At 35.2% G+C, this 72,089-nt stretch overlaps 1 protein-coding gene across 1 annotated transcript; it reads left to right on the top strand.

The window, feature by feature from the left end:
* The first annotated feature begins 14,344 nt into the window (after nt 1-14,344).
* On the top strand, nt 14,345-58,910 carry LOC149796938 (uncharacterized). Its single transcript, XM_089960665.1, has 3 exons — nt 14,345-15,475; nt 37,172-37,264; nt 58,740-58,910. The coding sequence occupies exons 1-3, from the start codon at nt 14,345-14,347 to the stop codon at nt 58,908-58,910; spliced, it is 1,395 nt and encodes a 464-aa protein (XP_089816791.1).
* The last annotated feature ends 13,179 nt before the right edge of the window (nt 58,911-72,089 follow it).

Below are 72,089 nucleotides of genomic sequence, written 5' to 3'. Positions count from 1 at the left end.
TCATTCGTTCGTTCCAATTGTAATGGTAATCAGAAATGCTAGAAATAAAATGGTATTGGCTGAATAGTAGATTGAATTATATTACCTATCCTGCAGGTAGTTATACATGAAAATAATGATTTATCTCAAATTAATTAGTATTTGGTTGTAGCCGAGTTATATGATATACATGTAAAGTTACACTATCTTTGTAATATCCACATCTACCATTTACAATCCTCGTTCCAGATAGTTTTAAAAAGTTTAGTATATTTACATTATATTGGTTGAGCTCATTTTTGTCCTTGTTTGCTCTTCCTCATAAATATATACCCTCATCACAAGCAATATCCTTTCTAATGATCTTATTGCTATAATTTTTAATAAAAGCTGGTTTTGTGGAGGTAGAGACATCGAAATGTGAACCAATAAATACATGAGTCGATTAGATACATGACTCTGTAATGTGACGCTTCACAAGTGTTCAGCTGAGCATAGTGACGAGAGTTCAGGTGACATTCATACTGCACCAAAAGTAATGAACGATTTCTACACAAGGGTAAAATTTCAAATAAATAAATAAATCTTTTTATTTACTCTCGAATTTATAGATATTGAGATTATATCTGATATGTACTTGTATCTAGACAGCAATACCACCAAAATAACGTTTTTCATTAAGTTCGTTATCTCTGACACCTATGTAACTTTTGAATCCACTTTAATATGGGCTTAAATCTCGACTAGCGCCAAAGTATCCAAATCACTAAATTGCTGGCATTGGAATCCACTGTTGATGTAGCTGGTGCGCTTTTTGGAATTTATTTTTCCACTCATCTATGCCAAACGTTTGCTCTATATATATTTTCGTTTTGTTTTCAGTGTTTTTCCACTTTTCACTCTTGATTTCTGGTGCCGTATGATATTATGCTGTCTCCGTGTGATTGTGCATCTTAATTCTCAAGTTTCCTCCCTTTATTCAAACTTTTAACTTATTATCGATTTAGTAAGGTCATTCACTTTTTTCTTTTAAGTTGTTATTGTGTGCCTTTCTTCATTTCATCTTTTCGGTTGTTCAATGCTCGATGCGGTCGAATCGGTCATTCAGGCGTCTCAATTCTCATCTGATATCACTCATGATCACTTTAAGATTATGTGAACTTTGCGGGTTGTCGGAGCGGATAATTGGTTCTGGTTCCTCTTGCTGCAAAAGTTATGACTGAGTAAAATGAATGGACGTTACTCTGGCTAAATCTGCAGGGATCCATGATGTGCATGACGAAGATATGCAGAGAGAGTGGACCTAATTACACAAGGTTTAAAACAGGAGAGCTAAAAAACAAATGATGCTTTAAAGTATGCATGATATGAAACCTGAATTTTTTAATAGCACTGACAAGAGCCTGATACCGAAAATACAGCCAGAACATTAGTTGAGCAGAGAACTCTTTGAAAACGCGCTTAGATTACAAAGTCTAGACGACGCAGGTCAACAAAATCTAGCTATGTGAGAAACGATTCCACATGAAAAGGTTAGATCCTTTACAACCGTCGCGTCTGGCCAAAAAGTATCCCCTTTAAGGCGATCAGCGGTGTTTCGAGCTAGTGTTACTTCTGGAAAGCCTTTAAATGTATTATTACTCAAGGATTTCAATAGACAGTGTAGGTCCGTGGCGGAGGAATCAAAAATAAACTGGACCCTAATTGTACAAACTAGTTTATGATGGCCGTCAAAACCCAATAGAAGCATATACAGATTATCAAGGCCCGTAACAAGTGTACAGATAACCCCTACGAGGTGGCGAACAAAGTCTTTAGCGTTGAATATGCAGCCGATAGTTAGAGAGCTAAACGTCTTGAAGACCACTATTCTAGCCGTACTTGACGACTATCAGCGAGCATTAATTGGGTTTTGGGAATAACGTTGATGGCTACAATGTGTCAGTTATTGTGAATCTTATCATTGTCAATTGCTACTCCGACAGCCTCTTGGACATTGATGAGTTTTGCTCATACTTTGAATATTTTTTTCCTTCTGTGTAACTCGTGACCAGGATGGCTATAAACGGACCACTAACTAAACCCTCAGTTAACCATGCTTGGTTTGCAGCTGGGCTCCCACTATACTGTTGCAGTATATGGTCTAGATTTGCGTTCTTACGCACCTTGAGGTGACTGAGGCAGCATTTCATGCAAACAAATCACATTTGTTTTTTCCACATTGCGGAAATGGGATACACACATCTTTTGGTTTAGATACTTGTTAATATTGTGATTAAACGTTCCAAACTTCTGCAAAGGATTCCTACTGTCCTCACTTGGCCGACAAGATAAGGTACAAGCTTATGCAAAGGTAGAACAAATATATTACAAATTCACTGCCCTAATATGCAAGAAAGTTTGTTAAAGCGACAATATGTCTCATTATATGGACAATCCCGTGTTCAGAATTAATAGCTAATATCTATGATGACTTCTTCCCTATTATCTGCGTGAGTATGTCTATCCCGACAAAGACTTATAGAAAGACCGCCACGCCAAGAAACAAGATCTTTAGAGACTTTTAAAGAGGATACATCTCAAATCTGATTGGGTACAGTACATTGAGACATTCTACCACGACTCCAATACAGAACTTCGATTTGTCAAGCATACAACACACTTTATAGTACCAGCATAATGACAACAGGTTAACCAACGTGTCCGTAGGGGAGCTTAACCTCCCAGCCATGCGAGTACAACTTTTATATCACGCTGCGTATAGAGCATTTCTAATACCACTCTGCCCCAAACTTCATATTCTAACAAATGTTTGTCTGAACAAAGATCAGCTAGGCTGAAATCTCATTTCAGGCATATGCTAAACAGAGGCGTACTCTGTACAAAAAGCATACGCTTGCAATAAATATAATGGGTGGTGTTGAATCTACTCTGAATGCTGTTTCTTTGGCACTATGTTGCAGCGATTGAAATATTGTCAGCAATCATTGCTGTCCCCATTGTATTGTCTGTGCAATCGCAAGGTTGTGTTGTGATTTGATTTTGTGGCCATCCATGAAGACAGATAAACACGATGAAATCAGCCTCTTGGTCAAATTTAAAATCAATAACTAAAAATCAATAGTCAATAAAGTACACAATCATTCAAATAAAGAAGTGGGAAATCGAACTAACATCCTGCAGATGACTCCAATAGCAAGAGGTCATAATAAACATAACACTGAGAATTCATCATATGCCGTGTGTCAAAACGAAAGAAACGACACGGCAGTTTGAAACACAACCTTTCGATTCAAGGCATATTTCTAGAACATATCCAGCATATGATGTAGTTTTCCAATAACGGGCCAATAAACAGTGGGTTGCCATGGGGCACATGTCTGCATGTTCGCATCTTTTTTTGTGAATTTGAAAATATCATAGCTGCTTCACGTGTTGCAGCTCTCATCCTATATATTCTCCGAATCCGCATGAACGTTCCTGAACCGACAGTCAAGATTTATTGCATAAACTGTCTGATTTGGTATGTAATTTCAAAACCAAACTACAACACATGCTGCCTTTAGGTTCTGTACTCAGCCCCCAATAATCTTATTAGTTAACCCTCTTTACTGCTTATATAGATTATATTTCAGTTTGTTTGAAACATGTCCTATACATTTCTATCATTAAGAGGTATCATGATATATAAATATACACAAGAGAAAACTGACATGACGAATTAGAAAGTGAGCGTTTTAGCAGAATATACAATACTCATTTGTCAACACAGAAATACGAACGATTTGTTAATGATTGTTGAATGCAAAACAGTGAAATCGCATCACATTTATTAATAACACAGGATTTTCTATATCTTCTTTATAGTGATTGTAAAGGACTTAGGATGATATTTTTTATAAAAACGAGATCGAAGAAAATGCTGTTCTAGGATTAAAGAGATTCACTGTTTTTTCACTCCAGTGTTCTGCTGACCCAGACTAAAACCCAGTGAAAAGTAAGATACACCAATTGCATAATTAAGTCTTTTTTAATTGCACTATACAAATCATCTTTTAAAATCAGACTTTATACATTACATCTTATAAATGTTTAGTACAATGATTGTTTATTCAATTATAATTATTGTATTAGGTAAATAAGTATCATACATTTAGAAAACATAAACTATGATCAGCTCAGAGCGTCTATTTATTATGAAATTAGAATGACATCTTTGACACCTCGAGCAGGATGAATCGAATCAGGCTAACAAGACTGGACGCCAAAGCTAATTACGAACTCTAACTGACACCCGTTTCAATCGCTCTTTGCAAGTGAGAAAATTGAATATACACTGAATAACCGAAAAACGTCAGCGTGTTCGATCTAAATCAAAGAAAATGTTTTATGAGTGAAATCATTATTCTCTAATCGTTTCCGTTGTGCCGTAAACAACAAAAGTCCAGATCGTTGATAAGTAGTTTTCAATAGCCACATACTCAATCCGAATATTTGGATTTCACAGACAACACATTATCATCAATTTGTCAATTATATCACGACTCCGGTTTCTTAAAGGAAGTAAGAGCAAGGAGCAAATATCAATACGTTTAGTGAATTTCAGCTAATTTATTACATTAGAATACAAAATAAAATTTCGAAATATCTTACCGTATTATAAACTTAATCCTAATAGTCCCGAACATTCCATCAAAAGTACTGGTGTTCCGATTGAATTCCACTCTTGAATGTGCTGATATAATAGCAGCATGGAATAGTTTTAATGTGCTAATAATCCTGGTTTATCACAGTGACATTATGCAAAATGAATCTAAATGAATTTACAATAATACTTAAATAGTGATTTAGTAGGAATCTACTAAAGAGCACTTGGTAATCCCTAAGAATAATTTAAAAAAATAAATCCTCTCTGATTAAACATGACCAGAATGAAAATAATGACCCCACTTAAGATGCTAGGATCTGAAAACATAATTCTTATGTAAACCACCTTAATATAAAGCCTAAGGCACAAGACACAATAAGATGACCAGAACGAGGGTCAAAAGTTCATTTTCAAAACATTCTAAATTATAAACAAGTTCAGGTCATTCACTTACAGTTTAGTAAGGAACATGTCAAGCATCTGATACCCAGGCATTCCAAGTAACCATGCTTATCTAAAAAGTAATAATGATCTCAAAATATAATCTACAAGCAGGGACAAATAAATGTCATTTCAAACAAATGACAGTCATGTAAGCCCAATATTCTACTATCAGTAATTGACAATGTTCAATCAGATAATACACATTAAATATATAAATGAAATGGATATTATAAAAATACAAAAGTAAGCTTTTATCCTTCTTTCTTAGAATTGCAAAACATCAAATTTAAATCGAATTTGTTTAATTATGAATAATAATATGATACTTGGACATCTCGCGCACATTAGTAGGTATTTATGCAAATTTGTGCCTACGTTGCAATAAACTGAAACATTTGATATACGCTAATCTTAACAACGCACTTTTGGTTTCCTTACTCCCTGATTTCTAATTTCTTATTGCATGCAATATATATGTAGGTGTAAATACAAGCCTTCTATAAAATGTAATCAGACACAATTCTGTTATTAATAATTATATAGTCTATATCGATGCTCTGAACTATGTCAATATTTTTTGCATACATGAACTAAAACACGTTTTACTGACAGTCACTCATTGTCATCATTTCGTCCAAAAAAGCAACAATATATCAAATCCGAAAGTGTCCTATCAGCTCATGTCATATCAGTTACCCGGCATATATTAGACAATCAATGAAAAACGTATTTATATAGCAAATATATGCACAAAGAAAGAACACAAAAAACTTTTACAATCAAAAGCACAAAAAGAACATATTCTTTCCAACTGCCACTTGTCTTTTATCACTCTTTAACACCATGGCATGCAAACAAAGACTAACCAATTTATTTTTCGTCACGATCCATCCATTCCTGTTGAGGAATATATTCTTAATTTTTTTACGCGAATCTTCATCAAACGTTGTACATGCCCAGCATGCATTAACTACTCTTTGTTTAACTCAAATAAAATAAGGGTGTGCAAAATGTCAGCGATTTATGTGATCAACATACAACTAATCAGTATCAGCAAATGTGTCTGGATGATCGATACGGACTCCGGAGATTGAACTAATCTTTTAACAATAGGGCAGCGTGGCGATGAATGTAAATTGATCCACGTAGCTTTACACATTAAAAGTCGATAGGTCTTATATTCGAGCAATACGTGCATCACTGGTTGGGGCAGTTAGCTTGATTGATTCAATCAAAACAGCTTTCATTGTATACTGGATATAAGTTCTATGAAAGTCGGTGTTTTATATCAGATTCTTATATATTTTACAGTGACATCACGTTACACCTTGTAAACCGGAACTAACTCTAAGATGTTTGGTACATTTTTTACACGTTGCGGAAGTTAGTAGGTCGTGTTTTGGCAGTGAACGTCATAAGTTAGGAATGTAATATAATAAGACCAGTAACTGTTTAACATATACACACAAATAAATGAAGAACAAATGAAGTAACATAAAATAGTTAGCAAAAGAAAATCTTTATTACATTTATCAGTATCCCCCAACAAAATTGCCTGGAAACATCACATTAGGAACAGAAAAGGGTTTTTGGAAGATCATGAACAATCAGAAACGCGACAATAGAATTCAAGCATGAACATTGAAGGATGCGTAAGTTCCTTGAAGACCTTAAACACAACTCCAGTGGCTACCGAAGATTATGAAATAGATTTTAATATTAATGATGATTACAAATAGCAATGCCTTCATTACTAATGATGAAATACTTCATGTCTTCATAAGCTTAAGAATTGTACAGCTGTTGTTAAAGACCAAATTTGAAATGAATATATATCAGCAACCGTTACTGTAATGCTTCCTATCTTTCAAAGATTTTTAATTTATTTCTTTATTTGGAAAGTATACCATATGCATCGCTGGAGGTAATATCAGATGCATAGTTGGAAGATATGATAGTATATGCATGATGTGAAGGGATAAGACCTAAATACAAATGTACTGGAAGTCAAATTAAGCAAGAGAATTACGGTTCAATAACTGTAGTAAGTTACTTAGAAATATTGGTTATATCAACCTTTAACAGCATATTTTACCAATCACTCCGCGATATTGTAAACAATCAAAGGATTGCGTTAAAGAATGTATCTTGCATTCATTCATTGACATCAGGAACGCAAGGAAAAAGAAATTAGTTTGTTGTATTGTTAAATTTTAAAAGCGTTTGAATCAGTGTGGACAATTGATCTTTGGCAAAGCTAATTAAATATAATTTTAATAATTAAATATAATACTGCTGGAAAACTGTTCAGCATGATCTATAACTTGTACCGGTGTATAATATCTTGTATAAAGTCTTATGGTGAACAATCAGTTGTTTTATCTTGCAATAATGGCCTTCTTCGAGGAGAAATTTTATTTCTCTCTCGTTTTTCCTCATTTCACGACGCTTTTGAAGCATTTGTAGCAATAGCAACATAATATTAATTCAAATTAAATTTTGCCACGATGCTGAGACAATCTTACCCGATATTGTCTGGCTTCTTACTGCATATTATTCTGCAAAGCTATTTGAGAAAGAAATACAATTCCAAGACAGTCTAAACTATTGTCCACAATGCTAGAAGGAATGGCAATCACATACTAAAACTAATACAACCAAAATAACGGTTTTTGGATAGTAGTGTAGAAGAGGCTGATCACCCAAGAGTTTTATTACCTAGATCCAGAAAAATGTGGCAAGGCAAAGATTATTGATGAAACCAATCAGACCCATAACCTTTGTTTAAGGTAATAAGTAGGGTCAATTTTAGTTAGATATTCAATTTTTAATTTGACAATAACATTATGCTAATACCGACCTATGTGAGTGAAATTGGGGATAAAAGAACCTGGATCTAATAGAAACGTTCCATAACACATTTCTGAGAATAAGTTTACGAAACTACACCATTTTGTATTACATGCATAATGAGGCCACTACACTATCAATATACGTATCACTATGCATATTATTAACCTTTGGCTATCGGTCGTCAATACGAGGGAAAACAAATTGTAAAGTATGGCACATAGATACGCTCAGATGTTAATTTTGACCTTTCTAGGCTAAATGCATATGAAGACAATTCCTTAAAGGATAGGATGATAACCATGAATGGAAAAAATATTATAACGTCAGTAACCTAAGGAATAACAATAAAACCGTCCTCTTTGATGAACACAAGTAAATGTCTTAAGAAAGCCTTCTTACCTTTACTAACCTGTTGAAACTGGTCGATGAGATAAACATCCATTTGAAGATAACACATGTAAAAACTGTTAGAATAATATTTTGGTGATGAATTTTATTACCTCCTTGAGTGTAAATTCTTTTGCGCGGCTAGCTGAATTTTATTAGGAAATATTTATTTCATAGTCCAAATACTTAAAAATATCAATATTTAATGATACATAAGCATAAAATAATTGTGAAATATTTAAGCATCTTTATTAGACAAATTATGATCGAATTACAAACTGTATACATCTCGATAGCTATATGTGCTGATGTTACATTGCAACCTTTTGTAACTCTTTATATCTTAAAGTGATATGTCTAAAAAGCTTTTACATATAAACCATTGATGGTTCTTGTAGATACTAAGATAGACTTGCAATTTATGTAATGTTTACATAATCCATATCCTCTCTCTCTCTCTCTCTCTCATTTATATTACACAATGATGTCGTATATAATACAACCAAATATATTATTACACTTTGCTGAAGTAGCATGTACATTCTGTATGAACATGATTTTATTAAGTAAAGGTTAGTTCTGATCTGTTCAGCAAGCAGTGGGTTCGCTTTGACCAAAACCACGGCCAACTTCCAGATTTCAATTAATTGCTTCCGCTCCTTCTTAATAATAAAGGTGCTCCCAATCAATATGTCAAACTGTGTGTTCTTCTATGGTTGATGTGGTGGAAATAACCCTGTTAATATTTCAGCTGGCTGAGCTAAAATTCATTAATCAACGTAAACTAAATAAGAATATGCAATCTGCCTTATCATCGTTTAAAGATGTCTGGTTTTGTATTGGTTTTCTGGTTTTGTATTGGGTTTTAACGGCGCTTGCATAGATGCGGTCGTCCCGAGCTGGCTTGGCAGGTATCGATCCGATCCTCGATGTTTTGATTATGCATCTTACGCTCTACCAACTGTGCTACCGATCAAATTAAAAATCGTTCAAAGAATAGCAGTTAGACTGCTATAATAGATAATTAACGAGTCTCTTTTTTATTAATAACGTTGGCTAACTTTCCTAAAGTATTACAAAGCTTCACGCTTTTAAAGGATTTCGATTATTAAGAGTCCTGAGGTTCACAAAACGTATGCAGTAAAGTTTGTTGCTTAAACGTTCGACATACCTACTGATATTCGTTATATTGAATGTCCTCTTTTCTTGCATGTGCCACTTAATTCCACGATAAACTAAATGATACTCCTTTAATAAAAACTTGAACTGTGATAGCTTAAGTCAAACTTGGAATTTCTGTACATCGCTTGACATATTGATTAGACTGGAACTATTGGCTTGGTTTGATACCTTAAAGTACGCTGGTCATTTATATATTACGAGGCACAATCATATTAACGTTTAATTAATGTATCGGCTTTACCGTTAGTTTCTATATAAATAATGCATGGCTAAGAACAACTTAAATGAACCGTGTGTGTGTCGGGACGTTAAATAAACTATCTGAGAGATCAAATCACGTTACTTTAAGTGTACAGCATTATCAGATTTAATGGCGTTTACATGTAATAAAAACACTATTACTACTTACATGTAACAAAAACATTGTATTATTTAAACACTGTTATTTTCCAGTATTGAAAATAATCATACTAACCCATTGTATTTCTTGGTAAATATATGAGCTCGATGAAGATATTTAATATATATATATATACACACATATATATATATGCACACACACACACACACACACACACATATATATATATATATATATATATATATATATATATATATATATATATATATATATATATATATATATATGAGTGTATATATATATATATATATATATATATATATATATATATATATATATATATATATATATATGTGTGTGTGTGTGTGTGTGTGTGTATATCGTGGTTCCCAGAACAATGGAAGTTCATTTTTTATTTCCAAACACTCTCGCCAGTTGATTTATAGTTTTCGAACTTAACTTTGAATCAGTATAGGTGGCTGACATTCATTTTCGATCGAAATTAACTGTGATTTATAAAACAGTGAAAAATGTTTTGGTATTTTTTACCATATTGGCAGCAAATTATTAAACGCAGAAGAAAGAAAATTCATAGCGTGTAGTTTTGTGGAAGATGATGCTGGCAGATGACACCAATAACTTTGGCATATCCTGCAGAAAACAGTCTCGGAACAATACTGTCGAACGAACGAGCAGAACTAACAGAAAAATCACCAAAAACACAATCAGCAGAAACTTCCAATAAACTGCCAAAGACTTCAGACGGTGACCCATACCGCAGCGGACTACACGGAGTGTTCAAAGTGATGATTCAACGGCAATGTCAAATAAAACCGAAAACTAGAATATATCAAGTCACTCATAGAAATGGACATCTTTAGATAATTGCGGCCTTAAACGTAAACCTTTTAATCTAATTTTTCTGAACTCTTCCGAAAATATTACTTTTTATGTTTGTGAAACAAAGCTAGACGATTTTCTTAGAACTCGATTGAGTGGATATACTTCATGGTCTAAATATCGAAAGCAAAGATATCTCTGAGAGATTCGACGATTTGGGCGACTGAGAAAACAAATGAATTTCACCTTTTAAAAGTACCATTGAATCTCGTTGCATACGTTGGATGACATCCGAGAAAACATGTTTTCAAACTAACGACAACGTTTATTTTGGGGTCATATATGTTCCTCCGTAACACTGAAAGTTTTATAATAAAGACGAAATTGCCATTATCTCATCCAAAACTACTTACAGGTGTACGTGGAACAAATATGTTTTAATAGGAGACTTTAATAATAATGATATTTAATATTTTTTAAATAGACGAGTTCCTTCTCAAACACTTTAATTAGGCTGTCGATTATGCAGTTTTTTAATGATACCACGAAAGTTCTCGATGAATATAAATTGCTTAAGAAACGAATAACACATGAGCGGGAAATAAATATTAGTAGGAACATTTTGATAGGCATATGTGGAAATAATATTCTTATAATATTAAATGGCAGAGGCGGTGACGATGTGATTGCTGATTGGACATCTTTCAGACACACTTCTGTTATTAATAATTATATAGGTCATATCGATACACTGAACTATGTCAATATTTTTTGCATACATGAACCTAAAACACTTTTTACTGACAGTCACTCATTATCAATACTGGCATTAGGTTTTAGCACAAAATCATGCACATTTTACTTGAGGATAGCAAAACACTATGACATAAACCACGATAACAAGGATGATTTTATTAATAATATTGATACCGGTAAACTGTAAGAGATAGTAAAGAAGATTCTGGATGCACATACTAGTATAAAATATATCAAAAACAATATTTCAAAGACTGTACACATCCTCACTCATCGTGCAAAATTTCTGATACAAAATGTTTTTTTGTTAATAGTCATCACGTTTTTAATAAAACTAACAGATGGTTTAGAACTAATTATAAAAGAGCCTGCAGAAAATATTGCCTAGAAATTAAAACACGTAACAAAAATAGAACACATGCAAATAGAACAAACCTCGTGAATGCAAGTATAATAAATAAAAATCCCAATGAACTTTAATATAAACAAGGGAAATGTGTAACGCAACAAAGTGCGGAAAACAAAGTGTCGAAAACCAGGGGAATATTTATACTAAGTAACCAAGGACAGAAGGTGGAGGAAGAATAATGAAACTCCTAATTATATGACTCTTTTAAGTAGGATTTTTTATGTCTATCATCAATGGTAATGGGCTAAACGTTTTCGAGGTCAGTGATGGCGCTTATACTATAAATGGATGAATTGCATAAAAAAACACTCTGACAAAATTTTGGGAGAGATAGCCTCCTACAATATGAATTAATTAATAATCCGAAAAGAGCAAAATGTATGATAAAAACTTTTAAAGACTTTAATGTTATGGATTGGCTATGGTCGGTTACCTTGTTATCCCAGGGAAAACGTTACCATTAATTAAAATAAGACGTGAATATGAAAAACTACTTATTACTGTTACCTTTGAATCAGTATTTACGATTAAAAAGGTTCAGGACTTCCAATCACATGCTCCATATTGAAATCGGTCAATGGGATAATACACCGTATTAGAAATAAAATATAATCATTGTGACAAAATTAACATACTGGACTAATTTCATTTTTATTTATATATTCCAAATTTCACAAGGAAACGTTTCTAAAACCATTCTGTTACTGCAAAACCATCTTTTGGAAAGTTACAAATCTTATTTGCCACCAAAATCGGAAAATTCTCCAAATTCTTATCAATTGAATACAATATCACAAACCTTACTCATTTTGTGGAAGCAAAAATTGTCCATACTTCATAACGGTATAATATTTTTCTCTCTTACAACTTCTGTACACTACAGGAGACTAATTGTATTCACTATAACAATATTACATTTAAGCACCCGAATAATCTTACTTTGTTCCGAATATTTATTCTTATTCTGATTGTAAATGTTAAACTATGGTATGATTTCTATCGTCATATGTTAGGGACGTGGTGATATTCTCATCTGTCATCTATATGTGGCCTGAGATTTAATGAAAGCACATGTCCAATGATATTACATATCGGTGTTTTATTAATTTAACTGTGGAAATGACGGACATTCCTAAAGCTTTTGGTCCATACGAATGTGTAAAACCTCTCGTTTTCGTCGTCCATAATGACGTGCAAGCATATTGTAGCAAGAATTATCAATAATATATTGCCAGATAGAATGGACATTATTTTGGATTGTTATAGAGTTGTTCTACCAATATGTGAAAACAATTAACATTGCTGACGTAAAATAGTGTTTTAAATGATACAAACGATATCCACGGCCTATCTGTTAAAAAGGCGGCAAAGTAATAAATAATATATTATCTAAAGAACTAAATAGAAATACCTATATAGGACACACAGCCACACAAACATATATACATATCAACGGATTACTGCATACCTTACATATCTAATTACATGCATATATGAATTTAGCGAGAGGCGGAATTACGGACATTAATCATGTGCGAATAGAATTGCAAACCACCATATAGCCACAGTCCAAGAGATGCAAGCGAAAATTAGGAAACATTGTGAAAGTGAATGAACGTTTCGTAGAAAGGTCCAATGTAATAACTAATCAATTAATGATTAATTTAAACCCGAGAGAATACGTTAATGTGCTATTTTTTTTAAACATTTATTAACAAATGTTACCCAGCGCTATATATTTCGTGAAATGTGTAAATAAGTAATTGTTCGCAATTCATAAATCACCCAACAGCAATGGTAATAAATAGTATAATACAATATTTGCTACCTGTTCTGCTTATGTACCTACATTCAGTTATGTCCATAAATCTCTAAGAGTGTGTCGTGCTATTCTTTAATAAAACAATATGTATTAAATCTCGAACAGATCTCACCGCATGTGGAAATAAAAACAAGTGGTTGCTTCTTGCCAAGATGTATGGCTAATTTATTGGCCAGCTAATATTATGAAGTCTTCAGGAAAAAATATTGGTGTGGTGTATTTTTAGAATAACTCCGCCAAGGACGGTCCCAAGCCCGGCTGAAAAAGGAGGAGGGTTCGGCGTGGGGCTAGCAACCCCACCCCGTTAAAACAACTCTTGCTACGGAAACGACAAGGGAACAAACGACAACCGGCGCTGTGAGCGAAGCAGACCAGGTAACTAGCTCTATGACGGATGGAGAACAAAACCGCAAGGAAGTCCCCATCCCTATAGCGGAACTCCTGACGCCAAAAGCATGGATCAGAGTTGGATGCTTGAACGGGCGAACGCTCAACCAGACTGGAAACCTGGCACAAGCAGTGAGCGAATTGAATCACTACAACTTGACCCTCATGGGTGTAACAGAAGCACGATGGACTGGTGCCGGCAAGCAGAAGTTGAACTCCTGAGAAGACATCATCTGGTCCGGAAGGAAGGACAATGACCACCGGGGTGGGGTCGCCATGATTATCAGCAAGAACAAGACCAATACCGTTCTACAGTGGAAGCCAGTGAACGAGCGCCTCCTGTACGTCAGGATGAACTCCAAGTACGCCATGCTGTCTGTTGTTGTGGCCTATGCACCAATAGACGACGCGGTAGAAGAGGATAAAGACACCTTCTACGACGCTCTTCAAGCCGTTTTAGAGGACGTCCTTCGACATGACGTGCTGTTGCTACTTGGCGACTTCAACGCTAGGGTCCGCTGCGACAATAAAGACAGAGAGAGGACCATGGGGCGCCATGGAATAGGTGTGATGACCGACAACGGGGAAAGACTGGTCAACGTTTGTGAAGAGAATGACTTGGTCATAGGAGGGACCCTGTTCGAGCACAAGGACATCCACAAGCTCACATGGACGTCACCAGACGGCAGAACTCAGAACCAGATCGACCACATCATCATCAACGGCCGATGGAAACACTCCCTGCGGGACGTGCGAGGGATGCGGCACGCTGACATCGGCAGCGACCATAGTCTTCTGGTGGCCAAGGTGACTTTGAAGCTTAGGAAAGTTAGGATAGGGGTCTTCAGGAATCAGCGCTTCGATGTGGCCAAGCTGAAAGATCCAAAAGTGAAGGAAGAGTTTAGGCTGACCCTAAGGAATAGGTTTAGTGTTCATAAAGATGAGACAGCGCTGACCATATACAATTTCAACAGAGTAATGAAGGAAGCAGGAGAAGTAGTTTTAGGTTATAGGAATAGTAAGAAGACAGAGTGGATATCAGGAGAGACGTGGGCTCCCATAGACGAGAGAAGACATATTAAGAAGAGACTTTTGGACTCCAAGTCACCAAGACTGAAAGAGAGAATTTCGAAGGAGTATAGAGGAAAAGAGAAGGAGGTGAAGAAATCAGCAAGGAGAGACAGGAGAGAATACACAGAGAGACTGGCAAAGGAGGCGGAGGCAGCACCAGAGCAGAAACACATGAAGACGGTGTACCAGAACACCAAGAAGCTGAAGGGCGACTACGACCAGCACCACCACCTTCCAGTGAGAGATGAAAATGGAACTCATGTCACAGTGGGGGAGGAGAAGCTAACGAGATGGAAGCAACACTTTGAGTCCATACTGAATCGCCCAGACCCATCAGTACTCGCTGACATTCCTAAAGCAGAGGAGGACCTTGACATCAACTGCGACGACATCACTGTTGAGGAGGTCAAGCAGGCCATCCACAAGCTGAAGAATGGGAAGGCACCTGGCGATGATGGAGTATGTCCTGAGATGCTGAAAGCAGGAGACACAAAGACACCACAGTTTCTTTGCCAGAGTCTCCAAAAGATCTGGGATAGGGAAAAAGCACCGAATGACTGGAAAACAGGAAACATCGTCAAACTTTCCAAGAAAGGATATCTGGGGAACTGCAACAACTGGCGAGGAATCACCTTACTATCCATCTCCAGTAAGATTTTCAGTCGCATCATTCTCCAACGCATCACAACAGCTGTGGACGGCATCCGTCGCCAGGAACAGGCAGGCTTTAGGCAGGGCAAATCCTGCATCGAACACATTTTCGCTCTGAGACAGATCCTTGAGCAGTCCCATAAGTGGAATGGATCCCTTTATGTGGTCTTTGTGGACTTTGAGAAGGCCTTCGACAGCCTGCACCGAGCCTCTCTGTGGAAGATCCTACGACACAACGGCATCCCCCAGAAACTTGTCAACGTTATCAGGTCCCTGTACGAGAACTTTGAGTGCAGAGTCATCCACAACAACATACTCACTGAACCATTCAAGGTGGAAACCGGAGTGAAGCAAGGATGCATTCTCTCGCCGATCCTCTTCTCACTGGCCATTGACTGGATCATGCGCCGCACCATAGAGGGCAGGAGGCAAGGAATACAGTGGACGCTGACCTCAATGCTGGATGACCTGGATTATGCCGACGACATCGGGTTGCTGGCAAGCAGACACCAGGATATCCAACAGAAGACACAACAGTTGGTACAGACAGCAAGCACCATAGGTCTTCGAGTCAACATAGGGAAGACACAAGTCTTGAGGAAGAACACTAGAGTGGGCGACCCAATCACCATCAACGACCAGCCTCTGCAAGAAGTAGACGAATTCACGTACCTGGGCAGCAAGGTCGCCACGGATGGAGATTGCACAAGGGAAGTCACCACAAGAATCAGCAAGGCCAATCAGGCCTTCACAATGCTGAAGTCCATCTGGAGGACAACAAACCTCAGCGCCCACACGAAAATCCGTATCTTCAAGAGCAACGTGCTGAGCGTCCTTTTGTACGGGTGAGAGTGTTGGAAGACCACTGCTAACATAGAACGCAAGCTCGAAGTCTTCCAGACCTAAGTGCCTGCGACGGATCATGAGGATCTTCTGGCCAAACATGATCTCGAACTCGGAACTCCGGCACAGATCGGGCGCAAGCACCATCGCTGAGACCATTGCAACTCGTCGATGGAGATGGCTCGGCCACGTCTGCAGAATGCCCCTGACTCACTACCAAGGGTGGCACTGAGATGGACTCCACAGGGGAACAAGAACAGTGGCAGACCCAAAGAGACCTGGCGCCGAACCGTGGAGCGAGAACTCAAGACCAGAGGCCTCACCCTGCAGACCACCCCCATAACAGCAGCCGACAGACCAAAATGGTGCTCCATTGCTGTCGCCTCAAGCACCAGACGGCGCAGGGAGGATTGATTGATTGATTGATTTTTAGAATTTACAAAAGACATCATTCAAGTGAACTTTAATTTACAAAACATAGAGACAATGATGATTTTGTACCTGCAATCCCGAGACAGTGCATAACTATTAAGAACTGTAAAATATATTATAGAAGATAGATGGAAATATCCATCTCCTTGAATATAAAAAGGCACCAGAGAGAAGTAACATTAAAATAGGATAGCAACTTATATGACAAACCTTTTAGAACGACGGGCAATCACTTTATAAAAACCAAAGCCCATAGAAGGGTATTCGGAACTGTTGAGTCGCCTTCCGATGAAGGTGCCACGCATTCATGTATTTACTCATAATAATGTTAGGCTTCAGCTATTAGTACAGTGCCTACGTATGAATATTTGATATGGAATATTTTGCAGAAGAGCTGAGCTCAACTAAATGTATGAAATGAATATATGCTTGTGAAGCAAATGATTGATATTATTCGATGAGTTTCACATAACTAGTGTTTGTGAATATGCACAAAAAGATGTTTCTTATCACAATTATATTACGAGTCTACTTTCCATCAACCACTGACCGCAGTAGATATACTCCCTGGAAAATTATTTTCGGTTCACATAATTCATTTTCCACGGACAGCAGGCGTAGTCCCTCCTCTCTTCTGACGAACAGCAGATTCAACGTTACACAATATAATTTATTATATATTATACAAAGTCACCTGTTATTTGAAATGTCAATAATTTAAACAGGTCTTAATATGAATACGCTGGATATGTTATTAAATCTACAACATGCAAACTAAGTTACTGACAAGAAAAGAAAAGATAATAGATCAATGGACAAACCTGAATATAGAACATGAAACAATGGAGTCAACATCAGTTCATCTAGGGTCGAAAGTGCAAGTGTACAGTTGAAATAAATTTGATGTATCTAATAGGAGACTGGATTTGTTTCATACGGAATTTCGCCAAAGAAAATCAATCGCTGGAGAATTAATCAAAGACGATGTCAAGTCTGAGATGAATTAAAATCAGTGTACCAACGCTCTGTAAACGATAACAAGGTCAGAAACTGGCCATTTTCGGTCACTTCATAGGCCTTAATATACACACACGTGGTCAATGAATCCAAGAAAAAAACAAAGTTTCCTTTCTTTTCAACATGAACCTCGTGGTACAATAAAGAATACATACACGCACACACTCACGAACACACTCGTTGAGACACATTTTGAACAATACATATATTTGCTGGCACGGAAAAGAAAATTATCCAGAAAGAAATCATAACAAGACATAACTACATGTATATAAAACGTCATTGTATTAGTGAATAGAACAAATGAGATTTTAAGCTATCCGTCAGCAAAAGCACGATATTGAGATACTGAGCTTATATCTGCATTAAAATTATTAGGCTTATTCATAGGTAATATAATCCTTTCTAGCCATGTAGTTGTTCCTTGTTATTCTGTTAGTTTTCATTACATTTGACCAGTTCAATATTCTTTATAGTTTTTCTTCTCTGTGCCAAAATATAAATTATTCTACATGTGTCACTCTTTATGTTTGTTTACCTCTATGTACGCATTGGTTTACATGTCAGAAAAAAGAGATTCTGTTGGTTTCTTTCCTTCCCTAGCCGCTTTCAAGCTTTTGTGCCACTATAAAAATAGAACTCATGGCTTCCATTCCCAACTCGTTTCTTTCAACTTCTTAGGAGTCCATGTCGAAAAAATTGTCGTTCTTATATATATATATATATATATATATATATATATATATATATATATATATATATATATATATATATCGAAAATATCGTATTCAGCTAGCAGATTCAGAGTTTGTTATCAAATTATCTAAATGAACAAGTGAGAGGATTGAGCAGACGCTTACCTATATCATGCAAAATTGATAAACACTCAGATAATATATGGTTGCCTCCTATAAACCTAATTTAGGTATGTCTATAATACCTGTGCCAATAAAAAAGCATTGTTTAGAGATCGTCATATATTTGCTGCATCTTTTTTGTTTTTGTGGTTAGGAGCTTTTAGTTGGTTTTTATTCAAATTTATGTCCGGTGTCGGTGAGTTACATTAGACAATTGGATTTCAGGTAGGTAATTCCAATTTAAATATGAGCAAACTTCACAGAAATTCAGGTAATATAGGGCTGCCTCAGTTTAATATACCTGGTTGATATTCCTATATTTCTGTACCGCATATGCAATATCTCCAGATAATTACAATTGGTAAGCAATTCAGTTATATATACGTATGTCCCAGAAAATAGATTTCCTTATCATAATGCTCATTATTTCTTAAGACGTTAACAAAGGTTAGATGATATATAGTTACCTCCAATAACCCTAACTAACCAAGCATTCATCTTTATCCTAGCTGACACTCATTCGCATTATCTACAGGTAAATGTACACTAAGTAACTTTTTGTCAGTTTTGCGGAAGGTATCTATGAAATACATTAGATAGTCTGAATTATCTTCGAGGTATCCCAAAGTTACCTGTTCACAAATTATTGTTACAAGCGAACCAATCGTATTAAATAATAAATCATTCGTAAGATGCAAGTTCGTTCATTCGTTACATTTTAATTAGCAATAGAAATTGAACAACACAGAACACTTTTCCGTACATTGTCTTTTCTTTTCTAGCTGATCAATTTCTACCTACTGCGTTTAACGGATATTTGGTAATCAAGCTACTTAATACGACACCTGTGTTGATTCGCCTAGCTATGGGGGAGATCTGGGACAATCAAATTCAAAAGAAGCTGTGACATTTTTCTGGTCATGGGACTGTAATAATGGCGTTATTAATCACAAAATACAGCTACTTGTAAAGTAGCATTAATTGGTTTTTATTTATGTCAGTCTAGAAGGTGTTAGTAGGCATGCTCTAACGTATTACTCGTTTATCACTGCAGAGTCTGGAAAATTATTTCGAGAACCGTTGGCGTCTTGCGACAATTCCGAATGACACGTATGTAAATAATCGGTGGAAATCCTCTGTTCGTCGTAAAATATTGTTTTATATACATACAGATTCAAGTCGCTCTCTTGCACTTTTTATGCATACATCGTTCTGAGCACAATGCCACAAACGTGTCTGCTTTACAATGTAAATTAAAAAAGCATTGATGTACAATCTTTGTCTTCACATTGGGCAAAGAAATACTTATCTTATATTAGATACATTTAGCCTTTTGCATAGAAATCAGGGTACACAGAAGATGCAACGTTTACAGGTGTCGCTACTGACCTGATGTATCAAATTCATTTAAAGTTTCCTCTCTGTGAAGATAACAAAACTAGCTTAAAAAGGATTTACAATTATTTTCTTCAATAATTATAAATTCAAGTAAATTATGACTTTAGTAAATCAAAACGTTATTAAATGAGTTGCCTCTATATACAATTTCCCGTAACACTTCCGATTAAACTTTGATACCATACTACCGACGATCACCTTAATTCTCAATCACAGCGGTAATGGACAGTTACCGTATGAACTCCTCCCATCAATGTTCACTGCAGAACCTCCATCACCTTGACGGATTTGTTTATAGGAAATGAAAATCATTAGCTATGGTCATTGTCACGCATGTTGATTACTAAAGCATCAGATACAACTAAAAAAGAAAGTAAATTCGAAATATGTTTACTGTATGTATTGTATGTAGTAACGCGCTTACAGAAGTTAACAGCAAGTAGCGACCCTTTTCACATTGTTAATAAATATCTCGTATCAATGAAGCGATAGGTGGATCATACGAAACGAATTGTCATTTCTCCATTTTCAACATCTTGATAGAAATGATTTGTTAAAAATTATCGCAGTACTCTGCAAAATAATTAGAATATATATGCTAAAGAGAATGGATGAATGAAAGTTCGTTCAAAGAACAAATTGATAGATAATGGTGAAAAATATACACAATATTTTGTATTATTATCATCAAAAAGCGAACTATAATGAATATGACATTACACGGAGAAAATAATCAGTAAGTTTATATGAGCCAGGAAAAATGATAAGTTATCAGTTCAAGATTTTACAAGAGATTTGTTTCTCATTCCTTAATATATAAACTAGCTGAGATAATTTACTAAGTTAGGTAGATTCGAATATATCGTTTAATTTAGACGTTTATTCTTGTCGGTAGCTGTATTTGCTCGTCGCTTTCAAACCACTCAGCAATGTGTTTACTATAACGCTTTCCGTTACAATTAGTTCCTGCTGTGGGCGATTTATGTTTAGTTCTAATAATGCAAAATCAATATTCCGCTTATATTTGTTGCAAGCTATTTCTCTTCAAGATCAATTTTGGCTGACTTATTTCGATAATATTAGTTACGACGTACATATAATGATAAACTTGAAATAGTTATTACCATATTTTATCGCTAAATCCTTTTATAGTTTTATATCATAATCTACCAGATCGGATTTTTTCAAGAACATTTTATACACAAAAAGTAGCCAAGATACAAATATCTGCAAATAAATCGACTTAGGTAAAGATAAAATACACATCGAACTTAATTTTGGTGATTGTATTGCGTCTTTCTTGGTAGTGTAAGGACAACGGATCTCAATAGACACGAATCATACAAACTGTAATTTTACAGATGCAATATTGCGTATATAAACTGAATATTTATTTCATAATTTGGAAAGCTAGCAATATTGGTGTTGTTATCCTCCTCTTATTCCAACCATACACACATTACATATTGCGTCTAAGTACAGTGTAACTTCTACACAACATTTAAGTGACGTCATGTCTTACATTTAGCTATCTGTTAAACATGTACCAGCATTAAATTTGATTCAAGGTTACATATCTGCCTTGGGAAAACTTGCCTTTAATGAGTTGTATTAATATGAGTAACTAATAAAATGTTTCACCTTAATTAACTATGTCACCTCAATGACGCACGCTATAATCAACAGTTGTGGCAAGTAATGCAAAGTCGTAGAAACGGATAAGGTCAAGATAAGATTCATTTGGCACCGGTCACAAAATAGGCAGATTTTTAAACTAAAATATGCCATTTCAAACAGTACCGTAATTGCATCAGTTCTTTCTAAATATGCCAAAACGCGAGCTGCGAGACCGCAGTTTTATTTATTTGTATCTCAAAAAAAGTATCAAAGAAGCGATTTTGTTCAAGTTTTTGTTTTGGGGCGAGGTTTGGCGGAGACGGGGTTTACGACTTTAACTAATGTCTTCCATGAAAGGCAAGTGAATATTTCCACTATGTAATAAAACATTTTTAAGATAAATTACAAAGGTACTCTGACGTACTGTACTGATGTACTGTACATAAAATGTTACTTTATAATCAAGCCAAAGATACAGTTGGAGTATTGTAGTTTTTGTATAATAATTTATGATTTTTATCACTATAGGTTTGCATTAGGTCAGTGCATAGAGTGAATACACACGATGTAAGACGTATCAAATTTAAATTCCGGCTGTTTTGTAACATGTCATAATAATTGATTTATTAATAGATATATACAGTTGAACCTGAGTATAGAATTGGCTCCGAGGACTGGCTAGACATGGCCTTTGTGAACAGGTGACCTTTACAAAAAGGAGTACATAGCTCGGCAACCAGGAGAGATCAAAGAACTAAATTTGGACAAGGAATAACAATAAAAGAGATAAAGCAATATATACAATTCTGAGTAAAGATAATTGTTCACGATGATGATATATTTTATTAATGGACACAAATAAATATAATAAAATCACACCTATCCGATTCTGAGACATAAAAGATGCATCTATAAGCAGGAATCATTTGTATTTGCGACAATATAAGTGTGATAGCAAGCTACATTTAGCAAATGGCTGCCACGTAAAGGGCATTCATCTAACAAAGAGCGATGCACCCAAATATAAATTAGCAATTTGAACAGGTGACTTTCATATATATATATATATATATATAGAGAGAGAGAGAGAGAGAGAGAGAGAGAGGTCACTGTCATAGGTTTGACTTTAAGTCACCACTGACCAATGGTGATTCGGTAATTTTCTTTTGTTTCCTGAATAAAAATGTACCGATAAGGTTGCGATTGGTACAATGGCCGATTTGACATAGTGACTGAAATTATAAATGGTGTGCAACCTTGGTATACACTTGCAGGTAATTACTAGCTTTTGTACACATAGTTATCAATAAGTCATACACGTCATACATTGTGATGACATTCGTGCGACGACTTATGCAATTATAGGTAGAAAGGATGACACCCTGATTAAACCCGGTTTTCTCCTTCTCATAACCTGAAGATTGTAATTATCAGAATAGTTTGCTAATTAGAAACAGGTAAAATAGGTTCATCTGCCATATAATATATGTCTGCAAATAGACTATATATTTCCCTAATTGGTGTGAATTTCGCTCTCTATACTTTCCTCAAAATAGATGCATCACTTCACATATTCTTGTGTTCTGATTGGCTAATTACGGCACTTCATTTCAGGACAGTACGCATTCACCCCACCCCTTACTCCGAAAAATAAACATTGCTATGGCCAGTAAACTTGTTCTGGTGTGATATTATAGAAAATACTAAAGAGATTATTGCCTTCTCCATTCCAAATAGTTCTCCGACAATATTTTCTGGTCGGACTATAAAACAACAAGATATGCAGATATTTCCCTCTGAAGAAGTCTATAAAGAAATACAATAAGGGTTTAACATTCTACTATTTAGCTCAATATCTGATGGGACATCACTGATACATTTAAATTTGGCATTCCTAGAGCAAACCTTTAGGAGCATTTATATAAAATTATTTCACTTGAAGCTATAGAGAGAAAATCAGCTACAATGCTTATGAAATTTTGTTGCTGAATTTTTGAAGGATTGACTGTATTGTAAATTCCCATTTGTATTTATTTCAATGATGAAATGCTGAAAAATCGTCATGTTTGCAAAACCAAGAGTCATTTGCAAATAATTAAATTGTCTAACTGATTTAATTATAATTTTGAATATGGGAGCAGAATTCACTTTGCATTACTATTTTTTCGTACAAAATTACACTTCCTTGTTTCGAAGAGCTCTAATACCGTTTTCAGTATGTCTTAATATATTGTTGGACTTCTTTCCTTTTTATATATTCCCAGTTATGTTTAAATATACGCGGAGATAGATTTAATGCTTCCAAAACATACACTTATTACGTAATAGATGATTAAGACTTATTCGATGCATCAGTTGTAATGTACGGCGGCACTATTTATGCAAAGGACGCCAATCATAACAGCTACTAAAAAATGGTTTTCTTCTTTGTCTAACTCTTCTTTACCAAACACATTTAACACAAGACTACCCGAATCTTCCTTCCAATTGTTGTTGCTAATAATATACTTATGACACAAATCAGAGGCTCAAAGGCCAAGATGTGTTAATACCAAATACAATGAATTTCAAATCATGAATGCAGTTTAGATCAGTTTTATGGTGCTTCATATACTTTTCTGCATGTCACTCCCCTTTTTTAAGAACCATTTAGAAACAATTAAGATTGTTTTAAAAATATTTGTAAACCTTTCAAACTTTAATATATTTCTCTTGAACGCCGTCCAAGAAATCACGCGGGATTGATTTTATGCCTGACCTAAATACTGGGTCAGATCAGATTTTATTCATGTTTTAAATTCAAACATTATCCTCTTCCTGTTCTTCCCAACCATTCAAAGACAGTTATCAAAAGACTAAGAAATACTTACGAAAATTTGGAATGGAACGCTGCCAAGCTGTCGGTACAAAGTTAAAGGTATCATTTGGAAAATCGTGCATCTGTTTGAAACGCTTTATATGAGTTAAAAGGTGATGAGAATATTCATTAAACGTTTATATAATATTATATTTTTACTTTTGACCGGCTAAGAGAGTCTTTTCAATCGAAAAACATTTAGCAGCCACGATATTGTAATTTTAAACCAGCGCCGATGATATAAATCTTTCGTAAGATGGGTCCTGAGAAGACATTTTTTCGTTCACTGTTTTAAAGCCAGTGAAACTTCTGAGGAAATTAATAACTTCTGGCATGTACAGATTGAATATGACCATTTTGACTGACGGTACTCATCACAAGTGTTACATAAGAAACAGACTTACGATAAACGAATTGTATGTACATGTGATTCCCAAAAAACTACCGGTATACTTTCATACCCTTGCCATAGGCAAACATATCATTTTGGTATCATCCAATCGTCTTGTGTCCTTATGGCACAATTATGGTCATTAACGTAGTAAATAACGCACTGCAATTGTAAAATACGCATTTTTGTGGTTGCGTTAATAATGCCGTGACAGGTTGTGTAAAACAAGTTTGAAGGGATCCTGCATTAAATAAATTAAATCACATATGCGGACTATCTGAACCATATGTCGTAAATACCAGAATTAAACTGTGAGTGAACAATACAACATAACAGTTGTTTTAGTAGAAAAGAAAATACTTTAGTAACCTCAGATTTTACCAACGATATTTTCTAGTTTTAGTAGTTGAAGATGCATATTATTGGGATATTTTTTATATAAGAATTTATTTCACTTGAAGATGTGGAGGGAAATTCGGCTCCACAATATATTAATCATTTTTGGGTAATTTAATAACAAGTTCGTTTGTGAATATACGAAGAAAATGTAGACGCAGATTTATATTCGCAACTTCAGCTCAATGTCTCATGGTGCTTTTACAGGAATGGAAAAGTATGGTTCTGTTAAGACGGCAAATAGACATCAAAACAACACAATTTACTTGCTCCAGGCAAACAGGAATTACTCTCAAGATCGATCGGCAAACAGTTTACGTTGAGGCAATACATTATGTTCATAATGATAATACGGCTAATCTAATTAAAAGTGTTCTAATGGAGTGGAAATCCGGAATAATCCGTTTAACCAAAGAGCCACAGGGTAGTATTTATAATCATATTTCTGGCATTTGAAATTATTTGGACAGTTACTGTTACAACTCTATGGTCTTAAACAAGGGAACAAATAACGTAAAAGAATAGAGCGAAAACCAACACAGTAAACTTCAACAAATAATTTGTTTCCCAAGAATGTTAAGTGAAAAAGTTTAAAGTACTAATGTTATATCATAAGTCCAAATGTAGAAAGTTCCCACTGAACTCAAGTGATATTCCAAATAAATTATGATATTGAACATGTTGGTGTGACTAATTTTGAAAGTGCAAACGTACCAATGTCCTGGAGATGCGGCGATGTGCTAAAAGTCTTTTGATGTATCGCAATAATCTAACCCAAAATGTTATTCTCTGAATTCTCTATAATTCCAAATCTAATGTTCTAGTCAAAGAATAGTATTGACCACATTGTAATTACTGGGAATAATAATTTGAATAAATTAATCCACCCAAAGAAAAACTGAACACAACAATAAGACTGATTCTGCTTCAGGTGTTTCGTTAAGAATGAAGAACTATTCAAGAAAACAAGCCAATTGAAAGCTAAAACACAATAATAGAGCCAGGATGTAGATCAATATCCTCTCTAAAACAATCAAAGTTGTCAACAAATTTAGACATTTCCAATTAGAAAACTAATGTCCTCGATAACCTTTGAAATGAACACCTTTACCTCTATTAATAATAATCGGACTGTTCAATCTTTGATCTTTGAGAAATTTTAGCTATGCATCATGTGTTTTTCTGAATAAATGTCACTCCATCGATACACCATTAACTTGATTTTTATAATGGCCAGGTACAAAATACATATGTAAATAACATACGACCATTAGGAAAATCCAACAAATAATACAAATTATATATGCTTGTTAGTTGCTATTAAAGAAACGATAATGTATTAACTGTAAATGAAAACGACTAACCCCAATCTTGACTTTTCTTTATGTTGTCTTTAACTATACACCATGGTCCATGAACTTCGAACATCTTGCATGATCTCTAAATCGTCAAAATTTACAATATAACAATGTAAACTGTTGTAAAGAATTTTAACGGATTTCTTCTACAAACATATCTGCAGCATGAAGACGTTATGATTTTTCAATATTTTCTCTCTACTACCAAACTTTGAAATTAAGCAATCTAACATTTGCGTCCATTGTTACAATATGTTTTTATTAAAATGTTATCGTCATAACCTAAGTAACAGAAATAAGCAGCAACAATAAATTTTATAAAACCTAACACATAATTTAATACCAAGGTTATAAATTCAAAATATAAGGGGAAGTAACATTGTTATGAATAGAATCCAAAATAATCCTAAAATGATATATTCAAATGTACACGAATCAACTGTTTCGAATAAATCTCAAACCCTCGAATGTACTGGTCAGCCAACAGTTAAATCTATCACAAACTGCGTTGCCCAAAACTCCTTGGAATAATTCATAATAGTCTCATAAAATATTTTAGTTCCCTGAGTACTTTGTAATTCCAAAGAAAGGTCCAAACAAATGTTTCCTTTCAAATAATATCCTGACACAACAATAAATACGTCTTCAGACTGATTTTATAACAAAAACATAGAAAATAAAACTGACAAGATTGTCCAGATCTGCGTACTATCTACTTGATACTTTGTCAATACCCAACACCGTGAAACAATCAACTTGACCAAGTCCATCTTTTTGATAATAACTAAACACTTTTAAAACAAGTTTGACCTCACTGGCAAATGAATGAAAAGTTGATAAAAGGTTTTGTGATTAACATGCTACTAATGGTAATTATATCTACGTCAAAACCTATTTATATATCTTACACTTTCTACAATTTAAAAAGCTTTAACTATCATGTTATAAGATTGTACAAGAATTAGACATCTAATATCTTAACTATAGATGATCATTAGAATTTACAGTTATGAATATATATATATATATATATATATATATATATATATATATATATATATATATATATATATATATATATATATATATATTGATATGTTTAACACCTCCTGTCATTAAGAAAAGAAAGATGTATGCACTACAGATGTATTTTTCAATCTAACACACTTACCGTCATAAAGAAAAAAAAATTATGAAAAAAAGTTGTATTTATTGTTCAGCCAAACACACGTACCGTCATAAAGATAAAAAGATTCATACAATAAAGTTGCATTTTCCAATCAAACACACATATGATGATAACTAAATTACATAGGAAGTTGTCTTATAAAAAAACAAAAAAGTCAATACAAATTAAGGCAATGCAGAACTCGTGTATAGGTGAAAGTGCATCTGCGATCAGGATTTCTTTTCTCTTGATATGCTTAATGTCCGTGTTGTATTCACACTTGTCCGACAAACAAAACTGGTTTTTCTTGCTTAACAAACTGGTCAGATGCTCAGCAATTATAGAAACACTTTAGCAAAAGTTTCGATAATATGCAGCAGCACGCAAACGTCAAGCAGCTGCTTTTTACTAATAGGCAATGGGAATTCAGAGATGGCGTTAACCTTACCTTCTAATTTTACAATGTCCCACGATATGTCTTATGAACGTAACACAAGCACGACAAAACTCACATGTACTTATGGTAATTGTCAAATGTGCCTCACTCAATCAAACAAAGAATTTGCGGATTGGTTCTAGGTGATCTTTCCATGTGTCACTGTATATAATGACGTCATGGATCTACACATCACAGACATCTATACCACATGTTACCATGTTCATTAAACGCTGGAATATTGAGGAGAAAGTTTGCATACTCAATGGAACATCAGGATTTGCAAAGGCCGATACGTTCTTCTGCAACTACAAGATGCTTTTACACAGGTCCAACCTGGTAACATATTTTCCACTTCAAAATTTGTCAATATCGTCATTAACTCTTGGCGTTGGACACGAGCCTGTTTTAATGACACTGTTCACTTTTCTGTAGTCAGTTCACATACGGAAAGTATTTTCTGGTTTCGGCACAAAGATACACTGTGAACTCCAGCTACATTTACTTGGTTCAATAAAATAATTCTCCAACAAATATTCAATTTCCTTTTTCAGACATTTCTATTTGACGAATTCATCCTGTAACAATTAGTTTTAAGAAGCTAAGAATTTTAACATCAAAGTAGATTGTGTTTATTCGGGTTATACCATCTGTAAGCAAGTGTTTATACGTACATATTTGCTGCTTTAATTCATTTGTGTTTGTTTGTGATTGTAAATGTGAATGTTTATTTTCCAAAGTCTCTAATATTTCTGAATTTTGAAGGCTGGTTACATAAAAGTCACTTTTATCCGGTTGCACGACATCATTTAAAACTTCACTGTATGGGACGGGTACAACTAAATTAACTGAATGATTAATAGAACTATCTCTATAAACATACTCATTCATCATATTTGTGTTTCTAATATATTGCGGAGTTCTTCTTGTTTTTCTCCATACAGAAGTATTGATGATATAATTTAAGTTCCTTTCTTTTTAACTTGAGGTATGGGGAAGAGAGACAAAACTTTATCGCCAGGCCGAAAAGTTCTTTCCTTTATAGCTTAGCTATAACTTAATTTCATTTTTGAGTGAGTAGACTAAAGATTGTTCCCATTACTTCACAGAGATATAATCAAGATGAATAATTTCTGAATCCTCTTTGAAAAAGAAAGAAATTTCATGTTTAATGCTCCATAGACAATATCTCCAAAAATTAGTTCAAAAGAATTCAAACCAGCCATTTGATAAGTATGGCCTGATCTACAGCATTTGGAAACATAGTCAACATTCACAAGCGAAAGGGCAACCGTCAGTGCTGCGACAACTATAAAGGAAATTCCCTTCTGCAATGGCTGGCAAGATAATTTATCGTATTTTGCTCAATAGTCTTACTCATCATTTTGAGCATGGTCTGATCCCAGAAAGTCTATGTCGTTTCCGCGCAGGCTGTGGATCAATCGGCAAAGTAGTTGTTGCAGGACAACTCCAGGGGAAATGCCAGGAGAAACCCAGAGACATCAACATTTTCATCTAGGCTAAAGCCTGACCTTTTCAAAATGTAACGTGATAGCAGTGTCAGTCGAATAAAGGTACAGTTGACAAGGGTCAATAACGTTATTGGTAGGGAATTATTAACGTAACAATTCAATTTTACTTGTCACATATACATTAGTATTTGTTTCGAGATAAAGGGCAGCAGATGCTAAAACGATTTAAACTGCAATAGAAAAATCACACATGTAGAGTTTTTCAGCATTATTTGAAGTTTAATTATCATTGTTGTATCTTAAAAACAAATATAACAAGGGTAACTGAAATGCAACTAGACAAAAAAGCCAATGGGTAAGTTATAGGTACAGAGACCTACATCATAGTTTGTTTTAATGTCAAATTGAAATTGAAAATTAAAAACGTAATCTCATGAATGATAATGCTTATTACGATACCAAAGCACGACGAATAAAAAGCAAACAAAACACTATAATTTAATAATGATGTTTTTTCCTTTTATTTTATTTTAAAATCACTTGGATTTGAAAATGGTCAAGCGTATCAGTAGGATTATTTGTTTAAATTCTTGTCCTTTATTTGTTCGCATGACTTTAATGTATGCTGCAGAAAACGCACTGAAAACACTTTAATATTCATATAAAAGAAATGGACAACAATACATACAAAAGACACCACAAAAACAATGAAGCAAAATCTAACAAATAAAATGGATACATTGCAGACATTTTTTACACCTAGCCAATACGTCACCAGTTGACCTTCATGGTCCTAAAGAATCCTTAGGTCCAATTAGTATGACAACAATACTTACTTGATGAAAAATTGTGATGAATTGTAGCCGACGAAATGATGAACTGAATTTACCCGTGCGACAAAATACGTACATATGGTATAACGGTACCAATTGTGCAAGTCCAGGTGGGCGGAGCTTAAGGTGTATGGAACATTGTATTCAGAATTAAAGAACAACACTAGCTGTGATTAGTGCATTATGTAAGAGTTGTACTTTCTGTTTGGCTTAAAAAAATGTTGAGCCTCTTGGCAACATGTGAGTTTGTGTTAATTTCTATCTAGATCATATTTTGTATTTTTTATGATTTTTTTAAAATATGGTACACATGGCTGAAAATGTGCTTGTTGTGACTAGATAACTCTTACCCCTGTCTAGTTCCAGTAGAGTTATCTCTCTTAAATCAATGGAGTACATGGTTATGTCATTGTCAAATTGACAATCTAGCATTGTTCTATATGACAGTGTGTGACATGCATGCCCAAGTAGGACAGAAAGTATATTTATTTCACAAAACATTAGCATTGAGGTATATGGAAAAACAATTGGTACCGTGATACCATATAGCAGAGCTTGAACACGATTTAAAATTCGAACAATTGTCATCGTTAGCAAGTGTTCTATTATAAATTCATTTACAACAACCTGCGAAATAAATTCGTGCAAATAACATCATAAAATATATGTCAAATTTGAAAAAATATATTATTACCATGACAACCATGATAAATTTATAACTTAATACTACGGGGGAAAGACAAAATATAGCACGGTTTTAAAACCTTTCTCAACAATCAGAAATAACCATTAAAAGTCAGTTGGATGCATGAATCAAAAAGAGAAAAACCTTTAGAACTTCTTTTAGTAATTGTAGCTTTTTCAAATTAGCTACGTAATGAACAATAGAAAATTCCTGTAAGCACCATTCACTATAATGGATGATTGAAGCTGTATTTCTCTAAGGACCTATAACTCATGCTTCTATTTGGCGTTTTCATCTAATTTATTTCAGATAGTTCGGATATTTTGATGAATCATTCTGTGGAAGACAGCATTTAACGTAGCATTCTGGATTTGGAAAACAGTTGAATAATGATTTCATACTTTAAACAAATCCAGTTCTTATAGCAACGATTTAAATTCAGCGACGTTTCATCGATTTATACGGTTTTCAGAAGAAATGGACAAATGTTTTCTTGTAGTATTATAGAGAAATTTGGAAAACAAAAGTATATAAAAATTATGTGATACTTTCTCTTCGCTCTGTCATCCATTTTGAATCACCCATATTTCAAAAGATTCCAGAACGTACCACATTCGCCATTTAGTTATATTTTGTTTAATTGATCGAACATTAAAGTAATCAGAAGATATAAATAAATTACATTAAGATACACTAATATCAATGTATATTGATTTGGAAGAACATTAGATACTTAACTAATATTACCATAGGAATATTGAACTCTCGATTGCCTCTAGTGTTTGTTACTTTTTCTTCAATGTTCAAAACGATGAAAGAAAATAGAATAATTCAAACTTTGAAAGTAGTTAAAACATCTTTCTTTCCTTTAGTTGCTACATAAGCATACCTTGTATTGACAAATACTAATTTTGCAATCTAAATTAAATGAAAACCGCTGTACAAAATAATATCAGTAACCTGAAAGTCGTTCATCCCATTGTACCGAATTTATATTCAAAAGATAATGGATGGTCTAGTGATAGCAGGTGCAAATGAATGTTGCAACATTCAATACAGTCAAAAGATGGCTTTCCGCTGTTACTTTCTCAATGTTTGCTACTCTATCTGCATTGTCGCTTGACAACTTAATCTGAATAAGTTGTTAGATCTCATACGTTATATTAAAAAGTGCGACAATACAATTATGAAAAATAACAAAAAAGAAAAAGTACCATAACTAGTAAATAATGTGCAATGAGATTTCTCAACCTTAATTTCTTATTATGTGTCCTGAGATCGCGCAAAATAACTTTTCGCAAAACGGATCAAATCACATTGTATAAAGGCATCAAGTTCGGCTCTCAAAACACTATTTAGACATTCCTGCACGTAAGCTTCCTGGATTACATTATAATACACGCTATTGAGGAAAGACTTTAGTATGAAAAGCTTCATTTTCACAAAAATATGTATTACTGCTGCATAAATCTCGACCAATATAAACAGAAACGCACTTGCCTTTCCTCTTCTATGTGGGCTACTACATGGTTTGACAACACTTATGCCAATGAATGCCGCCCTCGGTTAACGAATCATAATTTTACAGGATATATTCCTTATGGTTACTTTCATTTTTCTAGTTATCTTTTTATTTTGAACAGGAAATTAATTGTCCTGTACCATCTAACAATATGTTAAAATGAACAAGATATTTTTTTCTAACGCCATCGCTCTCTATATTCAAGTTGCATTTATCCAATGTTCACACGAGTTCATATAGGTGAGCATGAACATGATGAAAAATTTCGCAACTTTGCATAGCGAGCAAAAAGCAAGCAAATGTCCATTCGAACCATATGCTAACAAGTATTGCAAATAGCACTATCAAACAAATGCGTAGTCTGAGGAACATTTCAAAACACTAATACCTTATTACTAACAGGCAAAAAGACAATAGAAAATAGTTATGTTTTCAACTATTCTCAAGATAGTATCAGACACAGCTGCCACTTTCACTGTTGCATCAATAACGATAATAACTTGTATATATTCATTGGAGTATTCGAACAATTAGCACAATCAAGAATAGAAACACAATGTGAACACAATTCGTTTCTTTGGATCAATGAGGCTCTATTTCTCTAAGACCCTATATTTCTAAACATTGGATTCTTCGCTTCATACCCATTAAAGTAAATTCGGAAATATATACAAATCACGTTCAAAAGACACAAATAAAGTCTCATTCAGGCCGTATGAAACAAATGAATGATGGTTTTTTATTTTAAAGAAGTTCATTACTATAACAATGAAATTAATTAAGCCACACACTTATGAATAAGTACTAGAATGCCTACTACTTATATGATCTCCACAACATATCTCATTAAACACATATATTGCCTTTGAGATCCCAAAGAAATGTATCAATGGCTAATGGTTTTCTTTGTCTGTCAAATAAAATGCCAAAATCTAGCAGGAAATGTTTATTACACTTACAAAAAACACATCCGCGTATTTCCAAAACAATGTAAAATTTAAATATTAAGGCAATCAAAAACATTTATGAGTAAGGTTTTAGAGGATCACAAGGTTTCTGCATGCGAGATGAATGGTCGTTTCAGCCTGAACATGGTGATACAATCATGACAAGATGTTATACGGTAACGAACAAACTGATGATCCCATTAGTGAAACCACAACAGATTGGTGCAAAGTAAACAATGATAGATAAATCTATTAATCAAACAAGTCCAGGTTATCTTGCGGTAAGAAACAATGCCATAAACCCATTACTGAATCTACCACAGATCTGTGTCAAATAAACAATGATCCTTAAACCCGTTACTCAAACTAGTACATGCTTGTTCTGGTTAAAGAACGATCCAATAATCCTATTGTTGACACAAACCGCTCGCTCTTCGATAACGAATGATCATATAAGTCCATTACTGAAACAAATACAGTTTGTTGCTGAATAAATGATGAGCACAAAAAGGCCATTACAGAAAACACTAGTGGTTATTGTTTTACTTTTAGTTTGTTTCATATTTTTTGCTCTCGCATGAAGAATTCTATACTTCTTTCATTGTGTTACACAGTATATGCAAACTAAGTTTACAACAGACAATAATTATCTACGCAAATTTGGGCTTAACACTGTTCACAAAGGACTGACTTTCTGATTATGTTATAACACTGAAATTGAATCGCAAAGTCTCCTTGTAGAGGAATTAGATTGGGCTTTTGCCTGATAAGATTCTGCTATACCAATTTTTTTTTGTTTCTCGTCGTAAAGACTTGGGATATAAAAAACACAATGCCGAAAAATATTTGCAACTAGTTTCGCATTTATGCTTCTTCAGGGACGAAATGTTTTGAAAGAAAACGAATGACGTCTTTTATTTTAAAATAACAATTACGTCATTACGTAAAGTCATAAATGATATACATCGTCATAACCATTATTTATATATATATATATATATATATATATATATATATATATATATATATATATATATATATATATATATATATATATATATATATATATATATACATATATTGATATGACGGGACCTAAAAGATACATGAGTCTCTAATGAAACCTAAATCAGCAAAATAGAATAAGATAGAGACAAACATTCATACATATAATTATATTGTTATAAAGGATATACAATATATCAATTTTAAAAAATATACAATTTTTTATAGTGCATTGGCATTAAGGCCATTAGGATACAAAGTATCTAACTTATGAATCCAATATTTTTTTATGAGTCTATTCATGTCACTATGTACAATATCTATTGACATGAAAGAAAAATCGAGTAGAGTGTGATTATTGGTGTTGAAGTGTGCTGAAATATTAGAGGAAATCTGAGGATCTCTACATTTTTTATATATAAAAGCGATGATTATTCATTCTCTTACAAATACGTTGAAGTGTTTGTCCAACATATTGCATGCTACATTTTGTACAGGTTATCATATAAATAATATTAGTTAGTGTTATCAAGAAAATAAATTAATAAGAAAAATGTGTTAATTCTTTTTAGGTGCTAACAATATAACAATGATTGAGTGAAATATAACCAGTCTTGTGTAAAGTTGTTATTGTAGGGTTTAACGCTATTTTTCAGCACACGATAGGCTATGCATGGCGGCCAGTGTTAATGGTGGAGGAAGAAACGGGGAAACCCCAAAAGAACCACCGACCCACGAGAAGCTACTGGCAAACTTTCTCACATACCCACATTGGCCTTGTGTAAAGTACATGTGCCAAACGGTGAATGATGCGTAAATGAAAATCTAATGTTATCAGTATATCTGAATAAATATCAATATTCGCGATGGCGGATAACCATGACTTTTGGTTTTTGTTAACGACTAATCAGGCCAATTTCCGTTTATTTTTTACTGTCTGCACTACACTGGTTAGAAGATGCCGCTTGGGTAAGCTGTATCAACAAAGTATGTACGGCAGTTCGGAGATTTACGCTGATCACGGTTCTGCATGTTTTCTACAATTCTCATGAGTTCAAAGTTTATAGCGCCAAAATGCATGAAACTGTTCTAGATGGAGCGTTCCTGTGCGAGATCTTCCGCAGCTACAGTTTCGATGTTGAAGTGTTCCAAGGATGAGTTGAAGTTCTAACTGAAGTATTTATTCTAACCATTCTGATATCGCCATTTCAGAAGATTTACTTTAGTAGTCGCTCTGAAGATATCGTGGCGATGTGATCTGATCATCTTATGTTTTAGTGTGGAAGCTTGAGATCACCGTACATGTGATAACTTCCGTTTGTGAGGCTTTGTCCTCCCGTCTTATCCGTATTAATTTACACAAGCTTTCATTGTAAACATAAAACACCTTCTGGGCATGGCGACAGTACACTTTCCAGCATTTGCATACAAGATAGCTTTAAAGTCTTTTAGGTTTTTTTTAAATTTGATACTTCTGCGCCCCACATATTGGCGTGTCATCTGTCTATAAAAGCACACTTGCTTTAGCAATTATATCACTGATTTCATCATTCATGTGAACTGAAAGTGACAGTGTGCTGTCAAGATAGATGAACTTGTCAACTGCCAGAATAGTTTGGTCATTTAAATGATAGTGGGTTCGATGTTTGATTTTGCTGATGCAATTAAGTGCAACTCCTCTCTTTTGATACTGATTGTAGAGAGAATATTGTCACAAGCTGAAGGAAAATGATACATATTCTCAGGTCACAATAAAATCTGACTTGTAGTAAATAGTCATTAATAAAAACAAGGATACGAAAAGTCACTTACTGTAACTTTGTATTCGCCTCTAGTATCTTCAGATTGAAGAGCTTGATGCCAAGGCAGTACCTAATACATTACTAGTGTTATTAAGGCATCAATACGTATGGCGCAAAATATCATGCTGAAGAGGGTTGATGCTAATATACGGTTTGACTAAATTTGTGACTGGTAATGGCTCAGATGACTCGCATATGTTCACGTAATGAAAGAACATATTCATGTAATTGCTAAACCCTCATGGTGAATTTCTCAAGGCAACCAAATTTGTTCGTAATCTTGTCAGGTTGATGAATGGTGGATACAGCTTACAGTTCATTTCATGTCATTTTTTTATGTTGAAGAGCTGCAAACACAATGCTCGTATTCCCTTGTCCATTCTTGAAGCCACACTTCCTCCGATGTTATACAATATAGAGAGGTATGGAGATGATCCCGTAAGCAATGGATGCCCGCAACTGAGCTCTTGCTATCTGCTTTCAATGCAAAATTGAGCATAGCTGCTGCTCCACCCGATCCACCGGAAATGACTTTCCAGAGAGAGCCAGGTTTTAATAACGTCTATATTTACTTACAATAGCAGGTGTAACCTGACCAGACCTGTCGCTTAAATATACAGTTTAGAGTGAAACCACTTGACATAAGACGATGTCAGCTATTTGCTGTATATCAACAAAATGAAAATAACTATTTTTTCCATATTCCACTGAGCAATGGCTGTTTTCCAGATTTATATCCAATACCACGTTTTGTTTTTAAATTTTATTTTGAATTCTTAAATCTTGCATGGTCTTTGTCGAATCTTGCAATTTCCTACTGATTATTAAAAGGAAGGAAAGAACGTGAAAAATAACTACTGAATAGCAGGGACATTTTATATTACACCTAGCGGCTTTTGTAATATCCCCAATCAGCATTTAATGGGTACGTTAAAATCAAATACGATCTGGTATAAATTTCGTTATTAATACTGCAGTTAAGTCATCCTTTCTTTGTAGTTTACTGATAAAAGTAGCATCATATATTGTATAATGGCAACATAATTTACACTGAAAGCTTAGAATGAAGGCTTATACACGTGGCCGAGAATGCAATTAAATCGCCTTATGCTCTCGGTTCTTGAATTAATTTTCAAATTTAGAAAATTATTAAAATTTTCAAAAGAATGAACCATATTATATATGTTGACGTTAATGTTAATACGTAGTATATATGTACCTTCGAGTAGGCATCATTTACTTTGATACATTTGATTTACTAGAATTGATCATGAACAGTAATATATTTACACACGATCATTAATTATTAATGGTAACATTGATCATGACGGGTATTAATCAATGCATTGAAAACACCATATTGCCCCTTTTAAAGGCTTCATTTTGTTATAAATGGCATGATTTATGGCTCAGTTACAGGCAGATATCGTAAAAATGTTAATGGTGATACCACTTAGTTCATGTTACATTTTTCAAGCTCTCAGTAAAGATTAATGTTATCATACAGGAATTACTAACTATTATTCAAAGTGGCTTGCTTCACTCAGTATCTGATCAGTAATATTCGGTGCAATGCAGGCACAATATGGATATTTTAAAATCGTTGGACCAAATGGATTAGTATAATAAAGAATTTTAGTTAATTATGCACCTGAAGGATAGATTTAGTATATTACCATGCCAAACAAAAGCATTATATCCATCGACGCATCTACAATCTGTCTGAAACATATGTTGCAAACAAAATAATATTCTAGTTGTGGCAATTAGGTATACAATGATTGCAGAAATGTGAAACAGCATGGCAGAGCATGGCAGCAGATATTCCCTATTGGTTACTGTTAACTAACATATTCGATTCACTTGCGACTGAAGCTCATTGGGAAGGAATGGCTGATAATGGAAAACTTAGTAAACACAAACAGTGGAAAAACGAATAACGATTTATAATCCAGTCTTTGGTTGAACTGACGGATTAAGAACAATCTAGAACTTGATACAGATGAATCATCCATATTATACGTCGATCCATCAGACGCATTGTCAAGGTGCATATTTATGACTCTCAGATAGCTATTTTCCCTAACATAAAGAGTGCGCAGTTTTATAGTTATGATATAGCAACACGTCAACACATCTGTTAAATAATTTTAATTTGTATTGTTTATTAAGGTTTTTAAATTTCAATTTCATTATATGCTTCGGATAATTATATTTTGGAATTGACCTGATTCAAGGACAATGGTTCACCACATTTTATACTAAAATTGCATCCAATATCTTAAAAACGTTCTTAAATGTTATTTCCCATTAGGTAATAGGCGTGTTTTAAAAAATGTTAATATGTGTGTAATTTGGGTTTTTACCGTAACCTTAACAATGTTTAAGTCACATCGCTACGATGTCTGCAGTGTGGCACTTTATAGCAATGTTTAGCGCTGAGGCATCATGCCGCAGACACGTAACAATTTGTCCCACCAAGTCACATTATCCTGACACCAGAAAAACCAGTCCTAACACAAACTTTTGAATGCTGAGCGCCTAGCGAGGCAGTATTTAGTACCATTTTTATCATTCTTTGGTCAGGCTCGACTGGGGTACGAATCAGAGATCTTCCCGCATCCAAAGAGGACACTTCAACCACTTTGCCACCGGAGCAATACAGAAAAGAGGTCAGGTAGAGGACAATATAATCTTGTTTTTTTGTGAAATTTTTCATTCGTGCTATAATATCGTAGCAGAATCAATTTTATTATTGTAATATCTAGTAGTACACTTGGGTTGAAGTTTTAATTCTTGAAAATATTTATTCACCAGAACTACAAAGTGCTCATCAAAAATAATATTCTTTCAAACAGAAACATGAATTTATATTGAAATGATAAATAAGAATATATTCATGGATTGTATTATTGTTATCCAGCAAAAGACTGTTGGCACATTATTGCTACACGGGGCACCATAGGCACATCCACATTTCCAGCGTCGGATTTATTTTAGATTACCACTAGCGTTCATTCAGAACTTTAACTATTAGAAAGTATGTAATAAAACCAGGATTATTTGGTATTTAATTAGTATTGCTGTAAGTTCTCTTTAATGTTTTCACTATGCATTGTATTTCAAGAAATTATTTGTTGAGTTTTACAAAACTTGTTGGTTCTTACACTTTCATTACTTATTTTAAGACTACGAAGTCGTAATGGAAAATTGTGGACTCTTCCGGGTTAAGAATTTATCTGACATATTTCATAAAACTTTGTTTTTAATACTGAAATTCATTTCGATTTGTATAATTTTCTAAGTACCAAGTCTTATTTCACATTTTAGAAAATTGTAGCGAAACCATCAAGGTTTCACAATATCATCCTAACTGGAGAAATGTTTTTCAAATCCTACCCAGGAAAGGTCAGACTTCTTGAAAAGGGTTGAGTTGCTCCAGCTTGACATCTTTCTGAAGCAAAGGCTTCTTTAACAAAACAGTAAGTAAAATATTGTAAAACATTTTGGCGGAAAAAAATATTTTGGATTATTATGGATTAAAGATTTTATAATTCGATTAGTCAAATATGTGACGGGCGGTGCTTAGCCAATAAAGATTGTCAAGATTATAAAATTCTCAGACAACTCATATTCCTTGAAGAATTCAAGAATCGCGTCCATAGTGACTTTAAGTCTTTCCTTGATGAGCCCAAGGACGAAACTTTAGAGAATGTTGCTCACGAGTATTCTTTAGGTCATAAAATGATTTTCTGCTAATCATATCCATACTGAAATTTTAACGGACAAAGAAGCTTCCCAGGGTTTTTTGTTATCATGGACCTCGACATTTTCTGAGAAGTAGTTTTTTTTAATGAGTTTTCTTACTCAGTGAGTAGAGTGAGGCACTGTTTATGTTCCTCTCAATTGTACATTTTTAATCAGAGTTTGTCTCATGATCCGTTACAATCTGAACTTTGTCGCCCATTCCGTCCTTACCCATCCAAGGTGTTCATTTATTTCTTTAAAAAATGACCAAATGACCTAGCTGGAGATAAGGATGTGTCAATGCAGTTGTAGTTGTCAAGCCTTGTTTGGATCAGAAAGTCGATTCTATTGAAAACAAAATTCGTTTTATACCCAGCTTGTGTAGTGACTAGAACTAGGCCAAGAAAGCAACTGAGAATGATGCTGATCGTGAAGAATAAGTTACCTTACACATGTATTGATCAGTCTTTTGATGAGGTCACGTTTGCACCTTGTTTGGAGCAAGCAAATGGTATTGATAACAGTAATCTTTATACTACTCATTCTCTTTATTCTAATCAGGTAACAAACGACAATCACTTCTTGTCCAACATGAAACGTTCCTCGGAGCTCCTGTTCGTTTCAGAGGGCTACTTGCGAAACTGAAGCCACAGATGTAGAAGTTTGTTATTTGCGTTAAATATGAGGTCCTTTTGAGAACACTGAGGCCATCTCAGGTACCTACTGGTGACGTGTGGACGGTGAACGATCAGATTGTAGTTATAAGGTTATTTAAACAGGATGTTTTTGTCTAGCCCATATAATGCCTTTGGCTGGTCGTTTAGGGATCAGTAAGTCTTATCCAACGATCTGGAGTCGCTCTTGTTGGTCAGAAAATGTTTGTAAATGCTGTAAATCTTGTTACACATCTCAAACGGTTGGAAAAAACCAATCAGAAAATACCTAAGACTCATCTGCAACCTATACCTGCATTTGATGAACCAGTGGTAGACTGTATCGGCTCTTCCCTAAAACAAAGTCAGACAAACATTAATTGCTGACCATAATGAGTGCGTCAACATCGTTTGGTATCCAGCCAGGATGTCATATCAATCTAAATTGTTCCTGCACCTCCATCCAGTTTTTATTCATTTGTTTCAAAGTCCTCTATTTTCTTTCTGTTTTCTTTATTTAATCTATGTTTATCCCAGTTATCTTTAATCTTTTCATCTCTTCTTCCATCACGTTTCTCATCATTTCTTCTCCTTTCTTTAATTGATCTAGCCACACACTTTACAAAAGACCACTCAAATGAATTTCATTATTTCTTGCAAAAAGCACATCATTTTGATTACATTATTAAGGGCCTGCTTCAACCAGTGATCAATCGTTTCAGTAACTGTCCTAGAAACAGATGATCTTCTGTCATCGATTGATGTTCAGCGGGAATGGTAAAAGTTTTCACTTAAGTGTGTCGTATCAGATGCTTGGCTGTAGTCCTGCTCAGAGCGTGACCGGTATCGTCTCCCACTATAGGTAACACTTCCATACGTTGAAAGTGGAGTCTGTCTTCTTGAATGACTGTTTTGTAATAGGCAGAGTCAGCTATTAAATGGAAATCGTCACTGCTACAATTCTGTCTCAGGCGGACATACACTCCTCTCAACAAACACTTCTATTGCAAACACATGCCTAAATGCAAAAGATCCATCAGTTCTAAGTTTTTGTTGTGTCTCTCGCTTTTGTTTCGTCGATCGTTGAATCCCACGTTGCGGTTTGTTTCTTTATCTTGAATCAAATCGATATCGTTGAATTTTCCTGTTGTGCTAGGTTTTCATACCAAGCAAGCATCCAGATAAGTGTTCTTGACTTCTTTTCTGTACGTCAAGAGATTTTAAAGGTACGCTCAATAAGATTAAGTGTCCATGTTGCAACTGACCACTTTGTTATTCAAGTGCAAATCCACTCCACTGAACAAGGAATGCATGAAAGTGTTGACGGGGTCTACTTTATATTCATGCTTCATATCGGGACCATCCATCGATGTGTCGATCACTTGTACTCTCAAGTACAAGTAACTGCTATTCAGATCAATGTAATCTTCGAGCTGTTCTTTGTTTTCAAACTCGATTGGAGCTGATCCTGAATCTTTGACAGAGGAGACGTGATGAAACTCTATAAATTGGGATTCTTTCATCGTCATCGTGGTAGGTGGCATGGCAAACATATCCAGTTCTGATTTGGGACAGGCACAAGACTCTCGGTGAATCATGTTTTCTCTGTGTGTGTGTTTTAAAAAAAATCAAAAACTTCTAAGTCTCAAGCAGGTTTTCTTTTCTTAGTCTTTCTAGCTCAAGGGGTATAAAGTCCGCTGAACTGGTGTCTTCGTCATCTTTTTCCGCCTTGTCCTTGCTGTGGCAACAGGGAAGCAGGAATTACCGACGCGGCAGCGTCTAAGGCATTTAAAGGAGTTTCTAGTCGTCCCAAAATTTCTTTGACGGTTTGAATCAATATAGTTTTGTCTGCCCTCAAGAAACCTTATTTGGGGATATGTTTGTCGATGATGACGTTTTGAAGAAATTCTTTTCCTTGCGTCAACCCGTTATCTTTCAAGAAATTTTTGCGAAATTTTCGCCTTGCGTCAATGCTATATTTTTCAATGCGTGCAATCCTTGTGTCATCATCAGGATGAGATGGATCATAGTAAATGCTAGCTAACACCTTTTCCATTTTTAATCAGTCACTCACTCTTCACTGATCCTGCTTTTGATGGAGCGAGATAGTGGTTTGGAAACGGCTTTACGTGTCGGACGTGCCATGGGAGTAGAAGTCGAAGGTAGTGGTGGCGGTGGTGGTGGTGGTAATGGGACTGTTTTTCTTTTCTTTTCTTTTTTCATTTCTGGTTTTCCTTCTTTCTCTTTCACGTCTGACGAAGGAGGAGATGACAACATCTTTTTAACCCAAGCTTTAAGTTCTTCTCGTTGGGGAGTGGGGAAGGGTTTAACAAGGACGTAGAAGTCATACTAGGAATGTGAGCCGCTGAAGGTGTTTGAAAGACTTATCGTGCCTCTTTTTCCTCAAACATTCGTGCCGCTGCGTCTGTCTTCACCGCTGGTGGTGGTGGTCATGTACGTCTCATCAGAGCTTTAAAATCATTCAGAGTTGACAGAGTTGCTTCGTCCAAAGATTTCTGGTGAACGAGTTGCAGTCGTTGCAATAGTTGACCATACGTTTGCGATTTTTCCATTTCGGAGAAATCGTTGCGATCCATCAACGATTGCGATTTGTGTTGTTACTGGGACATCTCAGTCAAATGAAGGCTGGTGGGCAAATGCAGTGTCTGTTGTTCTTGCCAATGATGGAATTCCATACATCATTCATAGGGCACAAAAGTCAGTTTTCGTCCTTCCATCAGATTCCAAGTTCACGTCTGAGATCTTTTAACTCCAGAGGTCCCTTTTATCTTCTTGTCCCTTTTAACTTGGAGTTGTGGCGGCTAAAACATTTCTCACGAGTCCCAATGTAGGTCCTATTATTGCTTTGGTATGAAGTCCTAACAGATTTAGAAATCCAACGCTTTGCACCAACATCTTTTTCTTTTGATGAATGGGTATTTTCTTTAGGAATAATTTGGCGAAAAACGTGTCAATGTACCATTGATTGGCTAAACGAGGAGGAAGTCGTTTCCTTTTCTTTCTTTTAGTGGTATAAGAGGAATTTTTTCTGGGGGTGATAGCTTTGTTAGTTGGATCCGGGACACACACCAAAAATACACTGACTTAAATGACTTGGCACACGCCCTTTTACAATTTATTTGGACTATCGTTTCTCAAAAAGGTGAAGATGTGTTTTCCAAAATCGCCAAAGAATCCTCCCGTTTGGTTGCTTCTCTTTCGATTTGGATGAATGTGTCTTTTCAGAGGGTGTCGCAATGCTTGGCTAAGCGATATTTTAGATGACGAGAAGACTGTCCTTTTCTTTTTCCTTTTCCATTTTGGACAGAAGAACGACGATGGTGACGTGTACACTTCTTTGTGGGGGCATCTTTGGGCATTAAGGAGTACACACAAACTTGCACTGAAGTCCATGGCTTGACAGACGTCCTTTTTTATTTTTACACATGTTTTTGCTCAAGGTGTTGCTTAATCTTATTTACGAAATGTTCTATGCCAAACAATCCTCACTTTTGCCGGTTTTTCCTACTCATCGTACAGTATGGTCTTTTCTTGGTGTGACGCCGATGCTTAGCTAACTGTATGTTTGGATGACGAGTCTGTCCTTGACTTTTTCCTTTTCCTCTTTGGACAGAAGAAAGACGATTGAGACGGTGTGCACTTCTTAGATAGTGCATCTTTGTGTGTTCAGGAGCACAAAATACTGATCCCGATTCTTTTCAGCATGCCTATTTTATAATGGAATGCATCGCCACTGATTGTTTTAAAGTCGTTTTAACTTTATGACAGGCATTAAGCGTCGTGGAGGGGTTCACAAAGGTCTAAATCGGGACAGTTCTTGGGTGGACAAATGCAGTAAACTCTGTAACATTCAAAATCTCTCTTGGACTTTCATTTTGGGTGCAGGTACATTGTGACAAGCTGCCACTGCAGTTAAAAAGGAGGAGGGTATTTCCGCTGCAGAAATGCTTGGAGACGTGGGATTCCATTGTTTCATCAAATGAGGAAGAAAGGGTGTCAAGTTGGGTTTGGCAGTCATCACCAACACCGAAGAAGTGGAATAACCTAAGGTTACTGGAGAAGTGGTCACCGTTGCTGCAGGGCGTGGTTTGTAAATGTAAGGTTGCGTCCTGGCCAAAGTACCTTTGTTGCGATTAGAAGCTATTTTCTGGGAGCCGTTGGGGGGACTTTTCTTTTTCTGGGGCTGTGACCTGGTGTCGACACTTCTACTCTTTCTCTTCTTTTAGGTCCGTTTGGCTATTTTGGGAATGGCATTTTTCTTGGGGAAGACTTTGAGGGCATTATGATCCTTTTTTAAGAGGCAGCTAATGACACCTCCTATAGAATCGTAACCTCCAGGTTTCAAAATGATTTGCTTTTCGGTTTGTGTGTCGATGCGGAGATCGGCTAGTTAAGTCAAGGCTACTTTGTAACTGTAAAAGAAGCGTTTGGTTTGATGAGTAATGTGAATGATGCCTTGCATTAATTGACGTGCTGTCACCGTAAACCATCGTAAGACGTCTTTGAAGCTGACTTCTAAGACACGAGGACATATGTGTGGATATGTTTCCGTACAAGGCACGAATCAAATTGACCGGAAGATGAGACTGCATGGACGTCATTTTCACGCTCCGAACTGGCACGATGTAAGTGTTCTTCAACGCCTTTGAAAAAGCAGGAAGAGAGAGCAGAGACAGTAGAGTCTTTATACTTTTTTCAGGACACGTTTATCTCGCGTTAAAATGGAATAAAACGAAAGACAAAAATACATAAAAGTCAAATGGTTAAGTACAACGACAAAATACACATCAAACAATAAAAATGGAGTATAAACAAGTCACTATACAACATGTTTTTGGTAACCATGGTGTCCTATGGATAGCGTGTAATGTTCTTACAGTCTCCACATTGGGTACAGTCACACAGGCGTCCTTCCGGGAAGGTCTTTCGGGAAGGTCTATGACAGTCCTGTCCTGAAGAGAGTGGTTGTCCTCGGTGTCTGATTCTTTTTCTAGCACTGTCACTAACACATTTTTTAAAGTTCCATTTTTCACTGGACCTATCAATTTAGGATTACAGCTCATGGGCATAATTGGCCACTTCTTTGCTCCAAACCTCTACACCCTAAGTTTTCGAGTCACGTACATCTCTCAAGTAATGGTCTAGATCACAAGCTGCACACACGTCGTCGTACACATTTTCAGTACCTAAAAGGTTGACGAATCTTTTATTTCCGTAGGGGTCGAGAAGTATCTCGATGAACATGCAAGACATTCGACAGAATGGGTCTCTCGTGGACATTTAAAGTGACCACTTTCATGTATTTTTGTTAGTAGATTTTGTTCCTAAAGAGTCCATAAGGAACGAAATCCCAGAAAGCATGTCATTAAGACACACACCTCACGATAAGTGTTGGTAATCATTTACAAAAGCGTGCTCTCAACTCCGCAGGAAAACCACGAATATTGTTTTGTAAAGCAATCCATTCAGTGTCCTCCAGGAATCGCTAGGTCGTGGCCAATATCCTCGTTTATCTTCATGGCTGAAGTAGTGTCCTCCAATAATCAAGCTTCGTTTACTTTTGAAAAGAGCATAGTTTAAAAATGGAGAAATGATTCTGAGTTTGCGTTTCACTTGCATGTTGACCTGCTCTCGGTATATGCGTTCTGTCAACTCCACAGGAAAACCACAGATGTTCTCTTTTAAAGTATCCATACAGAGATTACTGAGGTCATCCCAATGAATATATGTAGTGACTATCGAGCATGTTCCATCGAGAATTCTTCTGCTCCCACTCGAGAAGTGACACACTGCAAATGAAGCACTTGACTTTGATCCCCTTCGCCCAAGTAGAAAACTCAGGCTCTCGCGAATTCTTCGGGGTAGGTCCTCCCCGATATTTAGGCAATTTTCCTTGAAAAAATCGCTGGCATGAATTTGAGTCAAGACTTCAGCTACTGTGAGAGGCGATAAATCACGTTTCTTTCACTTACATTCGTCTCCTTTCACAATAAAATGATGCGTTCGTTTCATTTTCAATGCAAAATGTCAAATACCTACGATTCTTCAACGCCATGGGTCAATATATCCATGTCAGACTAGTGTTTTTTTCCTATATAAAGGGTCAGTGTCTTCCCTCCCGGTATTCATTTCACTCTTAAACTGAACAGAACGATGGAAGAGCCCACACAGATCGCACTTCTAATCAGAGCTTTGCGAGGTGTCATATGAAAGTTTTCTTCAAACAAGCCGACGAACTACTCCCACTCCTTTCGAGATAAAATTCAAGATACTTGCTATATATGTAAAAAGAAAGGGCATTGTGCTACAGAATGTCCAGACCGTCAAAAAAGCAAGATAGGTGCCAGAAAAGACAAAAGTCAAGATACCTGTGATCATTGTCAAGAAAAAGGACATTGGTTTTCAGAATGCTCTAAACAAAAGAACAGGCGCAAGAGGAAGAGAGGGGATCAGAACAGGAAGAAGATGCACCCTCCCAAAAAGAAGAACCCAGACACGTCCAGAAGGAGAAAAATGGAAAGAAAAGAAGAGGAGAAAATGAGGAAAAAGAGGGGGAAAAACCTGTGAAAGTGAAGAAATTAAATAAAACAGAATGAACAAAGGCACAGAAGAAGTCTATGAACTTTTTGAAAGAGTTGCGATGTGAATTGGAGTGTAAAATTCGTACCAGAATAGACCAGACAGAATATGTAAATGTCTCTTGGATTTGAGTTTTTAGAATATTGACCTACACTCACTCATTCATACACTTACATCATGGGCAAGAAAAGGGATTTTGAGTTTTAATTGATTTTGGCAAAATGAATAGTATTACTTTTGAGAAAAGTGGGTGGCACTGAAAAGACAAACAAACAACAAACTCAGGAACTAGACGCTTTAACTGCCTTAAGCCTTTGCCACGGTCAAGGCCTACTTCTGGACTGGCCCCTGTCAATGATTTGATAGAAATCACTAGGATGGATTTTTCTGGCGTAGTAACAGGGTTGAGCTGCTTTTCTCGGTAAGGTCTTTTTCTCTTGGTTCGTAATAAAGAAGTTTGATACATTTGTTTCAGATTACTTAACTCTGCTAACGTATCCGAGTGTACCGTCACCGTTTGACTTTCATTGTCCTCCTTCTCTCTTAGACATTGTTTCGTCTCTGCTTCTTCTTCTTCTTCGTCCTGTCGTTTCCTTCTTGCCTCTTCTTCTCCTTGCTGCTGTTGAAGGAGTAAAGCTTGTTCTGCTTCCTTCTGCTGCTATAAACATTTCTCCAATTATTATTTCTGTCTCTATTTAAAATCAATGATGTATGGTATGGAAGGAGAAGGTGGTGAAGGTGCTTGAACCGGAACAAATTGTTGCGAAGAAGAAAGAAAATCGACTAAATGCAAACTAAAATCGATCTCTTCTGGAAGTAAGACTGTGTTGACTTTGGTAGCCGCTGATATGCCATGGCTTCTCGTCTCCAATGCCGGTGCACCTCAATTCATCGTCTTCTTAGTTTTCGTCATGTTTGAAAATTTAGTCGCATTGATTGACTGCGCATAGACGCTAGTTCATCTATATAGGGAATGTGACGTCACAGGCAGCTCTCTTTTGTTTAGAAGACAGGCTCTCCACTGTAAATGAATTTTGTAACGCGTGTTTCCATTCCTGAAAAAGCTCAATCCGTTTCGATCCGCTCTTCCACTAATAATAACAGCGGTTCTCTACATTCTATTCACCTGTTCTCGTCACAAGATGTGAACAAACGTTGAATCATCTACTTTCGTACCGTCGATGCTGTTCAACTCGGACTTACCCATGCATGTCAAATCATCATGGACGATTATCCGGATCACCGACGCGAGCGTTTGAAAAAGAAGAATATATATGGAGAGATAATGCTGTCTGAAGAGAGTCCTCATCTACGGTCCAGAAGTCAGAAAAAGTTTGAGGAAGAGAAAAAGACCTCTGCGATGCCATCTGTATTAACGGAATTATATTAACATAAACACCAAAGGCCCTTTTCAGGGCCACCCTTATGCCTCGAAAAGATTTGCTTTCTTGTCTAAAACAATTGTTTTAGTGTTATAAATGTGTTTACCTAAGATAGCAGGTATTCATGTAAGCCCCTTCTTACATTGTTGTCAATCTCCAGTATCATGACGTCACCCTCCTGTTCCATTTATATTGTCTCTATACAGCCCCAATAGCTTTTTGTCCCTCTATGGTCCCACCCATGTTAAAATTCCCCATGTTAAATTCCCCTTGTCCCCAAACGTTCCCACGACCATTTTACTGGGATTTCCATTGTCCTTAGGGTATCCCACAATACTACTACTGTTTTCATTCTCAGTTATAAACTATTTCCTTAAAAGGTGAATTTATTTTCTTCCTTTGAAAATAATAACTAGTTAAAGCAACGCACATTCATCGCCTTGCTGAACGTATAGAATAGTCACGTTGTATAGCTCCAGCCTTCCATTGTTCCCTAAATTAAGGCAACTGTAAATGGAACATTATACAAATATACTTGGGCATACAGTATTGTGCAAAATGCGACTATTATTTGAGGGATAAACGGAATATCGATCGAATGATATATTTGATATGTTTCAAAGATATATGATTCTTCTTTCTTTCGTTGTTTTACTGTTTGTATTTGTTTCAAGAGAAACATTCAGCTTAAACTGAGGAAGAATTATTTGTACATGCGTGTGTATGGTATTCTTTTCAGCTTTGACTTCATTACTATTAATTTATATGCAAATAGCTCAATGTGTAACTCCTGTGTAGAAATGTGGAATCATGCATTTCAAATTAACCCGCACAATGAATACCATTGATTAATTAACCATAATAAAGAATAATTAATTATATTTTAACTTTAGCAATTTCCTTTTATGTATTTGTATTAAATTGAAACATCTTATGTTAGTTAAACTGACAATGTTTAGATGATAACTAAGTGACAAGAGTTATCGTTTCCAAAGTTTACAACCAGTTAAATCTTGATTATAGCTAGTGAGATTTTTATAATAACCAAATTTTCCTCACTGATAAATAGAACAATGTACTTCAGCAGTTATTTATTTGATTATTTTAAAACTTCCAAAGGAACAAAACAAGGCAAAAACAAAAAGATAATTGACCTCTTGGATAATCTCAATTTTACGTGACCGTTTGTCTCTTTAAAACATTGTTGGGTTAAAAATAATGGATCTTATATATTTTTTAATTTTGCGTGTATTAGTAATTTGCGTCAGATTTAATTAAAATGTTACTAGTAAACCACAACCTTCAAATTTATTTACCGAGGAGGTTACTTGATTGCTAATAAATTGAGCAGATTAAACGCTTTAAAATACAGCAGTTTTATTAGATTCTGAAACTCATTTATCAGTTCTGTCGGATTTATTCATGATTTGATCCCGAAAACAAATTTTCATCATCACGATTATATTGTTGGGACTTTAGTTGATTCAATGCAATATTGCCTCGATGAATGGCAATATATGGCCCTTTATCAGCAAGCCAAGATAGAGTCAACACTGGCCTGACCTTATAATGCTGTCTTGGAATGGTCAATTCAGGCATTTCAGACATCTTAAAAATAGATTAATCTTTGTCTGACAGGTTACTAGGCTACATCATGATAAATCCTCATATTATTACAATACATCTAAGGACCCAGACCTCAGTATTCAATCATCACGGGATATTAATTCAATCCACCTTACCTTGATCCCATTGCACTCTCTCCGTATACCAAAGGTTTTCTTATTTCAAAGCAGATAGTTGTGAAACATTTTGTTTGTATTACTGTAGGATGATTCCGTTCATTTGCAATATGGCTCCCGGTGGTAATAGCCTTTAGTGGAGCCACTGCTTTGCCACAAAGAACATATTTTATTTCACTTGCCAAACTCCCTCCTCCACAGCGAGATCAGTTGCCTCCGTTAGACTAAGTGGGAAGCGATATGCTACGCAGCCACTGATTATGTTATTTGTTTCACTAACACTGAATTCAGTCATTTCATGTTCTTACTTCTAAGACTGTAATTTAGAGTGGACTTTATTAATATGGCGTTTTGATTGCTAATCGTGTCCCTATTTATTTCAAGCTTGATGTACGACATATGCGTAAACATGATGACGTCACAAATAAAAACGTTTTAGTATGCATCCATTCGTCCATTAGACATGAAAATAAATTATAGCATCAGGCACTTGTATAAGTGAAATTGTGTATGATGACATTACTAGTAATTTACACAGTCGATTCTGTCATTGTATCGTCAGGGACAATTTACTTTGCATGAAAGCGTAGTATGCATTTCAGCGGAATTCATGTATAATTACAATATAAAATGGGACCATGCTTTCGCAATGCACTTAAGTGATCTGTGCAATTAAGCGATATGCATTTAAGTGGAGCCGACTGTATATATAAAATTACATACAAATATACACGTGAAAGCGTATCTAACTTGTTAAATTGTTTAATGTTATATCGGTATACGGTAAATTCAATGTATAAGAGAACGTGTATGTGTATACGGACATTAAACTGGGTGTGGTTCGTAAATATTTATTCACCGACAACGGTTGCATGTAAACATTTACAGGAATCCAATTTTACTGTTGGCAAATGATGGCTGGAACGTATGTAAAGAGTGTGAGCAGAGAGTTCAACATCTTTCGTAAGTGCTTCCAGACACTTTGCAATTAGTTTAATAAATCAAAGGATAATGGGATATGTATAATTCCTACAGCGTGACGTCCTTTTTCAACGTTAACAAACACTGAAATAAAGGAACATACACGGCTTGCTGTCTGGAATAGTATCCCTAGGCACAATCGAAAAGAATGAGCCTGTCCATTTCAAGTCTTTCCAACTGCTTCAAACAATCTAGAAATATTCGGAAATTTCCACGACTTTATTAAGTGCTACATTTTCATTGTATGATAATTATGAAACTGATTTGCATACACCTGATTTGCAAGCTAATTCATAGCTATGTATTGTTTACATGGATCTAAACGTCAGACTGGTTTAGGCATGTTTAAATTGATTACTTGAATGATGGTTACTGGGGTCACTCCAAAGGTAGGTGACCAGTCGTCGTTGCTGTATATGGAATGGATACTATGCCAGCCTCCGTTATGTTGGTATCACTCCAAGTAAATGCTTTTACAGATCAGACGATGATTGATTAAAAAGGTAAAATGTATATTCAGCTAATGACTAGCTCTAATAAACAGTCGTAATCATATTGGTAAATTTCGGTGTATGAATAATTCAAACAGTAATGTGGTGGTCCAAGTTTATCTCTTATTTCCTAGAAAATGGCATTAGTTGATTAGTTCATTTTTCATTAAATAAATATTGTCGAACACAATAAATGAAAGTTAGTTACTTGTCATTTTTATGTGAAACAAAACGCAAGTAACTCGCTAATAAAAAGAATGTTGGAGGAGAAGAAAACAAACCATTGCATGTATATCAATGGTATTAAACGTGTTTCTTTTTCAATACAGTTAAACGTTGATTGTTCAAAACTTTGATCATTATAGTATTCGGCATAACTTGATTTCTTTGCTCTGAGAAGCGTGAAACATAACTCCTGTCGTAATGCTTCTATTTCTTTGAAAACCAAAACAAACATTATAGTCTATTAGTTCGAGTTTTCAAAGTTCTGCTCTATAATACGATATATATCTGTTTCACAAATAATCAACTGTATCAATTGTTCAGGCATGGATATATACTTTCTATGGGTTCGAATATGTATACACAAGTCATTGTTTATGTTTATCATAGACGTTAATTTGCTTTCCAGATTACCATATTATACTTCCTTAAAATAAATAATATTTTAATACCAATCATTAGCTCTTTATCTTTAATTACTGGGACAGGTTCATCGTAATTTGAAATCGTAAAAATAACTGATACATGATAGAGTCCCTGTTTTAAAAGAACTTGCCTCTTTACCGATAGATGATGTTCAGACATAGAAAAGAAAATTATAGTTTACTCAAGTACCATCACGTAAGGCAAAATAAGATTATTGTATCACACATAAATACAATATCCAGCCAGTATTGATATTCGTTGACGAATGTGTTTTTTTCTCGAGTGGGTCACTACCTGTTTTATGTTTATATATACTGACACAATCGAACAACGGTTAAAGGCTAAACATATGTCCGTAATCTAAGTCAATATTCCCAATTTATGCTTGACATATATCCACTTAGGCGTCTCCAGCTTGAAGTGCAAATAGATTGCATAGTCTCTGACATTGACAATCGTATAGTGTCTCAAAACATTCCTTGTTAGGTTTAAACAATACATATTTACCATTTGATGGTCTTACAAGGTTCCATTTCTTAGTTCACAGTGGTACATCGGCCATAATGACCGTGACTAAATTAACATATTGATGTAATTTTGCACTGACTGTATCATTTTCACTTCACAGCAAGAACGGAAAGCTTGGAACATAACATGAAGAGCCATCATATGTTAGTCAATTGGCTTTTAGCTTTCAGTATGAAATATATCGCCTGTAAATGATTGTATGCAACCATTCGAATCAGGAACGGATATATGCTTTTATTCCTTCCCGCATTTTCATGCCACTGTACTGATTAGCATCGAATTATTTGCAAAGGCTTTTATCACAGGATATCTTTTGGATCTTTAAGATCGGATTCCCATTTCAATGGCAGCCGGCTCGTTGCAGAATGTTACATTTCAATTTTCAAAAAAAACCCATATCTTCTCTTAGGGGACATACTGTAGGGCAGAAGTAGACTTATTGTACAGCGCAGAAATACAATATCTAGCCAATATTTACCTTCATCTAGGTATTGCATTTAATATTTTTCTCACGAAATACATACGCCATAAGCGACCATACTCAACGAAATGATTTTGAATGATCACAGTAATTTCTATTTATTCTTACGCAAACCCCATTAAGCACTTAGAAATTCAGTCGTATATCATATGGTATGTTCTCCAAAGTTTAGAGGTCATACTATGATTCCCCTGAGTACTCCTTAGTTGATAATGTTTCATAATGAAATGACTGTATTTACTAACAATTACTTCTTGTCACATAAACGAAGAAAAAGTATTACAAATAAAAATAGTATGCACAAAGACATGCATAACGTGATTTGTTGTAATTATTTCAGCGTGAGCGCCATGTTCTACATTAACAAACACTGAAATAAAGGGACAGGCAAGATTTGTCGTCTGGAAACATATACACAAGCTCTAGCGAAAAGACTGACCCCAAAGATTCCATGCTTTTTCCGAATACATAAAGCTTTCGAAAACTATTCGTAAAATTCAAGAACTTCATTATGCAATATATTTTCATTATTTGAGAATTGTTTAACAGACCGGATTTGCGAGTTACTTCATAGCGATATATTGTTGCTCATGGATCCAGAATTGAATTAATTATATGTAGTCTAAATGTCAGCCAATCTTTTAGGCATGTTTAAATTGGTTATATGAATAATGGTTTATGGTGTTTCGCCAAAGGCGAGTGACCAGACTTCAAGTCGATATATGAAATTAATAACATATCAACTTCATGTGTGTTGGTATCACCACCAAACAATTGATTTTACTGCGCAGGGTGTGATTGATTATGCTGAAAAAACCTATATTCAGCGAATGACATTCATACTGAATAAACTTATATTCAGCAAATGACTTTCATACTGAATAAACTTATATTCAGTTAATGACATTCGTACAGAATAAACTTATTTTCAGCTAATGACTTTCATAAAGAATACACTTATGTTCAGCTAATGACTTTTATGCTAAATAAGCTTATATTCAGCTAGTGACTTTCATACTGAATAAACTTATATTCAGCTCATTCCATTCGTAATGAATAAACTTATATTTAGTTCATTACATTCGTAATGAATAAACTTATATTCAGTTAATGACGTTCATACTGAATAAACGTATATTCATCTAATGACATTCATACTGAATAAATGTATATTCAGCTCATCACATTCGTATTGAATAAACTTATATTCAGCTAATGACATTCATATTGAATAAACTTATATTCAGCTAATGACTTTCTTAATGAATAAACTTATATTCAGCTAACTACGTTCATGCTGAATAAACTCATATTCAGCTAATGACCTTCATACGGAAAATCTTATATTCAGCTAATGACTTTCATATTGCATAAATTTATATTCAGCTTATGACATTCATACTGAATACACCTTTATTCAGCTAATGGCTTTCGTAGTGAATAAACTTATATTTAGCTAATGACTTTCATATAAGCGTATTTGTGAAGTCGAATTAAAACTGCAATCAACTGTAGTGAATAGGTTTAGTAGTAAAGTGGTTGCCTGAATGTGTTAGATATATAACTTATTCTAATTTTTTGCATGCTTTACTGACTGAAATAACTGGCTCATTAGTTTGAGACTTAAAAAGAATATTATGTGTTGTTGCATAGGATGAACAACCTCTTCTTTCTTAGTGAATGATAACCTGCTCATTTTTTTTCCTGGTGCGCATAGTAAATACAAGACAATAATTTGTCAAATCCTGACGCAATAAATTGCAAGGTAGCCTTTAGTAATAAGAAATAGAAGAAAAAAGTCTAATTAATGAAACAATTGCTATATGACCCAAACAACATGGACAAAATGATAAAGAGTATGACACAAAGTCATGCTTGTTCATTGCTTTTTCTTGCTTCAAACAAAGTTACAGAATTATATTTCATACATTTTGTTCAAATATTACGAAATTGTGAATCTGCTGGGATTGTATGACTTGGTTATGCCTACAAATTAACCTTCTATGAGCAAAAATAAAGCGTAAGTGCAATGTACTCGCTTAGAAGAATATACGGTGTTTATTGCTTTAAAACATACAATATTTTGTATAATATTCGTTTTCCTTCTAGATTGAAAAACTATAGGGGTGTATTCTATTTCGACATTGTAGACACAATTGTCAGTCCCGTTTTGAATGAAAAACACCTTTCTACTGGTAATTAGTGTTCAGGTATGGACACCAATTTTAGTTTTTTTAATTACCAGGACGTGGTGCATAAATATAATTATTTTATCACTCAGAAATACGATATCCATCTAAGATTTATATTAGGTGGGGAGTAATGTATTGGTTCCGTTGGTCAATTTAGGCACAACATTAATTATATCATAATAATATTAATTGATAGGCTTTGCCTAAACGTTTTCCATAATTAAAAATTAATACAATATTTTAAATTTGAAGTTGAAATATAATCCCATAGGCAATTCCTGCTTCATATGTAGTCCAGAAAGTGAGGTCTCTGACATTTAAATATAATGGTATGGGATGGACTGATTATAATTACGTATCTTGATGGCCTTTCAGATCATGCTTCCCATTTGGAAGGGAAACTGTTCTTTGCAGATAATTGTATTTCAATTTTTTAAAAGAAATCTATAATCGCTGAAAATCGATAGATGATTATTGACAGAACGTATTTAAATAATCTTCAACGACGACAATAATTTCCGTTTTTGCTTACAGTATATAGCTTCTTAGACAACTGAGGCTTTAGTTAGATGTCATACAGAATTTAAATGTTGTTATAAGAGTGCCCTAAACACTCTTGATTTGTTAATATTTTGAAACCCAACTGTGCAATGACTATTGATTTTGACTAAAAATAGCTTCCTTTCACAGCATCGCAACAACATATCAAATATTTTAATTTAATAAGCGGTATGGGAGACGCCAGATGTTGTATTTCTGGCTTTTGACGTCCATTGGGTGACATATCTCCTGAAAATAATGTTCTTCCAGTCAGTCTGGTCTGAAAGGGATTGATCTTTTTACTTTCATTCGTTGCCTGTCCTTTTTCTGTATCGCTCTCGAAATGTTTAGATCGGCTTATCATAAGATTATATTCTGGTAAGAAACATGCCGGGTCTAAATTTCAACGGAAATCATCTGTTTAAAGTTAGTTTCATTTCAATGTAGGGAAAATAATTTTAGTTTGCTCAAGTGCCAGTGGGTATGTAAGAGATATTACACATATATCTAATATCAAGCCATTTCCTTACTACCTCAATTTTCGTGCCTCTGTTAATTTATATGACGCACTAGCATTTAGCCGGTGGCAGAACAAGAATGATATCGAGCTGGCATTCACCTTAATGATGGAGACGTATATTTTGCCAGACTTACTTAAATGAGTCGCTCATTATAAACTTTTCCGTATGAAATCGATTAATGATTAGTGCCGGAACTTGTGTAAACAATATGTAGTCAAGGCAAATCCCATTTGAGCTACGATTAAGCTTTTTAGGAAATGAATGCTTCAATTATATAGCAAGTCGAATAGTCTCCACAAATCTCGATATGATAATTTATTTATTTCTACACATCGTCAATAGTCAAAATTATTTCAGAAACCGGCAACAAATTAATAGCGTATATACTTGCTTATAAGTTGAGTCAAACTGCAAAAATGTAGATCCTTATCTACCATATCATAACGCGCGTGCCAATCAGGGTCTATGTTGTTCGTTCTACTGATTACTTCTAACAAACTGTACAGGTCCAGATCTGAGGGCGCAGTTGGACTCGTCTTAGAAGCAAGTGTTTTCCATGTATTAATATAATTTCAAACTGACTGATCCAGTTAATCTTTTCCCTTTTCAGTCATTAGTGAACACTTCTATTGCGCCTCATTCTTTATTGGTGTGGGCCCCACGCAGTCTTCCACCTATACAGTTTTCCAGAAAAAAATCAAAACGAATTTTGATTTTTAAAACAATTTAAATATAATTTTGAGTTAGAGTTATGTTTGCACCTAACTCTATTGTTTCAGAACCTTTTAATTTACTCTGTGATCTTTGTCAATGATCCAGTGTACTATTAATTGTAATCCCTCGTATATTTGTATGGACAGGGTAAAAGGTGAAATCACACTCAGAAGTTGTCTATATAATTATTTAAAATAAAGTATCTAGAAAAATAAAAAATAAAAACATGGGGAAGGGGGGCAGGCACCTCATATGATAGTCCACCACAGCGGCGAGCCCTTATTCCCAGGACTGTGATCCCTAGCTCTAATCGTTGTGTTCTGCAATGTATAGATAGAAAAATGAAAATAAAAACATAAACCAAACATAAGTACAGAAGTGTGTTTATGTTGTTGGAGTGCATGTTCTGCTTTTGTATTCGCTTCCTCGTAGCTTTTTAGTTACGTATATATGTTTTAACAGTGTTCGTGTTTGTTCTTTTTGTTTTGGCCCTCCCTTTGGGGAGATCAGGTATGATCCGCACTACCTCGCGTTTGCTCTGTGGAGTAGGTATCACACCAGCATTTTCTCCTTACTCAGTTGGGCCAAATTCATTGTGCCTTGTGTAAATACTGCTGTGTACCTGACCTTTATTAAACTCTTATTAGAAGCTACAAAGGTTAATATGTTAATCTGTTGTGTTTTTGATTACAGATTATGGAAATGGAGGGTTTCACCTCACTGCATGCCTATGAGGCAAAGAAACTCGTTCTCCTCGGAAAAGCCTGTGAAGTCCCAGGTATGTGGAAAGAAGAGCAGACACCCATCTCTCAAAGAGGTCCTTTTTGGGGAGGAAGGTTTGTCCAAGGGGAGGAAAAGGAATAGAAAGGGTGGGGCGGAGGTTGAAGGGCCTCCCGGATCCATTTTGGGTGCCGAGTGGGCATCCTTTCCTTTCCCCTTCTTATTCCTATCCTTTTAAGAGCACCCACGGGACCTACCTTATGACATGTAAGGGAAGCTGTCCAAAACTATTATAATTATTGTGGACCCCTACATCAGCAAGTATTTAAAACAGGTCTCTCTTCTTGGTGATATAAGTTAAAAAGTAATCGTAAATTTCCTTGCCAGTAATTTCATTCATGAATAGTAATTGCCTCGATTCAATGCCGCCATATTTTGCTCTGATTTTACTTGTTATTCTGCATCTATCTACAGCTGCTTTTGAACAACAGTGATGTTTAAGACAAGTTGTTTTTGCCTTAACAATAATGAAATGTTTGAAATAAATTATATTCAGTAATTCTCAACAACGCTTTTGTACTCAAACAAAAGTGTGTGGAATAACGAATTTCTACAGCTGATCATTTCAAGTATCCCTTTCAATACAAATCATGTGTAAGTGAGGTATGCAGAAAACATTTTCATATAGTAAATAACTTAGGTGTTTTGTAAGTAGAAAGTATCAAATTTGTGTTTAATATAGACATTTCTCAAAACAGAAGCATTGTCTGATCAAAACGTTAATCAATGATGAAGGGGTATGTTCAGAAGCGAAATGTTTCAATAAAACTTTAGATATTAGAAAAGAAACCAATATAGCGCTGTAACCATATTTGCATACGAACGTTTGTCGCTTTGTCTTTTTGTGACGATAAATAGGTAGGGGCCTACATGCAATTAAAAGTATCGAATATACCCGCTTGTAAGTCGACCGAAAATGCAAAATAACAACGATCCTGATATGCCGTAACATAATGCGTTTGCAGATTAGGGTCTATATTGTTTGTTTTACTGATTGCTCCTAACAAACTGCATAATGCGACGGCAGATCTGGGTCTGTGCAGTTTGAAGTTAGACTCGACTTTTACACTTTTACAATTCTTTCGGAATGGTGAAGCAGACGATAATGTTCATGGTAGAATAATAGCAAATAGTTCTGCATGAGAATTAAGACATCCTCTTTCTAACAATTAGCCACTCTCCGTCTCCACTCTCTGTAGAAATAACAGTTTCTTATAGTTGATGAGCAAAACAATAACAAATCTTCGATTAACTAACTTTAATCAAAGGCAAAATAGCACACAAATAACTAGGTTTGCGGTTTTCAGTGGCTACTTGATGATGTCTTCTGTTCAAGTGATATGAAATGATTCTCCGAAGAGACATGGAAATAATTGTTCATTTAAAGCAACGCATTTTTTCAATCTTCTCGTAAGCAAACGTTAGTTCCTAAATAGATGTATTCAATCCACGTACCTTGATTATTTTGGAAGAGTATTGATTTCCTAGAAGGCTGAGGTAAATACTGTAAATAAAACGTTATTCAAATTTTATGGGTACCATATCAATCTGACGCTGCCGCAGAACAGTACACTCTGCATTACCTTACAGAGTAACACGTGTAAATCTTCCATTTGATAGTTATTATCAGTCTGTGGACCATATCACTGCGTTGATATCAATCTTAATAGAAAATTAATAATTTAATATCCAGTACATCAGAAACAACTGGGCGCATTAAAGTGATTATGGTGTATAATTATTTCATCAGCAGGTTATTATTTAGTTGTTACAGGATGAAGTGGGCGGACTCCCACCCCCAGTTTAGATATTTGTATGCATGTGTTATGTCCACGAAGGAGAAGGTCACTCTTGCATTTAGTTAGTGCAGTGATAAATCTCAACAGGACTGATTGCATACATAATAGTTTTCCAGAGTTGTCCATTTGGTATATATTGGAAGCAATTACTGTCCGTTGACGGTATCTTCTAGACTCAGACGGTATCTTCTAGATTCTAAAGTATTGGCATATGTTTCGGCAATAATCATAACTCGATTTGATAAGGAAAATTAATAAATTCTTATAAACAGATACACATCAAACTTTAGCACAAATACTAGCTGCAAATCATTCTCATAGACGTTATCCAAAATGGAAAAAACGAAGAAATGTAGATATTAGAAACAGTACAGTTGTATTTGCAGGAGATGTATCAGGCAATGAAAGCATCATTTGATGACTCCCGGAGAAAATTATTCATAGGTTGTTACCTTTGTATGAAAAAATGTGTATTTTTTATCGATACTGCACAACGCTGCGAGCTCAGTCTCGCTCAGAAAATAAAATCATATTTCCCCTTCAAATATATCAACTTATTTGCTATATCATCATCGTTCGGGACCGATTCTAACATGTGTCTGTTTCACGTACCCTTAAAGAAAAGAAAGGTATTGTCTTTCACAGTGGATACCTTCTTCTGAGGAAAGAGTTTGTCTTCAACAGTAAAACTAAATTTCAGGCAGCATTGAGACGCCGTTAATGACCTCAGAGATTATTCAAAATGCAAAATCAAACACAGGTATCTATCTATTGAAATGGAACCCTGTTTAAAATTCATTATTCATCAAATAGTGCAATGAAACACTATTCAAAGCAAGCTAGTTTCATTTATGTTAATTCCAGGTAACTTCACACAAAGGCACAACCGAGTGTTCTAGCGCTCTCAATGCCACATACCTGGTAGCGTCTTGTTCACGATGTTTGCAGTATGACGAAGGTCTGACAGTGTTGAATTAATCGAGAAAAAAGAGTATTTAATGATAATTTATATTTAATTAATTCCTCTGCTGCTCTTAAATGAACTGATCAATCTAAGTCATTTTACATCGCAATAATAATTTACTTTTTTTCTTTAACAAATAATATTATCAATATCAGATAAGGAGCATAAAGATAAACGATGCTAAATATCTCCAAACTGAATCTGATGTCTAATTAAAGCAATACCTGTCTGCAGTGGTATCGCTTAAATTGGATTTAGCGTCGTCTTTGTTATAATTTATTGAAATAAGTTGAAGCAATAACAGCTTTAACGATGATACAAAGACTAAATTAATCAACTGCAACAAAATAATGTCCAACATTTTTTTACCTGTGTTTTCCGTAATTGAAACGTACGAATCTGTAAATACGCGTTTTCATTTGGAAAGGAAGATCCAAGATTGTGTTAAGGAAATTTTTCGAATATGTTGGTTACGATTCATCATGCTTTTCCAGGCACAAGCTAGGTTTTGTAATTTTGCACTTCTTTCTTAAATTTCGTATCATTAACTTATTATGAATTGCTTCCTCTCATTTTGTTTCATCTTTGGAAATGACAAACTACTACCGTTATATTATTATGTTCAACTCTATTCATATCAAGGAAACACTATCAACTGATTAAAGGCGTTTTCTAGGAAATAAGAGATCTATATGCCCATGGAAGATATTATTCTTGTTAAGCCTAAGATAAATGAGCTGATTATCCTGTTTAATTAAACGTGCAGACAATTAGAATAAGTCAAATATCTAACAACGTAGGACTAATACCTAACTTCGACAGTTATTCATGCCAGTTAATCACTGCTTTAATTCTAATTCAAAAATATGATTTAAAATCGTTTATATGATTTAATCTAATTAACTGACTTGACGTTACTTCGATTTAAACAATCTGTAAAATCGTTGGTTTGGAGGCGATACCGCCTTAAAGGAAGCTAATTTAATATTCATCAAATTCAATCTTAGACACTGGTCACCCACCTTTGAAACGACCCCATAAATCATGGTTCATATAATCAGTTTCTGCAGCCAAACGTCTGTCTGGCTTTTATACAGTATATTACTTATATATAGATTAATGATTTCTAATACATACATGTCACGTTTTGAGCATGGAAATGAACAAGAATAAAAATGGCTTCCTTGCCATCATGTAGCATGGTCATGAGCGAGAATCAAAATGGGCTTGCTTCATTGCCATCATGTAGCATGGAAATGAACAAGAATCAAAATGGCTTCCTTGTCATCATGTAGCATGGAAATGAACAAGAATCAAAATGGCTTCCTTGCCTCCATGTAGCATGGAAATGAACAAGAATCAAATTGGGCCTGCTTCCTTGCCATCATGTAGCAAGGAAAGGAACAATAATCAAAATGGGCTTGTTCCTTGCCATCACGAAGCATGGAAATGCAAAAGAATCAAAATGGCTTCCTTGCCTTAACGTAACATGGAAATGAACAAGAATCAAAATTGGCTTGCTTCCTTGCCATCATGTAGCATGAAAATGAACAAGAATTAAAATGGGTTCTTGCCTTCATGTAGCATGGAAATAAACAAGAATCAAAATGGCTTACTTGCCTTCACCTAACATGGAAAAAACAAGAATCAAAATGGCTTCCTAGCTTTCGTGTAGCATGGAAATGAACAAGAATCAAACTGGGCTCACTTCCTTGCATCATGAAGCATGGAAATGCAAAAGAATCAAAATGGCTTCCATGCCTTAACGTAACATGAAAATGAACAAGAATCAAAATTGGCTTGCTTCCTTGCCATCATGTAGCATGGAGATGAACAAGAATCAAAATGGGCCTGCTTCCTTGTCTTCATGAATCCTGGAAATGAACAAGAATCAAAATGGGCTTGCTTCCTTGCCTTCCGGTAGAATGGAAATGAACAATCGAAATGGATTCCTTGCCTTCATGTAGCATGGAAATAAACAAGAATCAAATAGGCTTTCTTGCCTTCACGTAGCATGGAAAAGAACAAGAATAAAATTAGCTTCCTTGCCTTCATGTAGCATGGCAATTAACAAGAATCAAAATGGGCTTGCTTCCTTGCCTTCACGTAGCATGAAAATGGACGAGAATCAAATTAGCTTCCTTGCCTTCATGTAGCATGGAAATTAACAGGAATCAAAATGGGCTTGCTTCCTTGCCTTCAAGTAGCATGGAAATGGACAAGAGTCAAAATGGGTTTTTTTCTTGCCTTCATGTAGCATGGAAATGAAAGAGTATCAAAATGGCTTCCTTGCCTTCACGTAGCAAGGAAATAAACAAGAATCAAAATGGGCCTGCTTCCTTGCCTTCACGTAGCATAAAAATGAACAAGAATCAAAATGGTTTCCTTGCCTTCACATAGTATGGAAAAGAACAAGAATCAAATTAACCTCCTTGCCTTCATGTAGCATGGCAATTAACAAGAATCAAAATGGGGTTGCTTCCTTGCCTTCACGTAGCATGGAAATTAACAAGAATCAAAATGGTCTTGCTTCCTTGCCTTCACGTAGCATGGACTTGAAAAAGAATCTAAATGGGCTTGCTTCCTTTCGTTCATGTAGCATGGAAAAGAACAACAATCAAAACGGGCTTGTTTCCTTGCCTTCACGTAGCATGGAAATGACCAAGAATCAAAATGGGTTTGCTTTCTTGCTATCATGTAGCATGCAAATAAACAAGAATCAAAATGTCTTCTTTGCCATCATGTACCATGAAAATGAACAAGAATCAAAATGGGTTTGCTTCCTTGACATCTTTTAGCATGGAAATGAACAAGAATCACAATGGCTTCCTACTCTTCACGTAGCATGGAAATGAACAAGAATCAAAATGGGCTTGCTTCCTTGCCATCAGGTAGCATGGAAATGACCAAGAATCAAAATGGCTTCCTTGCCATCATTTAGCACGGAATCATATATAATGGAAATGAACAAGAATCAAAATGGCTTCCTTGCCTTCAAGTAGCATGGAAATGGACAAAAATCAAATTAACTTCCTTGCCTTCATGTAGTATGGAAATTAACAGGAATCAAAATTGGCTTGCTTCCTTGCCTTCACGTAGCATGGAAATGGACAAGAATCAAAATGGGCTTGCTTTCATGTAGCATGGAAATGAACGAGCATCCAAATGGCTTCCTTGCCTTCACGTAGCAAGGAAATAAACAAGAATCAAAATGGGCCTGCTTCCTTGCCTTCACGTAGCATGGAAATGAACAAGAATCAAAATGGTTTCCTTGCCTTCATGTAGCATAGAAATGAACAAGAATCATAATAGGCTTGCTTCCTTGTCTTCACGTAGCATGGAAATGAGCAAGAATCAAAATGGGCTTGCTTTCTTGCTATCATGTAGCATGGAAAAAACAAGAATCAAAATGGCTTCCTTGCCATCATGTAGCATGGAAATGAATAAGAATCAAAATGGGTTTGCTTCCTTGCCATGATTTAACATGGAAATGAACGAGAATCAAAATGGCTTCCATGCCTTCACGTAGCATGGAAATGAACAAGAATCAAAAATAGGCCTGCTTCCTTGCCATCATGTAGCATGGAAATGAACAAGAATCAAAATGGCTTCCTTGCCTTCATGTAGCATGGAAATGAATACGAATCAAAATGGCTTCCTTGCCTTCATGTAGAATGGAAATGAACAAGAATCAAAATGGGATTGCTTCCTTGCCTTCACGTAGATGGAAATGAACAAGAATCAACATGGACTTGCTTCCTTGCCTTCATGAAGCTTGGAAATGAACAAAAATCAACATGAGTTTGTTTACTTGCCTTCAGGAAACATGGAAATGAAGAAGAAACAGAAGGCTTATTTGCCTTCACGTAGCATGGAAATGAACAAGAATCAAAATGGGCATGCTTACATGCCATCATGTAGCATGGAAATAAACAAGAATCAAAATAGCTTCCTTGCCTTCTCGTAGGATGGAAATGAACAAGAATCACAATGGCTTCCTTTCCTTCGCGTAGCATGGAAATAAACAATAATCATAATGGCTTCCTTTCCTTCATGTAGCATGGAAAAGAACAAAAATCAAAATGGCTTCTTTGCCTTCATGTAGACCCTTCAAATGACATTTTTTCTCGTATTCTGAATTAGAGGTGCTTTGTTTTGTTTTCACAAAACTCTTTATCTGGAACGCACATTTCAAGCTAGCGTTTTCCTCCTTTGGATGAAATAATGTATGTGACTGTATTTTAATGACATGATTGCTTATATTTAGCCGAGTATATTAAACAATAAAGAAATCAGGTATTAAATTCATGTAAGTAAATCAGTTTATTATTTACTCGATATTGAAAACTTAAACGGTAATTAAGATGTAGTGTTCTGTGAATACTATGTAACTACCGCATAGCGCTTGGGAAAACTTGGATGCACTGATAGGCGGGGTAATGTTTTAGGAAATGTCACATATCATATTTCCTTCTGCGGACATACGCTGAACACCTAAATAGTAAACTATTTCCTCGCTCTCCAGAACAAGTTTGCAAACAAACAGGACAACGTGTTTGATTTAGGCATTATTGTTTAAGATAAGAACTTTGTCCAAAATCATTTTCGCTGAAGCAGCCGTATCATTTGATTGCGGTATCTGCATGCTTTTAATACTTTTATTATGTCTACAATGTATGGACTGGCGGCACTAATTAAATTTATAAATAAATGTGGGGACCAGTTGCGAAGTGGTTGACCTCGGGTTTGGAGGGTCATCGGTGGATGATAACGAAAAGTTAAAGCACAGTCTTTTACGAGTTTATCTATCTTCAATTAAAGTAAAATAGAGTCATGACTTTTGGACGCTCGTGAAATGCAGAATGGGCGGTATGTTTCATGCACACATGGAACAAAAATGTTATTCCTCTAGTTTTTTTGCACAGATGAATACATCAATGATTCATCTATAGTTAGATGTATAGTCTTGTTCGAACTTTAAAATTAGTGATTTTCATGTTTCTATTGGTTTCTATGAAAACTACATTCACCTGGTGAGTCCATAAAGTTTATATAAATAAGATTAATTAATTACACTCGCTAAATATAAGCCGATTCAAACTCCAAAAGAACAAAGATTATGCTCTGCCGTAGCACAATGTGCCTGCAGATGAATGCCTATGATGTTTGTTCTACTTATTACTCGTAACAAATTACACAAACCTAGATCTGCCGGACTCATTATGCAACGACAGATGTTGCTCAGTGAAGTTTGCACTTGGAGTCGACCTATTAGCTCTATTTTAGAATCATTTTACCATATCTCTCATGTTTGAACTCAGATCCATCATATACTGTTAATCAACAACGATTTGGGAAAGTCAGCATACTTTATAAATATTTATCAGGTATATATAGAATACAATATATGATGATTGCATACGCATACGTGGTTATTGCAGACACAGGTACAACTTTCTTGTCTCGTCTTGTGATTAAGTTACCTGAAAATGAATGTATAACTTATATTGCTATTGCTTTAATGTCCAGGTAAATGTAAACATGTTAAGAAAGTACCTGAACATTTGATAGTAGATTTTAAATCACGACATCAGACTATTGTATGGACTACTCCTTATATTACGGAACCTTAGTTTGAAAATCGCTCTTGACTATGCATTCTAATGTTTACGAGGATGTTTTGATGACATTATTCCTAATCATTATTACAGTCATGGTGTACATTTAATTGCAAGGAACAAAATAGACTATAATACGTGTAAATCATGTAATCACTTGCTTATCTGGTGTTCACTTAATAGTCTTCTATCACCCTCTCTGTGTTAAATTTTCAAGAAGAATTATTTTCGGTTTTTACCTCGTTGATTGTTTTGTGGATATTTTGGGAACGTTTCGTTTTGACAAGACAATCTAGTTCGATAACATATTTGATTATTCTTGTACAGACTTTAGGAGGGCATAGATGCCTTAACATTTTAAAAAATGTCGTTATACTGTAGGCGATTTATTATATTCCTATTCGTGTCAGCTGTGCATAATAATTGAGCGTTACTGATTAATAAATGCTGAATACCTACGTTGAACGAATCACAGTTGTCAATTTCATTTAGTTGTTATTTTCTGCTTTAAATAAAAACTGGTTTAAAATAGTTGGGTACATACGTCACAAATACCGCAGGAAACATTAAATGACGGATGAAGGACGAATACGTCAAATTCAAAGTCTGGTGGACAACATCATAAGAATATATATATTTGGTTTCCAGATCCTTGTATGTCTATCTATCTGTCTCTCTTTAACGTATACGTGTCCATGTAGGAAATATAGGTGCCATGCACACGCGATATATTATTGGCAGATTGCACATTTTTAATACATTAAGGGCGAATTTGAGATATAAGATACGATAATGTTTCGTTTTCAATATAAAATATTTTCTTAAATTTAGTTCTACATGCACTTTCTCCAATAACTGAGAGATACAACCTTCCGAATCTATGTTATTTTAATGTTCTTTTAATGTATCAGGGTACAATCACATAATTGCTAAGCTGGCTTTGTGACATTTAAATTAGTTTTAAAATAATTCATTCGTTCCTCTAATCAGATGTCAAATTAATTAAACGAGAATGTAGCTGCAATTACTAACTCAATCCACTGAAAGAACATATTAAGTGAGTTACGAGAATGTAGCTGTAGTTATTAACCATATCCACTGAGAGAACCCGAAGAAATGTGAATAATTTAGCAATAGATTAGTTACTAAGGTGTTAAGGGGAACCTGAATGGTCTTACTACGGCTGAAAAGCTACATCATTTTTGTTTTCAGCGGTTATATAATTGATCCGTCACCAAGTTGAGCATTTAATTTTGGCTTTACTCTGACGAAATGCAATCTTTTGGTTCTTGCTGGTCAGCAGTACTGCGTGAATGATTACGTCTTCTTTGTGTTGCCATGATGTAATAAAAACAAAATCTTTGTTAACTACAAATGTAATGGCCAAATTCGTTCTCACTTATAATTTGGTTAAAACACAATCAGAATGGCCAATGGAGTATATTACGTTTCTACATGGCCATCACTAGAATAAAAGTACTTTCTTTTTATATAGCAAACAGTGTGAAACTTTTTCGGTACTGTCGGGATTGGGAACGAGAAGTGCCGATTAATGTCCTCTACATTATACATTTGTTGAAAAATCAGGCTGTCCTAAAGAGGAAAATGACTTTGCCTGCTGCAACATCTGACATCATTAGTATAATTAAAGAAATATATATATATATATATATATATATATATATATATATATATATATATATATACACACACACACACACACACACACGCACATGTGTGTGAGTTTACGATGCACGTATGATTCATTCTGTATGAATGCAAATGACATTCCTTTTTTTCCTTCTGCTTTTCAAGAAACGCATTCATTGTTTTCCCACCGTTTCATACCATAATACCAGTGTATTGTAAAATTAGCATAGGCACGTAATTCATCACTGAGGAACATGTCATTAAAATAGTGTTACTAATTTCATTTCCTTATAGTCTAGCCCCTATCAGAACCACCGACAAAATGTAAAATGATCGGCTCAATAAAGCCAAGTTTCTAATCGAAATTAAGATGAGATCTTATAAACGCTAATTCCACTAGAAATGTCGTAAATGGTACTGCCATCCACTGTTTATTTGATTCATCCCGTGGTTGCCATATTATCATCCCTACTCTTGCAGTCACCCCCTCCCCATCCCCAACAAAACATGGCGGTGGGGATTGATTGTTATGAATAAGGATTGTTTAGAAGATTTCGTCAAAGTGAGAGACTAATATTTTTCTTCATATGTTACGTATTGTATCCTGGGTGTAATTCAGATTTTGTCACTAACATTGTCGTTATCGAAGTGCACGTACCAACTGTAATCTTGTTCCATATTTAACACAAACTAAACTTCATGACTTGCTGATTTCGTGTATTACATAGTTTACATACATGGCGTCAGAGTTAGCAGAAACTGAGGTAAATGAATGAGACCATTCCTTAAGAAAAACAGAATGAAGTGATTCATCAGTTTTATTAATCCTTGGTCTTTCCTTTTAGTCCTATGAAGTATAAGATTGCGATTTGCCATCATACCATTATGATGAGAAGGACTGCGATTTGCCGTCTTACCATTATAATGGGAACTTTCTAGAATGTTAGTTTTGAAATGCTAGTCAATCGAACGACTATTGACACGCAACTATTATTCTGAATAGGAGACATTTATCACATATGCATCGTCATTAAGGTGGGTGAACATGTTATTAACTTCCAGCCCTTAAGAGACACCACTTAGCGTGACACGTTTATTCTTCACACCTCCTAATATTGGCATTTTGTTATTTTGTTGACCATCTATCATTCACTCAGGACAAAGACAAATAAGTTTACAATGAGTAGAAGGCATTACAATAGTTATCGTTGGGCTTTTATCGGACTTAGACATTTCCCTCTTCTGTCAATGTAACTTTAATTGAAGATGAATTCGATCAATTATTATCCTTAACGTTCAATTACCACAATATCTCTGAAAATGTAAGCATCATGTTTTGGGGATTTTTTTGGGGCATCGAGGTTCAGATATTGTGCACTTATTAGGAATATCATCTTGTATTAAGTGACCAATTATAAAAAAACTTTAAAAAAATAATTTCGTAAGACTCAATACAAATAACACTTATTTAGTATGCTTAGTGGTGCAGATCAGCGTATATTCCTGAAACACTGTGCCAGATCTGGAGTGATTAATGGAACCTTTACACAACAAATGAAACATTATTTAGGCCATACGTCAGATATACAGGAGGTAAGTATTTTTTTAATAACGGAAATGTAAGGATAATTCCGCTTTTTCGAGAGGTTTAATGAGTAAAGCTAAATCAATGGGGACTAATATGGCAAACACGGTGACGTCCATTTTATTCATGCATCATACATGGCAAAAGATAATTGCACATTTAACAATTAAATCTAGCTTTTCTGCCTATTTGTTGTATCTCAGTCTGGTTATATCGGCCCAATCGTCTCAGTCAAGGTGTCCACGCGCTAGGAACTACTTTTAAAAAGAAGAAACCCTTATTGTCTTTTGCAGTGCCTGACGGAGTTATTATAAAATCCAACAATAAATAACATCAACATATATATATATATATATATATATATATATATATATATATATATATATATATATATATATATATATATATATATATATATTGGTATTGTTATTGTTCTAGGGCTTAACGTCCTTTTTCAGCACAATATAGGCTTAACATGGCGGCCAGTATAACTGGTGGAGGAAGAACCCTGGAAAACCCAGGGAAGAACCACCGACCCACGAGAAGCTACTGGCAGGCTTTCCCACGTATCCACACTAGCCGAGCCTTGGACTCGAACCCATGCAGACAGAGGTGAGATGGCAGTAATCCGGAACGGTGAGCGCTTTAGACCACTCGGCTACTCGCCCCCCCCCCCCCGCCAACATATATACATGTATAATAAATGAACTCATAAAGCAAGTAAAGGTCTCTCCAACTTTGATAACACAACATACAAATCATTTTGAGACACCCAATATCGAGATATTTGACAGAGTTCAAGACATACAGGCAATATACCTCACTGGCTACATAAATCCAAACTCTCTCACGAACTGCTTCAAAGCCTACAAAAACCACAAATGTGTCATGTCAAACTGATTTCTTCTAACTTTGCCAAACACCTACAATCTGCCCAAGTTGAAACACAAATAAAGCTGTTGCAAACGAAATCTCCCGCACTTACCAACCAGAGTGGTTCATTCATTAGTCCACATGCTATTCGACAAGATTTCCATGGAGGGTATCGTAGCATTAGTGATAGCAAAACTTGCCATATTTCCGAGACAGACAATTTAAATTTCCAAGAAAGTCGTGAGTTATAAATTCCTCAGTCGCTAAACACTTCGTTAGATCGGCACCCTGTAGGCATATTCTACTGCACAATATCGTATCGTTGCCTACCATAGAATTTTTTTCCACATTAGAATTAATGAAAGTTAAAATTTAAACGTAGAAAAGATATTAATTACTAACTGTTAATTTCATATCATTTCTTATATTTTTATAGTCTGACACGTATTATTTGTGTACTTAGGGTCGACAGGTGCACCCCATTGCTCTCACTAACATATTATTATTAATGGGCGATATTAGTACGTTGCGCCAAGCCGCTTGTTGTACCTCCAACAAATAACAATTATAACATTTTTTACATTGTGTCTTTTCTAAGAATGGCATGTATTATTTCAATGCATGTTGGCTAGAAAATTGGTGCATTTTTGTATCAAATCAATACCATGCTCGTCTCTTCAAATAAACATATTTTAAAAGTTGTATTGTTAATATTGCTGGAAATATCTGAGATTTGTGTGTGATTTGGATTTTTAACGTAGCTTTAACACTTTT

Source organism: Sinohyriopsis cumingii, chromosome 6, assembly GCF_028554795.1.
Source record: "Sinohyriopsis cumingii isolate HCF-2022 chromosome 6, ASM2855479v2, whole genome shotgun sequence".
NCBI classification, from domain to species: domain Eukaryota; kingdom Metazoa; phylum Mollusca; class Bivalvia; order Unionida; family Unionidae; genus Sinohyriopsis; species Sinohyriopsis cumingii.
Note: the sequence above shows the minus strand (reverse complement) of the source record. Positions and strands in the feature narration are given on the sequence as shown.

What these genes read in the sequence shown, in the direction of transcription:
- LOC149796938 (XM_089960665.1), top strand. Translation starts at nt 14,345, where the DNA reads ATGATTATCAGCAAGAACAAGACCAATACCGTTCTACAGTGGAAGCCA. An exon ending in TGAATCGCCCAGACCCATCA is followed by an intron (nt 15,476 to 37,171) that starts GTACTCGCTGAC and finishes TTTATGTTGAAG; the next exon opens with AGCTGCAAACACAATGCTCG. An exon ending in AGAGGTATGGAGATGATCCC is followed by an intron (nt 37,265 to 58,739) that starts GTAAGCAATGGA and finishes TTTTGATTACAG; the next exon opens with ATTATGGAAATGGAGGGTTT.